This window comes from Eumetopias jubatus, unplaced genomic scaffold, assembly GCF_037043125.1.
Source record: "Eumetopias jubatus isolate StellerSeaLion01/CBP00866 unplaced genomic scaffold, mEumJub1_p1.0 scaffold_1, whole genome shotgun sequence".
NCBI classification, from domain to species: domain Eukaryota; kingdom Metazoa; phylum Chordata; class Mammalia; order Carnivora; family Otariidae; genus Eumetopias; species Eumetopias jubatus.
In genome coordinates this window covers 55,203,300-55,275,388 of record NW_028274807.1, presented here as the reverse complement: position 1 = coordinate 55,275,388, position 72,089 = coordinate 55,203,300, and the positions used below count along the sequence as shown (strand labels likewise).

Below are 72,089 nucleotides of genomic sequence, written 5' to 3'. Positions count from 1 at the left end.
ATCTAGTGCTCTAAGTGCTTCTGAGTGGTCAAGTAAGATGATGTCAGAGAAGTGGATGTTATTGGTGACCTTAGCATGAAGGCATCTCGGGTTATTGTTGAGAATAAAGTAGATTGAGAAGGTAATGAAAGGTGAAGTAGTAGAAATGATGTATGTAGAAAATGTCTGTAATCTGTTTTACTGTGAACGAGGAGAGAGAGTTGGTGTAGTAATTGGAGAGGATCATTGGATCAGGCAATGTTTTATTTGGTTTAGCTTTTAAGGATGAATGAGAGTAACACATCTTTGCATGAGAGGAATGACCCAGCAGGAGGAAGGGTTAGTTGATGTAGAAGAGAGAAGGGATAACTGAAGGACCAAAGTTCTTGAGAGGATGAGAAAGGCTGGGATTCAGAGCAGGAAAGTTAAAGAATATGGGGGGCTTCCTGTTTAAGAATAGGCAGAAAGTATCTTAAAATATTCATCTTTTTGCTTCCTTAGCCACCATCCTTGTCTGAAATCTTTCCCTTGATCAGATCAAACATGAGAAATAAGAATTTTATAGCGTGACTAAAATACTGACAAATTGTAAAGAGTCAGAAGGGAAGACCTGAAGAAGAAAGGTCCAGAATTTACATCAGAAAGATGCACCTGGAGAGTAATAATGAGCCTGAGCTGCTCCTCCTTCCTGAGACTGAAGGCTGAGAGGAGGTCCATGGGGAAGAGACTGGATGGGAGACCTCGGAGAATCATGTGGAAGAGGAACAGGTTAGAATTAGGAGACCGCTGAACATTCTCTGATAGCCAGCATCCAAGAGTTTTATGGAAGCCTAGAAGACACCTAGTAATAGCGGTGACTCACATTTATTAAGTACTTGCTATGTGGCAGGCATTGTTATAAGCGATTTTTACAATAACCAATCTCATCATGTTGTTTAATCCCAATAACGTATGAGGTAAGAAGAATTATTTCTCCATTTTATAAACGAAGAAACTGAGGTTTGGCACTTAGATAACTCTCCCAAAGCCACACAGCTTTAAGTGGGGGTCAGAGATTCAAAGCTGGGCAGTCTGGTTTCAGAACCTCATTAATCACTATTAATCATTATTGCAAATGTCTATAGACCATTTATTAACAGCAGAGGAAATCTCTACATGATGGCTAAGGGTTGACCACATTAGCCATTCCTCTTTTTACTGTAGGGCGAGGACTTTCCACCAAAAGTCACATATATATCTGGTTCCTGAGGGACAGAAGGCACTAGGCAGGTGATGTTCAGATTCTGGAAACATAGGTTGATATTGCTTGGACCACTGGTAGGCTGAGAATACTCTAAACAAAACCTCTGCTTTAAGGTTCACTATATAGGATCTGAGCAAGATCCTTTACTTCTCTAACTTTTTTTGGTTAATAATGCTGGCCCCAAAGGAGAAAGATAAGAAAGCTAAGGCTTTAGAGGAACCAGGCAAGGACATCTTGGAAGAGGGTATCAGCCAGCACTAGTCAAAGTCTAGATACTGAGGATGTGAGAGCAAAATGAACACAGTTCTTAATTGCAGCCTTGCAATTAAGGCTCGTTCCCATGAACTGCATCCCAAGGAGAAGCCGTTAGAGTAAGATTTGTTCCTGGCTGGGGGCCACTATGACCAAGAACCCATCGAGAGGTAGGGAGGGTAAAAATGGGTGGGGGTGGGGGCAGGACCAAAGGCTTGACTTCTGGTGGAGCCGGACCAGCGACTATGCAACAGCTGACAGTCTGAGGCCAGGTCATATGAGATCAAAAGGCTACAGTTACCCACGGGTAAGAAGCATCATCTGACAAACTGGATGAAGGTAGACATGAAGCATTAACTCGAACAAGTTGTAAAACTGAAAGAATACTTAAAAAAATTATAAAAAATAAAAACCAAATTTTTATCAGTCTTGTCATAGAAAGGTCTACATTGCTTTTTGTTCCTGCTATAGAAATTGATATTATAGTCTACGGCCATATCACCCTGAATGCGCCCGATCTTGTCTGATCTTGGAAGCTAAGCAGGGTTGGGCCTGGTTAGTACGTGGATGGGAGAAATTGATATTATAAAATTGCCATAGGAAGAGGTGATCAAATAGAATGAAGCCCAAAAAGGTAGAAAAAAATATAGGGGTGTGTTGGATAGTTAATGATAGTAGAGATACATTATGATTTTCTGGATTTTATGATACTGTCAGTGTTTTAGTTATCTGTTGCTATAAAACAGATCACCTCACAATGTGCTGACTTAAAACAACAAAAAAACCATAGACTTCTAATTTCCTCCTAAATCTTCCATTTGGGCAGGGCTTAGGAGAAAATAGCTTTTCTGTTTCAGGTAGGGTGGTTCAGATGGGCTAAGAGGGTCCATTTCTATGATGGTTCAGCTCAATAGCTTAACAAGTTGGTTCTCGCTGTTGGTTGACTGCTCAGCTGGAACTGTTCAACCAGCAGCCTCAGCTTCTGTCCTCATGGGCCTCTTGGGCATAGTCGTGAGATATCCCCTCTTGGGGATACAACATGGTGGGTGGGTAGGTTCTAAGAATAAGTGTTCTAAGAGGCCCGAGTGAAAGTGCAGGGCATCTGATGAGATCTAATTGTACAAGTCCTCAAATGTCACCTCCACTACAGTGAATTGGACATCAAGACATTAAAACCAGTGCACATTTAAGGGAATAGAACTAGATTTCACCTCTCAATGGGATGAGTAGCAAAGAAATTGGACCATCTTTGTTTTACCATAGTCAGCTTTTTGAACTTTTTAATTCACTGTGACTTTTTCTCATTCTAAATAAGTACTCCCTTTCATATTTGATTTTGCATATGAATTTTTAAATATTCCTCTTAGGGGCTCCTGGGTGGCTCAGTCTATTAAGCGTCTGCCTTCAGCTCAGGTCATGATCTCGGTCCTGGGATCAAGCCCCAAGTCAAGCTCCCTGCTCAGTGGGGAGCCTGTTTCTCCTTCTCTCTCTGCCCCCACCTACCTCCCCCCACCCCTGCTCATGTGCTTTCTCTCTCACTCTCTCTCTCAAATAAATAAAATCTTTAAAAAAATTCCTCTTAAAGAGAGCCACCAAATTGAATAAGGTTGAACCCCCTAAAAACCTGAATCCAAGCCTAAGGGGAATTACTGATGCCATCCCACAATGCAGAGGTAGATGATTTTGAGCCTGTGTGACTTAAGTTAGAGAATTATTATCTTGGTTTTTTGTCTGTTTTTAATTTAATTTTTTAAAGATTTATTTATTTACTTTAGAGAAAGAGAGAGAGCTTGAGCAGGGTTAAGGGCAGAGGGAGGGACAGAGAAAGAGGGAGACAAGCAGATCCCCCCACCACCACCAGTGAGCAGGGAGCCTGGAGCTCAATTCCATGACCCTGAGATCATGACCTGAGCCAAAATCAAGAGTCGGACACTTAACTAACTGAGCCACCAGGTGCCCCTTTGCTTTTAATTTTAGACTAGATTTTTTTTCTCAGTGGCCTGTGTTCATTTAGAAGGTAGATAATCTAGAATTATAGGCACCAATCTAGGAGGCCTGCTGCATGTGTCATTACTTATGAGAATGAATTCCAATTTTTTAAAAAGATTTTATGTATTTATTTGACAGAGAGAAACACAGCGAGAGAGGGAACACAAGCAGGGGGAGTGGGAGGGGGAGATGCAGGCTTCCCGCTGAGCAGGGAGCCAGATGCGGGACTCGATCCCAGGACCCTGGGATCATGACCCGAGCCAAAGGCAGACGCTTAACCAACTGAGCCAGCCAGGTGCCCCTGAATTCCTATTTTTTATGGAGGCAAGTCAGTAGAGTCAGCAGCAGACACACCTTGTATATTTAGATGTTCCTTTTTACTCATATTTATTTGCTGCTATTTAAAAAAAAAGAAGGTAGTGGACATGTTGGCCAAACAGAAATATATGCCATAACCCTTGCTCTTTAATTAGAGTTGCATCCATAGTATTTCCTAAACTAAAGCCCCAAATTTGGATTTTGCAAATTTCCTAGCACCTAATGAGGGGAAGGAGAAAATAGGAGCAATTTTTGTCCTTTGAGTAAGAAATATGTTGTGTTCAGAGTTACAATAAAGAGTAGAATAGAAATGACCCACACACTTTTCAGAAGCCTTCTAGATAGGTTGTAAGGTGTGAAATTAAGCACATATGTGAATGTATTAAAGTTCTTCACCAACAAAACTGAGTATGGGTCCTCCATGGGTTTGAAAGCAATCTGGCAGAGCATAATTGCATGGATTACAGCATTCCATGTAAGTGCATTAAAATAAACCAGTAACCTGCTCCTGAACTGTGTGTAGGAAGACATTGGAGGTCACACCTAGACTTGAGAAATAAGAATGATCAGAATCCATGGCTGAGGTGGGCCAAGAAAAAAATTGACTTTATCTGCCCTGTGTTTGAAAAGGGGGCAGACTATTAATTTGAAAATATGCCCAAAAGTGTTTCCAGGGCTTCTGCCAGTTTTCAGTGTTTAATGGAGAAGGTAATTGGGGAATATAAATTACCTAGAGGCGTTTATCTATTTAGGTGACATAATCAATTTTGGCAGGCTTCTGGAAAAGCCAGAGCAAAGACTTCTTAAAGTTAAGGAAGGGCAGGTTTGATGATGTTCCCTGATAAGTATTAGTGCTGACAAAACTTCATGAATTATGATAGGCAAGAAGTGACACAGCATGGCGTGCACTGTTCCTGAAAAAAATACCCGGATCACCCCAGTGACATCAAATTAGCATTGTTCTTCGACGTTAGCAATGACCACAAGACACTGTGAAGAGTATTCCCTAATTGCTAAGCCATTAACAACTGACAGTTTACCCCATCAAGAAAGGTTCAAGGCAGGGAAAGCCTTGGGTCACCCAGCATGTGGCCATGTGGCCTCTACAATTTTTCGGGGATTACCAGTTGAAAGCCTGTGACCAGGCAATCACAGAAACCTAACTTGGCTTTTGCTCCCCCTGCTATGCCTTTATTACCTATATAGATGTCAAGTCTAGGTTTAGGAGCTGTTCTGCCCAAAAAGAGGAAACAAGCCTGCAGTGTTCACCAGCCATTGTCTGTTGGGTTGCAACCGGATATACACTCACACATTACTATTTTTCTGGCCCTAAAATGGACCATTACTGACAGATTTCAGGGATATGTAAATGGGGTGGCTTTTAAAGTATGGACCATTAGCAAAATGCTCATTCAGGCCAAACTAGACTGCCTGGTGGGTGGTTGATCTAGCTGACATATTCTAATGTTTATTATAAATCAGGCCTCACCATCAAGATATGTGGATGCACATTTCCAAAGACACTTTATATAGGATGACAAAAGTATTGCTTAGAAAGAGCCAAAGCAATTTATGACTCAGAAGGGGCTGGAAGTCCTCTTAAAAGTGTTATGGCCAAAATTTGGGTGGCTCTTCCCTTTCTCCAATAATTCAATGTCTAAGGCAAAGCTTCATTACCTTGTTTAAGGCAGGCAGGGTGGAGAAAAGCACCAAGTGCTTCTACTTCATCTCTAAGGGTCTTAACGTTTTCTGTGAGCCTGGGGCAGAGAAGAACTGTATATGGGGAACTGTAGTGAGCACTGACAGCAGTGCTCTATCCAAGGGTAACCAAGACAAGTGGGGGTTTTGTCTGTTCTTTAAACAATGGTTCTTATTCCAGAGGTAGTATGTTTGTGTTGCAAAAAAGTAGTATAGGCAGGCAAAAATGAAAACTTCACATTCCGTCCTCCAGAGATCCCTTTGTAATACTGTAGTGCCTGTTTGTTTGGAACTTTCTCTGTGTATAAAATGTATATATAGGGCGCCTGGGTGGCTCAGATGGTTAAGCGTCTGCCTTCAGCTCAGGTCATGATCCCATTGTCCTGGGATTGAGCCCCACATCAGGCTCCTGGCTCAGCGGAGAGCCTGCTTCTCCCTTTCCCTCTGCCTCTCTCCCTGCTCATGCTCTCTCTCTCTCTCTCTCTCTCTGTATCTCTGTGTCTCAAATGAATAAATAAAGTCTTTTAAAAAAATAAATAAAATGTATATATAGGGGCACCTGGTTGGCTCCGTCGGTTAAGCGTCTGCCTTTGGCTCAGGTCATGATCCCAGGGCCCTGGGATCAAGTCCTGCATCGGAGTCCTCGCCCAGTGGGGACTTCTCCCTCTCCTGCCCCACCCCCTCCTTGTGCTCTCTCTCTCTCTGACAAATAAATAAATAAAATCTTTAAAAAAAATAAATATATATATATACACTCATATACATATACATAGAATATATACATATATAAAATATACTCATACTGTAAACCTGCTTTTTACAATATTTTGTTTAGAAATAATTTCAACCTTACAGGAAAGTTGCAAAAATAAAGATATTACAAATAACACTGATACGCCCTTTACCCAGATTCACTTACTGTTAATTTTTTGTCCCGTTTGCTTTATAATTTGTACTATCTAGAACCCCTTTCCCCATTCCCTGAACCACTTGAGGGTAAGCTTCGCACAGCATGGTCCTTTGTCTTTAAATACTTCCGAGTGTATTTTCTAAGATTGTCCCTTGGTTTGAAGAGGTCTAGATGATAGATGACTTGGATTATTGGGAAAGGAAAGTGCTTTAGAACTAATGTAGACTCGAGATAAAATGCCAGAAAATATTAAATCCAAAAGCAAGACTTGCACTCATTGTATCCAGCAAAGAGCCAGCCCATTCCGGCTGCTTAACTGGAGACAATTCAAAGCTGAAGCCACTGAAATCAGTGTGCATGGATTTTTCTGACCTTGGACCCTGGTACTTGTAATTTGATCTGGTTACCTTTCTTTTACAGGCTACCTTAAGTGGGAACAGATATATCATAAACATGAGTGTTTCAAGTCCAGGAAGTTTTAACTTCCTTCTAAAAACAAACCTGTTTGTTTTCCAGATTCTAGACAAGGTGAGATATCTAGAAAGCTTGTTTGGAAAGAAAGAGGAAGGGCAAATTTACTTTGAGTAGTGAAAGGAGGGAGGGAGGGATGGAGGGAGGGAGGGAGGAAAGGATGGGTGAGTGATGAGATAACAAAAGATATATATACAAATTTTCTAATTTTTCTTAAATCAGTTTTATTTTGTTCATTATTATTTTAAAAGATTTTATTTATTTACTTGACAGAGAGACACACAGCGAGAGAGGGGACACAAGCAGGGGGAGTGGGAGAGGGAGAAGCAGGCTTCCCGCCGAGCAGGGAGCCCGATGCGGGGCTCCATCCCAGGACCCTGGGATCCTGACCTGAGTCGAAGGCAGACGCCTAATGACTGAGCCACCCCAGCACCCCTAAATCAGTTTTTTTTAAAGATTTTTTTTGTTTATTTGAGAGAGAGAGTGAGAGAGAGAGCACAAGAGGGGGTAGGGTCAGAGGGAGAAGCAGACTTCCTACTGAGCAGGGAGCCCCATCCTGGGACTCTGGGATCATGACCTGAGCCGAAGGCAGTTGCTTAACCAACTGAGCCACCCAGGCGCCCATTAAATCAGTTTTTATAGTGTGGCTTTATTTTCTAATTTCAAACACTGTGACTTCCCAAAAAGTCAGTTTCACAAAAGTAAATTAATAATTCTTAAGCCGAATGGAAATGTCTTTTGATTATCTACACTCCTGTTCATCTCTGATAGCGCCAATAATCAGAAACTACAGAATGAAAGCAGGCTTAGATTCTCCAGCTACAGAAAATAAGACCAAGGAAAATGCAGCATATCAATTAAGGTCTCGTGCTAAATCAGTAATAAAGCTAGGAATAAAATGTTCATGTTCTAACTTCTGTCAGGGTCACTAATTTTCACTGTTTTTCCAACGAGGACTGATTATTCTAAAAATATAGAAGTTCCACTCTTTCCCAATGCTGAGCACGCTGCTGGCGACACTGTATTCGATGTATCACTGGTGCTAGAAAGGAAAAAGTCCCCTTAGGTCATTTTGTCCACTTCCTGGGGACATGGCTGTGTTATTCAACTGCAATGGCTCAGCTGATGAAAATTTCAGTGTGGGTTGAGAACTGATTGCAGTGGGGATTAGGCTGAATGAGAAGATGGAATGGGCTTATTGAAAAAAAGAAAAAAAAAAAAAGCAGAAGCAGATTGGGAAAACACCAGAGGAGAGCACTTGTTGGATCACAGCACTGTAAGTAACTGTCAGAGGTCGTAATTCATCCGTGGACAAGACTGTTGAGTTTATTCTAAATAAAAATGAAAAAGATTGCATATCTTCCTTAGGAAGACCCTTCAACAGAGCCAAGTTCCTGGCAGTCCCTGAAGTCAGTTCTCCTTGGTTTTATTTTCAGAGCTGAATTTCCAATCAGGAATGGAAAGAAAAAGGTCTAGTAGAAAATGGATTTTCCCCTAACACATAAGGGAATTTGGCTCCCTGATGTTTGTGCGGCTTTCCATGACCTCAGCCTGATACCTGTCTTCTGCATTTGTAACCCGCTGGACCATTAGAAAAGACACATTATGAGTGTCCCTAACAATCTGAGGGAAACCCCTCCGGCTTGACTTCTTAGCCTCACCTGGTCGCAGTCCCTGTTTTGCTACCTCATTGGCTTTAACTCCTATGCGCCCCACCCCAACTCTGCTCCAACTCCGTTGGCCTCCTTACTGTTTCTCAAGCATGACAGGGACTCTCCCACCCCTAGGACGTTGTCCCTGCCATTCCCTCTGCCTGAATTGCTTTTTCTCCAGTACAGGCATCACGTCCTTTGGGTCATCTTCTCAGTAAGGCCATTCTGGGAAATCCTAACAGTTTAGTTCCTCTGTAATACCTACACTCCCCTGCTTCATGTGTTATTTTTTTTCTCTTTCGTACTTATCTAACACGGAATATGTAACTTACGCATATTATTATCCACTATCCCCTTCCACACCAGAATATAAACCTCATGAAAATAGGAGTTTTTATCTTTTAATTTTGGTTCCATTTCCTAGAACCTGGAAGAGTGACTGACACATGGAAGGTATTCAATACATACTTTATTGGATGGATGGATGGTTGGAGTGGGTTTCTGAGGCAAGGACTTTATTGGGACTTCCATAGCTGAAAGGACTTTCTAACATTAACTCAGGGAATTTCCATATCTCACCTTCACCACTCACAGCCTAGATTTAACAAGATCAGAAAAACCTTTGCAGAAAAATTCAATTAGAAATCTCTAGGAAAACATGCACCTAAAGAAACAAGTACTGATTGAGAATGCTAGAGTTTAGGTTTAGGGGTCTGACAAGACAGAGAGACCTCAAGTCTCAAAATTCGGTCAAAAAAAAAAGTAATCTACAAAATCTGAGTTTTTGTAAGTAGAGACCCCATGTTAGATTTTTATTTCAAAGATTTACTTATTTATCTGAGAGAAAGAGAGAGAGAGAACATGAGCAGGGGGAGAGGGAGAGAATCTCAAGCAGATTCGCCACTGATCACAGAGACCATCATGGGGCTCCATCCCACAACCCTGAGATTATGATCTGAGCCGAAATCAAGAGTGGGCCCTTAACTGACTGAGCCACTCAGGCGCTCCTAGATTTTTATTTCAGATCCTTTCTAATATTGAGCAGAATGAGAAGTATGAGGACAATCTATTAATTTCCCTGACATTTATTTGTTTAATGTATTTTTACATCCAGCCATATTGAGTGAGCTAAGTCACGTTTTTTTCTTAGGAGTTTCAACCTCTAGAAAATGATCTTTTCATCTGTTTTCTTTATGACTTGTATGAATCCATTGATTATTAGCTAAAACAAAAGGGTAACTTGTGCAATTTTTAAAAACGATTTATTTATTTATTTATTTATTTATTTTTGAGAGAGAGTGAGAACGCAGTGTGAGGGGAAGGTAGAGGGGGAAGGAGAGGGGGGAGAATCCCAAGCAGGCTCCTTGCTGAGCACGGAGTCCAACTCAGCGCTTGAACCCATGACCCTGAGATCATGACCCGAGCCAAAACCAGGAGTCAGATGCTCAACCCACTGAGCCACCCAGGCACTCCTAACTTATGCAATTTTAGTAAAAGGAAAGGATCAACTAAGTTTGTTGGATAGTTCTTCAGATGTCTTCTGTGAGAACTTGTATCTTGGTACATTGAGATGAATCAATAGTTTCTGTCCCTTGAGATATTGCCTAACACAGCACCATGGGAATCTGACTATTTTGTGAAACAGTGAACTAATTTTTTTTTAGAGAGGATGGGGGAAGGGTAGAGGGAGAGGGAGAGACTCTCAAGCAGACTCCACACCAAGTGCAGAGCCCGACTTGGGGCTCAATCTCATGATTCTGAGATCATGACCTGAGCTGAAATCAAGAGTTGGACACTTAACTGACTGAGCCACCCAGGCGCCCCGGTGAACTAATTTTCTTATAGAGGTATGGACATCTGAAGTCACCAAGTCTAATCTACTCCTTTTACAGGTGAGACCCATGGAGGTTAAGTGATTTGTCTAACATCACAAGACAGATAGTTACTAGTGGAACTTAACTATAACCTGCCTCTGGATCCATTTCTCCTACTGCATCCCTCTTTTAGATAATGCCATGACCATCCACCAAGATGGAATCGTGAACTCCATCGTCCTTAGCCATTGGGAGGTCAAGTCTATTAATTCTACCTCAGAACTGTCTTCTGAACTGGTCACATCCTTTTCATCCTTATTGCTTCCACCCTGTCCTAACCCTTTGTCATTTCTCACCTGGATTCGAGCAACAGTTTTCTAAATGATTTCCTTGCCACATTCTCCTCTCTCTAATCCACCTTTCCATCATACAGCTTCCAAAGAAGCAATTATGATCATGTCCCTTTTATAAGTAAAGACATCCAAATCCCTTCATATAGCACCCCAAACCTAATCAATCTGCTTCCAGAATACCTATCTTTATTATTTATTTATTTATTTTTAAAGATTTTATTTATTTGTCAGAGAGAGAGAGAGAGAGAGAGCACAAGCAGGGGGAGTGGAGGCAGAGGGAGAAGCTCCCCGCTGAGCAAGGAACCGGATGTGGGACTCAATCCCAGGACCCTGGGGTCATGACCTGAGCCAAAGGCAGATGCTTAACCAACTGAGCCACCCAGGTGTCCCTCTATCTTTATTTTTACCATGTTCCTTATTCATCCCATTATAACATTTTAAAACATTTAAAAAATTATATCATTTAAAAAAATCTGTATGTCTTTAGGATTAAATTTGGATTTATGGGAAAGGAAAAATGTCACAAGTGACCCACACGAAATAGAAATTCAATGTCTTTCACCTAAAAGAAGTCAAGAGATGGGCAGTGCAAGGATGGTGTGGCAGCCCTGCAGTTACCCCAGCCCCACACTCCTCTATCTTCTGTTTTACTACCAATACATGGCCTCCATCCTTCTTAGGTACACCTCATGACCCAAGGTGGCTTCTAGAGCTTCTAGAGCTCTCACCATCACATTAGAGTTCCAGGCTGACATGGAGAGGAAGAAGAAAAATACTTATTGCTTTTCTCTTAAGGAAACTTTTTGGAAGTCTCACATCATCTACACACATCTCATTGTATAGAACTTGGTCCCATTGCCATGCAGAGCTGCTGGGGAAGCTGCAAAATGTAGATTTTGAGCTGGGTATATTGCCAATTCCCCATAAATACAAGGTTTCTGATAGAAAAGAAGAGTCCAACTCACAGCTTTAAAAGCCAGCTAAAATGCTTTTCTTTTTCCCTTAACTTTCCCACTCAGAGGAAGCTTTTCCTCCCATGCTTACCAAACATTTGGTATGTATCTCATACATGTGAGAAATATATGTATTTAAACTTCTCTTTCCCTTACCATAGGAAGCCTTTATAAGTAGTCTTATAAAAGTTGACATCTACTTTATAAGTAGTCTTTATAGAAGTTGGCACTTTTTATCTTGTCACCTAACACATAATAAACTTTTGATAAATGTTTGTTGAATAATTGCATGCTTGAGCACATAAATAAACCATGCTTCTGAGCTCCTGGAGTGAATGGCAGTTCAGGCCCATGATAAATCTAGGCCTTGTTTTTGGGTCGGTGCTGAAGACCTGAGGCTGGCGAAACCCCACAGTCAGGGTCTCTCTGTATGGTTGTGCTGGTTGTTCACTGCATTAACAACCAAAGGGATGACCAAGGTCTGAAATCCAGCCCTTGGTCTCTATCCCAGATTATGTACCCTGGAGAAGGGCTGCGTCCTCCTAGAGGGGACACTTTATTTGGACAGAGTTACCCTGTGGTCACGCACTGACTGCCCATGGTGGTATATCTAAGAGGCTTTGGAGGCCCTTCACTGGGGTGCGGTGCTCCACCTGGCCCTTCTGTGGGCTACAGAGCTGCAGGAAAGCACAGAGCAAAGGACAGCCTGCTGAGCTTCCGAAGCTGGAGACTGAGAACCTCATCTCATCTCCTCTTCTCTCACTCTTGCCCTCATTTAAGCACAACCTTATTTACATTTCAACGTCCAGAACACAGGTACTTACACCACTAAAGGACAGGACTATAACCGCTATTTGGGGAGGCAGAAATTTAATTCAAAAGGGAAAAAAGCATCTGAAGATACACGGAGTAATTGGACCAAGGCTGTACATGGTTCCATTCGGAACTCTTAACTCAGAGGCATGAAGGGCAGCCGGAGAACCTGGAGACTGAGAGGCAAATGTGGAGGGCCTCAGGATCCCACACGGCACGCACATTGACCAGCCTGTGGTCCGGGGAGAAGACAGGGCCTTCTGCATTTTCTGTGTCTGCTTCTCTGGTGTTCCCAACACCACTGAGTCACCGATTGTGCCAGTGGGGTGGTGGAGTTCTGTGGGCTCCTGGCCTCCAGAAAGCTGTCCCCTCCTATAAGGTTACCGCAGGTATCCTCTGAGTTGTGGTATTTGGGACTGTTTTTCCCATCAACATCTGAAGGAGATCTTCCTGGGTTCCTCTCTGGACACTGCACATTGTAAAATGTGATGAGAATCAGAGTTCTTTCTTCCCGGCACCTTCCTGTCTAGGCGGCGGACCAATTTCCTTTCCTCCAGATGGTTCTCACAAGCCAGCCAAAGGAGGCACTGCCGGCCATCTGCTTCCTGTTGCCTTTTCAAGCTGGCTGGCCAGGCAACACTAGCTGTGGGTCTAGGCTGCCCCCTCTGGCCTTGCAGCTTGCTGCGCGAGGCATGAGAGGGCAGGGGCCACGCTGAACTCTGCGTTTGACACTCATGAGGCAGGAAAGCTTGCTTCCAAACCAACGCCAGCCAGCTTCCCTGATGGCAGATGTAGAAGGATGCCTGCCCTGGGACTTCCTGTGACAGTGGTACCCCCACTGACTTAATGTGGGACTGAGGCAGGTGCCTTTGGGGACGGCAAAGGCAGCGTTTGTGGTCAACCAGATAGGGCAGCATGGAACCGAATTCTGAACCCCAGATAAGTAAAATAATTCAATCATAATTTCCAGTTTCCCCTCCCAGTTTTGTTTTGATTTCTGTTCTTTCTAATGAGATGTTTATTTATTTATAATGACAAAATCAATATCTACTCATTATAGAAAATCTGTGAAGTACAGCTGGAGATTTTAAAAATCGTCTATAATCCCATGAACCATAGTGATAACTACTATCTATTTTGTTGAATAGCTGTTGTTGTTTTTTCTTCTTAGCAAAGTTGAGTTCACATTGTATATATGATTTTCCTATTTTAGTTTTGTGGCTTAGTGTTTCAATGTAAAAATTTTAAAGTTTAACAAATAAAAACTAAAATATTTTTGTTGTCTAATATTACAGTGCATGGTAATAGCTTACATAACCATTCTCTAATTGCTGAACGGTAAGATTTCTCCAATGTTTGTTAGTTTAAATAATTCTATAATGAACATCTTTGTGCACAAAACTTATTTCTTATTTTTGTATCTTAGATTTTTGTCCTTAGGATCATTTCCTTGAGATAGAATGACTGTGCCAATTTTAAGGAAAATTTACTGTGTTGCCCAATTGCTTAAAAAAATATGAGCGCCAGTTTCAGAGTTTCTTCAACAATAGATATTTTCTTTCTTTTTGAAATTTCAGCTGATTTGGTGCATTTTCCCATCTCAAAACCGTAAGTAATAAAAGCTAGCAATGGGTAGAAGCACCCAACCTGCTTTGCTGCATCAGAACATCATTTTACCATGTTCCAAAGCAATGGATCTAGGAGTACCATCTAAGCGCTGACTCAGAAGTATGCGTTGTGAGTCATGGTACCTGAAGGGGTTCTGCTGTGCTCAAAGCCCCAGCGAGGTGCTCCTCATTGAACAATACTTTCTCATTGCCTCACCTCCATTAGCTGGCTCTGTGGTAGTCATTGATAGCCCTAGGTCTTTAATGGCTCCTTCCCGAGGCCAGGTGGCCCCACCTATAGGGAACAGCATGAGTGCTCTGCAGAGTGGTGAGCTGGCGCCAAGTTGGGCACAGTGGTTGGCTCTCTGAATAGAAGCTCAGCAGGAGAGCTAGAGCCCTGCTAGGAGGCCAGGCTGCTTCAGAGGCACGGGGGTGAGAGGCCAGTACACCTGGCTTCTCTGGACTTAAGTCGATTGGCTGAAGTGCTCAATGGGTGATGATGTATAATCGTGTTATCCTATTGTTATTCTATCCATTGATACTCTCAATTCCATTTCTTTAATTCTGTCTTTGCTGAGCCTCGAAAATCTCCCGCTAATTAGTACAGCTTTTCCGCCACTTCCCTTGTTCAAATTTGTGCTCCTTCTCCTCCTCTCTGACAAACCAAATCTTTATCTTCCCAGGGCAACTCCAATCCCATCTTAGGTAATGTAGCCCAGTAATCCAGGACTGCCTTTGTTGCTCCCTTTTCTATGTCTCCACAGCTTTACAAATTATTATTGAGGTCAAACGTTTTGGCATTTGATCACCTACCATCTTGTATTTTCTTCTGATTTGTCTATAGAGGCAAGTGTTATGGCCTCAAAAATATGGCAGTTTTTTAGAAGAGAAATCTGAATCATTGTTTTAAATTTCTAGTTTATCTTGGCATACTAAAGCTAGGATTTGTTGGACTGACATCCTTATTACCTCCCTACCTCTTACCCCAATTACCAAGTCAAAATTTACATACCTGAAATCTGTCCTGCTTTGTTGACCCCCACTGCAAATCTAAATGGTCTACTCATACATCCTGGACCTCATCCTATCTTCTTCTACAACCAAAGTGATCTTTGCAAACTCTCAATTTGATCATGTCATGCTCTACACTTCTATACAACCTATTTTAAACCTGTTAATAATGGCTCCTCTTCCTTTTTCTTTTGAAATTTATTATTATGGTAAATATATATATAACATAAAATTTGTCATTTTAACCATTTTTAAGTGTAAAATTCAGGGAAATTAAGTACATTCATGCCATATAGCCATTTTTTCCAATTCTTTTTCATCATCCCAAATAGAAATTCTATAACTATTAAGCAGTAAATTCTTCATTTTCCCTCTCCAGTATGTGGTAATGTCTAATCTATTTTCATTCTCTACGAATGTGCCTATTTTAGATGTTTGATATGGCTGGAATCATACAATATTTGTCCCTTTGTGTCTGGCTTTTTTTTTACTTAGTATAATGTTTCTGAGGTTCATCCATGTTGTAGTATGTATCAGAATTTCATTATTTTTAGGGCTGAATAATATGCCACTGTATGGATATACCACATATTGTTGATTCATTCACCTGTTGATGGACACTTGGTTTGTTTCCACCTTTGGACTATTGTGAATAATGCTGTCATGAAAATTGGCATACAACTATCTGTTGGAGTCCCCGTTTTTCAATTCTTTTCCTTCCTTTTAATTTACTTTTTAAAAACCAATGTTGTAACCTGGCCTGTAAGACTGGCCCCTCCTATGTCCCATGGCCAGCATCCTCTGCTCTCACTTTTATTTGGAGTCCTCATACCTGCACAGTTTCTTCTTGCATCAATGCCTTGGCACAGACCAGTCCATGTGCCTGCAACCCTCTCCCCTCCTGCATTTTACCAGTTATCTCATTCTTGCCCTTCAGAACTTCACTCACTTTTTTTTTTTTTTAAATCTCAAGGAAGCCTTTGCTAATTCACCTGAGTCCAATGCTCCTATAATAGGGTCTCAGAACACTCCTATTTTTCTTTAGTAGACCTTGTAACATTTCACATTTTTTTGTATTTGTCTTTTCCAGAAGTTTTAAAATTTTTCATGGATAGAGTTCATCAGGGTTTTAACTCATCCTTGAATTCCTACTGCCTACCACTAGTGAATGGTACTTGCCAGATACTAAGTAAATATTTATTAAAGGATGGAATAAATATGTATTTTTTTCTAAATCTCTCATAGATCTTATTATAGTCCTTGGCATGTATCATAGATTCAATAATATTTGCCTTTCTCAAAATTCAAATTAGCCAACATCTATTTTATTTTGAAAGAATAGGATGTTGACCATCAAAAGAAGAAAAATACAAAGTTTCTGGAATGCAAGAGGCAATAGTAACCCAAATATCTTTCTTCAGAGACAGTTTGACTTCATACCTGCTGTATGAGATACCCTAATCAGATACCACAAGGGTAGTGGCTAAGAAAGAGCACGGATTCCAAAAGGGGTTTAACACTGTGTTACCACATCAGCTAGCAGTTCCACTCCAACATATAGACTCAAAAGAAATGAAAATGCATGTCCCCACAAAAACTTCTACACAAATGTTTATAGCAGCATTATTCATAATAGCCCAAAAGTAGAAACAACCCAGTGTTCTTTAACTGTGAATAGATAAATAAAATGTGGTATATCTATACAATGAAATACCCAACAATAAAAAGAAATGGAGTACTGATACACGCTATAACATGGATGAACCTTGAAAACACCGTGTGTTATAAGTGAAAGAAGACAGCCACAAAAGACCACATATTCAATGATTTCAATTTATTTGAAAATCCACAGAGATAGAAAATGCATGAGTGCTTGCCTTGCTGGGGAGCTAGGGGGAAAAGGGGAGTGATCTCCAAGGAGTATGGCATTTCTTTTGGAGTGATGAGATGTTCTGCAGTTGACAGTGGTGATAGTTGTGCAACTCCGCCATATGAAAAATCACTGAATTGTATACTCGAAAAGGGTGAATTTTATGATACAAAATTATGTCTCTAAAAAGCTTAACATCTTTTTTAAAAGTTTAAAAAAGTTAAAATCTTAAAAAAACTAAGAACGTGGGCTCTGGAACCACACTGTCCGGGTTCAGCTCCTGGCCCCCTAACTTCCTAATTATGTGGCCTTGGTCAGATTATTTAATCTCTCTGCCTCTCAGAGATAGTGATATCTTCTTGATAAGGCTGTGGTGAGAATGAAATGAATTAACATCCATGAAAGGCTCAGGTAAGGACCTGGAACATAGCCAGGGTTCAGTAAAGGTAAATTTTAATAATATTGTTTTCTCATTGCTCTAGAAGGATTCCTCTGCAGGTGCCTAGATCTTCAAATGTCAGTTTTGACTTACTCTGGAAAAGGTTCACACACTAGTGATTACTTTTCTATAGTTTGTCTTATTGGCAGCCAGTTTCCCTTTCCCCGCCTCTCTTACCAGAAAATTCTCCTTTCTTCTGATTTTAATCTTGGAAATAGATTTTTGTTGTTGCTACAGCCCTCAAGTCTCTAGACCATCTTTAAATCAGGTCATTAATTTTTTTTTCTATTCAGTTATAGGCATATCTTATATATCTTGGCAATTAACCCCATATCCAACACATGGTTTGCAAATATTTTCTCCCATTCTTTAAGTTGTCTTTTCATTCTGTTGATTGTTTCCTTTGCTGTGCAGAAGCTTTGTAATTTGATGTAGCCCCATTTTTCTATTTTGGCTTTTGTTGCCTGTGCTTTTCATTATCATATCCATAAAATCATTGCCAAGACCAATGTCATGAAGTGTTTTCCCTGTTTTCTTCTGGGAGTTTTACAGTTTTGGGTCTTACATTTAAGTCTTTAATCCATTTTGAGTTGGATTTTTGTATGGTGTAAGATAAGGGCCTAATTTCCTTCTCTTGCCTGTGGATATCCAGTTTTTCCAACACCATTTGTTGAAGAGACCGTCTTTTCTCCACCATGTATTCTTGGTAAACTTCTTGACAATCAGTTGACCATTTATGCATGGGTTGATTTCTGGTCTCTCTATTCTATTGTATTGGTCTCTCTGTCTGTCTTTATGCCAGTACCATCCTGTTTTAATCACTGTAACTTTGTAGCATATTTTGAAATCAGGAAGTGTGATGCCTTCAATTTTGTTCTTTCTCAAGGTTGATTCTAGAAATTGATAAATTCCTAGAAATATACAACCTACCAAGATTGAATCATGAAGAAATGGAAAACTTGAATAGACCAATAATGATTAAGGTGATTGAGTCAGTAATAAAAAAATCTCACAAGGAAGAAAAGCCGGGGACCAAATGTCTTCACTAGTGAATTCTACCAAATATTTAAAGAAGAATTAATACCAAGCTTTAGCAAATTCTTCCAAAAAAATATGAAGAGCAGGGAACACCCAAATACATTTTATGAGTGTAGCATTACCTTGATATAAAACCCAGACAAATACAGCACAAGGAAAGAAAATGCATACCACATTTCTCAGCTTTCCTTGTGGTTGGTAGATATGGTTTTCTGCAAGCTTTGGTCAGTAAGACATAATTAGAAGTAAGACATAATTAGAGGTGTGCATGTCCTTAAAGGAAAGGGGAATGCTTTTCCCTTTCCTTTTCCTCTTCCTCTTCCTCTCACAATTTTATAACAATGTAGGTGTTGGTGAATATGGTGAACAAGCTACTGCTTGTTCATTAATAAATAAATTAAACGACAATAAGGTATTCCATGCACAGTATTTGTTCAATGAATTGAAGGAATGAACACATAAATGATGATTGGTCATCTTTCCAACATGACATTTGTATGTAACAAAATCTACCATTTCACCTGCCCCATGTGTGTTCAATTTCTTTTTGGGTTTTTTTTTTTTGGTCCAATTTCTGTTGGACGATGGTAGATTGGTTGGTCAGAATGAAAAGGCCTCTGGTTGTTCAGGCATCCCTATTCCCCATCCAGGCCAGGCTTGCAGCTCACTGGACTGATGATCTTCCACGCCCCATGCCTTTGCAAGTCCTATTCTCTTGGTCTGAAAATTGCTTGTTGTGAACCCCCACATTGTCATCCCCACCCCACCCCCCCACCTCCCTCCAGCTTGTCTACCTGGAAGCTGCTGTCTTTCTGGCAGCAATTCAAGCAACACCTCCTCTGGGAAAACCTTTTCAAATCTCCATATGTTGGTGAATAGGTGTTGGAGTTTAGATTCTGGATATATTTTGAGTGTAAATTTAACAGAATTTGCTGACAGATTGGATGTGTAGTGTGTGAGAAACAGGAGTCAAGAACAAAACCAAAAACTATCAAACCCTTTTCAAAAGTGGCTGTATCATTTTGCATGTGCACCAGTGGTTTATGAGTGATCCACCTTTTCTGCAGCCCCGCCAGCATTTGGTGTTATTACTGTTTTTTATTTTAGCCCTTCTGATAGGTGTGTAGTGATATTTCATTATGGTTTCAATTTGCACTTCCCTTTTAAAAAACCCTAAAAAACAGACAAACAACAACAAAAAAGAATGAATGAAATGGAATTAGACAGATGATGGCTTCACAGCCTTGTGAATATACTAATAACCACTGAATTATATACTTAATAGGAGTGATTTTTTTTAAAGATTTAATTTATTTATTTGACAGAGAGAGACACAGAGAAAGAGGGAACACAAGCAGAGGGAGTGAGAGAGGGAGAAGCAGGCTTTCCTGAGGAGCAGGGAGCCCGATGCGGGGCTTGATTCCAGGACCCTGGGATCATGACCTGAGCCGAAGGCAGAGGCTTAACAGCTGAGCCACTCAGATGCCCCAATAAGAGTGAATTTTATGGCACATGAATTATATCTCAACTGACAAGTAGTGATTACAAAACTCTTTTAGTCTTAAGCAGCTGGAGGAGTCTATTTGCAATCACCAAGACAGGAAAGAGGGCATGAGAGCAGATTTTTGTAGAGGTGAAGAAGGAAACAGGAGTTGTAGATATATAGTTTGAGATGCCTCTTAGACATCCACATTGAAATCTTTAGCATGTAGTTGGATATATGAATCTGAAATGCCAGGGAAAGTTTCGGTTTGGAGATAGGAACTGGACATTGTCAGAATGTGGAAAGTGTTTAAAGCCACAAGACAGGATGAAGTCGCCTAGGGAGAGAATGTAAATAGAGAAGAGAAGGACTTAGCCTAGGGGCACTCCAACATATAGAGGTCAGAAACATGTGAAAAATCAGCAAAAAGAGCCTGAAAAAGAGGAGTTTGTGATGTATGAAGAGAACCTGATGCCCCAAATACCATGTGAAGAACGTGCTTTATGAAGCAGAAGTGATCCATTCTGTCAAATGCTGCTGATGGGTCAAATAAAATAACCACTGAGAACTGACCATCAGATTTGCAAATTGGTGATCATGACAAGAACTATTTTGATGGTATTGGGAGGCAAAAGCCCACTGAGAGTTTCATGGGTGAATGAGAGGAAAGGAATGGGGATTGATGGGAACAGAGAAATGGAGAAAGGACAGGGAAGGAAATATGAGATCAAGAGAGGTTCCCCCCCTTTTCTTTTGAAATGGGAGAAATATAGCAGGTTTATAGGCTGATGGGAAGAACCACAGAGAGAGCGAAAATGGATGATGCAGGAGAGAGAAAAAAGAATGTCTGTAGTGATATCCTTGAATATAGATGAAGAGGATGGGGTCCAGTGGCAAATGAAGGGTTGTCCTTAGGTAGGAGCCCAGACAGTTTATACCTTGCATAACAGGAAGAATGAGAGTGTACAGGGGCATGAATATAAGTAGGCTGGTAGATGTGTTTAGGAGTGTGTAGTTTTCTTCATATTAATTCTATTTTCTTAGGGAAATAGATACCAAAACCACTGGCCAAGAGTAAGGATGGAGAAGGATATCCTGGAGGTTTGTCAAAGAGGAGGATATTAAAAGGCCTAACTAGAGAAGGAAGGGATAAGAAAATGTAGTTGACTTTTTAGGCACTGCCATGGGCCCATGTGAGAGATTACTCATCATGAATTTAAAGTGAGATCTATTAGCATAGTTGTGTGTGTGTGTGTTTCTTTTTCCTCAACCACAACACAGGTACAGGTGTGGAGTAAGCAGAGAGTTGGATTAATCATTGGGAGATATTTTTCAGATGAGTAGACTGGAAAAGCATGTGCGGAGTTGTGGGTATATATAAGAATATGTTACAATGAAGGACCATGACCTCTAAGCCCAGTAAAGAGGGAATCAAGGACCTGAGTGGAAGGAAGGACAGTGACTACAGCAGGCATACCAACTCTGCTTCATCCCTAGACATCTAAATCCAGTAGCACAAACCGCCTACTAAAAACTCAAGACTCACTGAAATATTTTTTACATGAACTCAAGTGATGATATTCAAAATTAGGAATTAAAATCCTCTTACACATTTTTTTCTTATAGGGAACAACAATTGAATGTGTGTTATCATTGCTCAAGGCAAGAAAACAGCAGTAGCTTGTTCATGACTAAACATGTCAGTGGGTAAAAATACTCCGAGTCAATATTTAATTAACAAATTGCCATGCTCATTTCACAGATGGCATGATAGGTGAAGGTGATCTACAGAATGAAGAACTAATGAATCCCTGTCAGGAAAACCTGGGAATATATATATATATATATATATACACCCTGATAAAACCATAAACAGAGGAAATTAAAAAGATTGAGCAGCAGTCACTGGAAACATCCTCGTGTCAGAATATCTAAAGAAAGCATCTTGTGTAGAAGGCAGGAGACTTCTCTTCTGTGGTCCAAAGCTGGATGACAATAAGGTATTCCATGCACAGTATTTGTTCAATGAATTGAAGGAATGAACACATAAATGATGATTGGTCATCTTTCCAACATGACATTTGTATGTAACAAAATCTACCATTTCACCTGCCCTATGTGTGTTCAATTTCTTTTTGGGTTTTTTTTTTTTTTGGTCCAATTTCTGTTGGACGATGGTAGATTGGTTGGTCAGAATGAAAAGGCCTCTGGTTGTTCAGGCATCCCTATTCCCCATCCAGGCCAGGCTTGCAGCTCACTGGACTGATGATCTTTCACGCCCCATGCCTTTGCAAGTCCTATTCTCTTGGTCTGAAAATTGCTTGTTGTGAACCCCCACATTGTCATCCCCAACCCCCCACCTCCCTCCAGCTTGTCTACCTGGAAGCTGCTGTCTTTCCGGCAGTAATTCAAGCAACACCTCCTCTGGGAAAACCTTTTCAAATCTCCAGTTTTGGCCCTAGTTCTTACACCTCTCCAGATTCGCTGGACTCCTCTACTTTGCAGGCCTCAGTCACTTGCCTAGTGGAGAGCCCTTCATCTACCATCCTCTGGACCTACTCTACACACAACCGCTGGGCCTGCCGTCTTTCTCAGCCTTGCCCAGGTGATGGCGGTACTCTGGCATGGCTCCATCACACCCCCATGATAGCCCCGCCGAGACCCTAGTGCTCGGGCCTGACCTGCTGTGCCCTCTCACTTCCAGCTGCGCCGGCTGCTCCCAGAGTCAGATGAAGCACCATGCAGTGGGGTCTGAGTTCTGACAACCCCAGTCCTGGGTCCACGTTATATCATTTAGAGATACAAAAGAGGAGAGTCCCTTTATTATATGAGCTTTAACCAGCGAGAGACAGGTAGACTCATGTCCCTGTGCATCAGCCCCATTCAGACATTCTAAAGCACGGAGGTTTTCATATAGCTGTCTGGAGATGTCTAGTGTGACCAAGATGTCAACTTCGTTTTATTATGAATGCATCACCTTTGTTTTCCCCTCTTCTTGCTGCTCAATAAAGTGTTACTATGGGAGCTTTGGCCTAAGTTCTGATTTCTACGAAGTGTCGGTCCTCCAAAATTCCATAGCAACCAAGGCATACCTCTAGCTTAACTTTTAATAACTTACATTGTAAGTGTTCATTTATTTTTAGAGAGATTCTTGAGGGCAGAGACTTTGGTTTCCCTCCATCTCATTACCTAGTACCATGTTTCAAACATAGTAGGTGACTGAAGGAACAACTGCTAGTTAATTAATGGCTATAATATCAAACTAATGTATAACACATTTAACACAAGAAGGTTCTTTAGGTATTTTTATTTTAGCCCCTTACTACATGGAGAACAAACCTGAGGCCCAGAGAAATTGAGGGACTTTTCCCAAGGTCATACAGCTACTGAGAACATGAGTAGAACTAGCCTATTCCCTTAGTCACACAGCACTATTCCCTTCATTGAAAGTGATCACTTCCATTTATATGCGAGGAAAACAATACCAGGACCAATCTGACAAACTGGTGCTTCTCCAAACCACTTTAAGCCTCTGGATTAAAACATAAAACTGGGGCACCTGGGTGGCTCAGTAGGTTAAGTGTCTGCCTTCAGCTCAGGTCATGATCCCAGCGTCCTGGGATGGAGCCCCGGTCAGGCTCCCTGCTCAGCGGGGAGTCTGCTTCTCCCTCTGACCCTCCCCATGCTTGTGCCCTTTCTCTCTCTCCATCAAATAAATAAACAAAATCTTAAGAAAATATATAAAACCAGTTAACACTAAAAATAGGGAACAGTGTTTCTTTGGCTCTGTCCCCACCATCCTACAAAGTTCTTGGTGCCTCTTTTTATTTTTTTATGTTATATTAATCACCATACATTACATCATTAGTTTTTTTTTAATTTTATTATGTTATGTTAGTCACCATACATTACATCATTAGTTTTTGATGTAGTGATCCATGATTCATTGTTTGTGTATAACACCCAGTGCCCCATGCAGTACGTGCCCTCTTTAATACCCATCACCAGGCTAACCCATCCCCCCATCCCCCTCCCCTCTAGAACCCTCAGTTTGTTTCTCAGAGTCCATAGTCTCTCATGGTCCATCTCCCCCTCCAATTTCTCCCCCTTCATTTTTCGCTTCCTGCTATCTCCTCCTCCTCCTCCTTCTTCTTCTTTTTTTTTTTTACATATAATGTATTATTTGTTTCAGAGGTACAGGTCTGTGATTCAACAGTCTTACACAATTCACAGCGCTCACCATAGCAATACCCTCCCCAATGTCTATCACGCAGCCACCCCATCCCTCCCACCCCCACCACTCCAGCACCCTCAGTTTGTTTCCTGAGATTAAGAATTCCTCATATCAGTGAGGTCATATGATACATGCCTTTCTCTGATTGACTTATTTCGCTCAGCATAATACCCTCCAGTTCCATCCACGTCGTTGCAAATGGCAAGATTTCATTCCTTTTGATGGCTGCATAATATTCCATTGTGTGTGTGTGTGTGTGTGTGTGTGTGTGTGTGTGTGTGTGTGTGTGTGTGTATATATATATATATGTATACTATATCTTCTTTATCCATTCATCTGTCGATGAACATCTTGGCTCTTTCCATAGTTTGGCCATTGTGGACATGGCTTCTATAAACATCGGAGTGCATGTACCCCTTTGGATCCCTACATTTGTATCTTTGGGGTAGATAACCAGTAGTGCAATTGCTGGGTCATAGGGTAGCTCTATTTTCAACTTTTTGAAGAACCTCCATACTGTTTTCCAGAGTGGCTGCACCAGCTTGCATTCCCACCAACAGTGTAGGAGGGTTCCCCTTCCCCTGCATCCTCACCAACATCTATTGTTTCCTGACCTGTTAATTTTGGCCATTCTGACTGGTGTGAGGTGGTATCTCATTAAGGTTTTGATTTGGATTTCCCTGATGCTGAGTGATGTTGAGCACTTTTTCATGTATCTGTTGGCGATTTGGATGTCTTCTTTGGAAAAATGTCTGTTCTTGTCTTCTGCCCATTTCTTAATTGGATCATTTGTTCTTTCAGTGTTGAGTTTAGTAAGTTCTTTATAGATTTTGGATACTAGCCCTTTATCTGATATGTCATTTGCAAATACCTTCTCCCATTCTGTTGGTTGTCTTTTGGTTTTGTGAACTGTTTCTTTTGCTGTGCAAAAGATTTTTATCTTGATGAAGTCCTAGTAGTTCATTTTTGCCCTTGCTTCCCTTCCCTTTGGCAATGTTTCTAGGAAGAAGTTGCTACCGCTGAGGTCGAAGAGGTGGCTGCCTGTGTTCTCCTTTAGGATTTTGATGGACTCCTGTCTCACATTTAGGTCTTTCAACCATTTTGAGTCTATTTTTGTGTGTGGTGTAAGGAAATGGTCCAGTTTCATTCTTCTGCATGTGGCTGTCCAATTTTCCCAACACCATTTGTTGAAGAGACTGTCTTTTTTCCATTGGACATTCTTTCCTGCTTTGTCGAAGATTAGTTGATCATAGAGCTGAGGGTCCATTTCTGGGCTCTCTATCCTGTTCCATTGGTCTATGTGTCTGTTTTTGTGCCAGTACCATACTACTTGATGATGACAGCTTTGTAATAGAGCTTAAGTCTGGAATTGTGATGCCACCAGCTTTGCTTTTCTCTTTCAACTTTCCTCTGGCTATTTGGGGTCTTTTCTGGTTCCATACAAATTTTAGGATTATTTGCTCCATTTCTTTGAAAAAAGTGGATGATATTTTGGTAGGGATTGCATTGAATGTGTAGATTGCTCTAGGTAGCATTGACATCTTCACAATATTTGTTCTTCCAATCCATGAGCATGGAACGTTTTTCCATTTCTTTGTGTCTTCCTCAACTTTTTTCATGAGTATTTTATAGTTTTCTGAGTACAGATTCTTTGCCTCTTTGGTTAGATTTATTCCTAGGTATCTTATGGTTTTGGGTGCAGCTGTAAATGGGATTGACTCCTTGATTTCTCTTTCTTCTGTCTTGTTGTTGGTGTATAGGAATGCCACTGATTTCTGTGTGTTGATTTTATATCCTGCCACTTGACTGAATTCCTGTATGAGTTCTAGCAGTTTGAGGTGGAGTCTTTTGGGTTTTCCACATAAAGTATCATATCATCTGCAAAGAATGAGAGTTTGACTTCTTCTTTGCCTATTCAGATGCCTTTGATTTCTTTTTGTTGTCTGATTGCTGTGGCTAGGACTTCTAATACTATGTTGAATAGCAGTGGTGAGAGTGGACATCCCTGCCATTTTCCTGACCTTAGGGGGAAAGCTCTCCATTTTCCCCCATTGAGAATGATATTCACTGTGGGTTTTTCATAGATGGCTTTTATGATATTGAGGTATATACCCTCTATCCCTATACTCTGAAGAGTTTTGATCAAGAAAGGATGCTGTACTTTGTCAAATGCTTTTTCTGCATCTATTGGGAGGATCATATGGTTCTTGTTCTTTCTTTTATTAATGTATTGTATCACATTGATTGATTTGCGGATGTTAAACCAAACTTGCAGCCGAGGGATAAATCCCACTTGGTCATGGTGAATAATCCTTTCAATGTACTGTTGGATCCTATTGGCTAGTATTTTGGTGAGAATTTTTGCATCCATGTTCATCAAGGATATTGGTCTATAACTCTCCTTTTTGATGGCATCTTTGTCTGGTTTTGTGATCAAGGTAATGGTGGCCTCATAAAACGAGTTTGGAAGTTTTCCTTCCATTTTTATTTTTTGGAACAGTTTCAGAAGAATAGGTATTAATTCTTCTTGAAATGTTTGGTAGAATTCCCCTGGGAAGCCAGCTGGTCCCGGGCTTTTGTTTTTTGGGAGGTTTTTGATGACTGCTTCAATTTCCTTAGTGGTTATAGGTCTGTTCAGGTTTTCTATTTCTTCCTGGTTCAGTTTTGGTAGTTGATATATCTCTAGGAATGCATCCATTTCTTCCAGATTGTCTAATTTGCTGGCATAGAGTTGCTCATAATATGTTCTTATAATTGTTTCTATTTCTTTGGTGTTGGTTGTAATCTCTCCTCTTTCATTCATGTTTTTATTTATTTGGGTCATTTCTCTTTTCTTTTTGATAAGTCTGGCCAGGGGTTTATCAGTCTTGTTAATTCTTTCAAAGAACCAGCTCCTAGTTTCGTTGATCTGTTCTACTGTTCTTTTGGTTTCTATTTCATTGATTTCTGCTCTGATCTTTATTATTTCTCTTCTCCTGCTGGGTTTAGGCCTTATTTGCTGTTCCCTCTCCAGCTCCTTTAGGTGTAGACCCTTTCAATATTTCTTGTAGGGCTGGTTTGGTGTTTACAAATTCTTTTAGTTTTTGCTTGTCCTGAAAGTTTTTATCTCTCCTTCTATTTTCAATGACAGCTTAGCTGGATATAGGATTCTTGGTTGCATATTTTTCTCATTTAGTGTTCTGAATATATCATGCCAGTCCTTTCTGGCCTGCCAGGTCTCTGTTGTGTATTTGAGACCTTTCTTGTTTTTTGAGAAAGGCTTGTATTGCTATATACTTTCCTCTTAGGACTGCCTTTGCTGCATCCCAAAGATTTTGAACAGTTGTGTTTTCATTTTCATTTGTTTCCATGAATTTTTTTAATTCTTCTTTAATAACCTGGTTGACCTATTCATTCTTTAGTAGGATACTCTTTAGCCTCCATGTATTTGAGTTCTTTCTGACTTTCCTCTTATGATTGAGTTCTAGTTTCAAAGCTTGTGGTCTGAAAATATTCAGGGAATGATCCCAATCTTTTTGTACCAGTTGAGACCTGATTTGTGACCTAGGATGTGATCAATTCTGGAGAATGTTACATGGGCACTAGAGAAGAATGTGTATTCCGTTGCTTTGGGATGGAATGTTCTGAATATGTCTGTAAAGTCCATTTGGTCTATTGTTTCATTTAAAGTCTTTATTTCCTTGTTGATCTTTTGCTTAGATGATCTGTCCATTTCAGTGAGGGGGGTGTTAAAGTCCCCCACTATTATTGTATTGTTGTCGATGTGTTTCTTTGCTTTTGTTATTAATTGCCTTATATAATTGGCTGCTCCCATGTTAGGGGCATAGATATTTACAATTGTTAGATCTTCCTGTTGGAGACACCCTTTAAGTATGATATAGTGTCCTTCCTCATCTCTTATTATAGTCTTTGGTTTAAAATCTAATTTGTCTGATATAAAGATTGTCACTCCAGCTTTCTTTTGGTGTCCATTAGCATGGTAAATCGTTTTCCACCCCCTCACTTTCAATCTGGGAGTGTCTTTGGGTCTAAAATGAGTCTCTTGCAGACAGCATATCGATGGGTCTTGTTTTTTTTTTTATCCAATCTGATAGCCTGTGTCTTGTGATTGGGGCATTTAGCCCATTTACATTCAGGGTAACTATTGAAAGATATGAATTTAGTGCCATTGTATTGCCTGTAAGGTGACTGTGACTGTATATTGTCTGTGTCCCTTTCTGGTCTATGTTACTTTTAGGCCCTCTCTTTGCTAAGAGGACCCTTTCAATATTTATTGTAGGGCTGGTTTGGTGTTTGCAAATTCTTTTAGTTTTTGCTTGTCCTGGAAACTTTTTATCTCTCCTATTTTCAATGACAGCCTAGCTGGATATAGGATTCTTGGCTGCATATTTTTCTTATTTAGTGTTCTGAATAAATCATGCCAGTCCTTTCTGGCCTGCCAGGTCTCTGTGGATAGGTCTGTTGCCAATCTAATGTTTCTACCATTGTAGGTGACAGATCTCTTGTCCTGAGCTGCTTTCAGGATTTTCTCTTTGTCTCTGAGACTTTTAAGTTTTACTATTAGATGTCGGGGTGTTGACCTATTTTTATTGATTTTGGGGGGGTTCTCTGTGCCTCCTGGACTTTGATGCCTGTTTCCTTCCCCAAATTAGGGAAGTTCTCTGCTATAATTTGCTCCAATATACCTTCTGCCCCTCTCTCTCTTTCTTCTTCTTCTGGGATCCCAATTATTCTAATACTGTTTCGTCTTATGGTATCAGTTATCTTTCAAATTCTGCCCTCATGATCCAGTATTTGTTTCTCTCTCTTTTTCTCAGCTTCTTTATTTTCCATCCTTTGGTCTTCTATATCACTAATTCTCTCTTCTGCCTCATTTATCCTAGCAGTTAGAGCCTCCCTTTTTTATTGCACCTCATTAATAGCCTTTTTGATTTCGACTTGGTTAGATTTTAATTCTTTTATTTCTCCAGAAAGGGTTTCTCTAGTATCTTCCATGCTTTTTTCAAGCCCAGCTACTATCTTTAAAATCGTCATTCTGAACTCTAGTTCCAACATCTTACTAATGTCTGTATTGATTAGGTCCCTGGCAGTTAGTACTGCCTCTTGTTTTTTTTTTTTTTTTTTTTTTTTTGAGGTGATTTTGTCATTTTGTCCAGAGGAGAATAGATGAATGAGAGAACTAAATGCTAACAGGGTAATAATGACCCCAGAAAAATATACACTAAACAAATTAGAAGAGACCTGAAACTGGGGGGAAAGAAAGGGAAAGAAAGAGAAAAGAAAAGAAAAGAAAAAGATAAAGATAAAAACAAACAAACAAACCAAAGAACAGAATATGATCAAATATGATCAGGCTGGTGCATAGATCAGTGCCACACACTAGATTTTGGGTGTATTTTGGTCTGTTAGAAGAAAGTCCCTCCCAAAATTTTAAAGAAAGAAAAACTTATATATGTACAAAAATAAGGGTGAATATGATGAAGGGATGGAATATGACTGTGAAGATGAAAATTAATAAAGATTTTATAAAAGGAATTGATAAGGGCGCCTGGGTGGCTCAGTTGACTGCCTTTGGCTTGGGTCATGATCCTGGAGTCCCAGGATCGAGTCCTGCATTGGGCCCCCTGCTCAGCAGGGAGTCTGATTCTCCCTCTGACCCTCCCCCATCTCATGTGCTCTCTCTCTCTCTCTAATAAATAAAATCTTTAAAAAAATAAAAGGAATTGATAAGATAAGAAGTTGGTTGAAAAGAGAAAGAAGAGGATTTAAAAAAAAAAGGGAGAATGTGATCAGTCAGGAGACTAGAACAAAGCCATACACTAGAGATTTAGGGTATATTTTGTTCTGTTAGAAGAAACTGTATCCCAAAATTTTAAAGAGAGAACAACCTATATGTAAATACCAAAAATAAGGTTAACTACTATGAAGGAATAGAATATGACTCTAAAAGTGAGAAATAAAAAAGATTTTTTAAAAAAGAGACTGATAAGATGTTGGCTGAAAAAAGGGAAAGGAAAAATTCAAAAAGAAAGAAAAGAAAAAGAAAGTTAAAAATATATATATATATTACCTTTGAAAGACTAAAGAATCATGTGAAAGAAGCAATGAATTCTATGTGCAGTATTCCCCTAGGGCTGGAGTTCTGCCATTCTCATTGATCGGTAAACTTGGCCTTGGCTGGTGGTTCTTGCTGATCTTCTGGGGGAGGGGCCTGTTGCCATGGTTCCCAAATGTCTTTGCCAGAGGTGGAATTGCCCCGCCCTTGTCAGTCCGGGCTAAGTAATCTGCTCGGGTTTGCTCTCAGGAGCTTTTGTTCCCTGCAAGCTTTCCGTACAATTTTGGAGGATGACAGTGAAAATGGCAGCCTCCCAATCTTCGCCCCGGAGGAGCTGAGGACTCGGGGCCCCACTCCTCAGTGTGCCCCCAGGGAAAATCAGTCAATCACTCCTATCTCCCCCGTCTCCGATGCACTCGGTGCTCACCTGGCCTGTGACCCAGCGTTTCTATCTCTGGCACACGGCCCCGTGTGGAGTCTCAAAACCCAGCAGATCCCTGCGGTGCACTCCTGCGCTGCTCCTCCCGGGGGAGGAAGGAGAGTCTCCCTGGATCTGCCGCTTGTTGGGTCCCTGCTGGAGGAGCAGTGGTCCGGCTGTGCCACAGATCACGGTTTACGGCAACCCCGAGCTGAGAGCCCACTCCTCGGCTCCGTCTCTGCAGCCGGATTCCCCACTCTGATACCTGGGAGCTCTGCCGCACTCAGGCACCCCCAGGTCTTTCTGTGACCACACTGTCCCAGTGAGAGTTCCACCCCCCGCTTAGCCACTGGAGCGACGTCCCTCAGTGGAGCCAACTTCTAAAAGTTCCCATTCTGTGCTCTGCTGCTCTATCACTTGCTAGTGGTGGCTGATGGAGGCCCCCTCTCCCGCCGTCTATCTTCCTGTATATCTTGGTGCCTCTTTTTACTGGGTGTCTTCAGGTGGCATCTTACATGTGATTACACACACAGTTCTGCCAGTTCCCACATGGCTCCTGCCATTGCACTCCTTTTCTACTTCAATTTCTAGCATGATGTCTACAGCCAGGGCTTCCGAAGTGCACGTCTACAGGCTTGGCACACCTGCAGAGCCTCAAGGGCTCTTTCTGCTGCTGCACATCCCACCAGCACTGACCACTAAGGCCTGTTGTATTCCTCAGGACACCTATATACTGACTGGCTCCTTGCCCAAGAGCCAGTGTGTGGAGGCCATGCTCACATAGCAACCTGAAAGGGGGAAAGTCTCCTGCACCTCTTCAACTCTAGCAGCACGTTCTGGACCTCAGGGGACAGAGTACTGCTGCCCAGGCTCCTGGAGTACAGTAGAATTATCTGTCTGTCCATTCTTTTTTTTTTTTTAGATTTTATTTATTTATTTGAGAGAGACAGAGATAGCAACAGAGATAGCGAGAGACATAGTGAGAGAGAGCACAAGCAGGGTGGAAGGGAGAAGCGGGCTCCACGCTGAGCAGGGATCCTGATGCAGGAGCCTGATGAAGGGCTTGTTCCCTGGACACTTGGATCATGACCTGAGCTGAAAGCAGGCACTTAACTGACTGAGCCACCCAGGCACCCCTCTGTTTATCCATTCTTAATCACATCTTGAGGTCTCAGATATGAATCTCTAGGATTGAGTCAAGGCAACTGGACAATCTGAGCAGAGTCATAATTGTGGAATATGGAGGAGGTCCAGTGGAGGGAACAAGCCCCTGGCCCCATCACAACATGCTCCCCTATGTCCTGGAGGAGGGGTCAGCCCATGGCCTATCTTTGTCTGATCAGTGAGCTAAGAATGATCTTTATACTTTCAAAAGGTGGTAAACACAAAGAACAAAGAAGAATATGCTATAGAGACCCATGTGACACACAAGCTTAAATATTTACTATCTGTCCTTTTACGGAAAGAGTTTGAGTACTCCCGTCCTAGAGGGAAAACAAAATGCAACAATTAGAGACGGGAGCTAAAGCAATGCACAGTATCAACTATGTAATTGTAAACTATAAATTAGTTTCATATTTTCTGCAACTATATTAAAATCTTGCATTTTTCAGCATGGCGGGAACCAAAAGCATCGAGAAGTAACTTTCACTTGATGATGACTTGTGCCAGCCACAGCAGATGATGGCTTTGCCTCCAGCCATTCTGACCTTGCACTGCCTCCAATCTTAGTGCCTGACCTGGCCCTGGAGGGAGACTCCATTCTCTCATGACCAGTCCTATTCTTCTTCTTCCTCTTCTCTTTCTCCTTCTTCTTTTTTTACACATTTATTTTCTGTCATTTTTCAAGGAGTATATTGCTTTCCTATTTTTTAACTGAATATAGTTGAAGATCATAATGGAGAAAATAAGTATCATCACTACTCCCATAGTCCGGAGAAGACCACTGGTAACACATGGCTATATATTACATTCAAGGCATTTTTCTATCCACATCAGCTGTGTTCACATATATATATTTTAAATCCTACAGGTAATTTAATAAGGGGAGCTCTAGGACCCCAAGCAGGAGAAAAGCACAGGTGGCACACAGGTGGTGACATGCTCTTGGGGAGAACCAGGATGGGCTTAGCATGGAAATGGGGAAAGGGGCATCCGGGAAATGTGGATGTCCCAGTATTCTGGAACCAAAATGGAGTGCTTTCCATAGATCTTCCCTTAGGATGAGGAACCCCGTCCTCCCAGAGTTGAGATCCTCAGGCTTGTCTGTAGATAGACCACTTAGACCACAGGTTCTTCAGTTCTATTAGAGCTCTAAAACACAGTGTAGAGTGGAACTGGGACCCCTGCTACATATGAAAATAGATTTGATTTCTGTTTCACTTCATCTCAATTTAGTTTAAAATAGACTAAAATTATAAATATTTGTTTCCTCTTTGCCGCAAACTTCCTTCCAGACCTGACCTAAATGAAAAATGGAATATTTTTTGCAAATGTTAGGATGATTATTTTTCATTTATATTTTCTTTGCCTTTGAAATTTAAATTCCTGTGCCCTTTTTGGCTGGTTGGTTGCTAGTTCAACATTGGTAGATAAAGTTTCCATATGCCAAGAAATATTCTAGGTGCCAGGAACACAAGAAAAATAAAATCTCGCCGTGCGCTACTGGTTTATTTATTCATTTGAGCTTATCATTCCATTTCTGTTTTTTTAGTGTCAATTAAAAATAGGAACAAAGTAATGTCTTCTTTTGGCTTAGGAGAACAAGAGGCTTCAACATTAATTCGGTAACCACCTCTTAGCTTGGGGCACCTGGGTGGCTCAGTAGTTAAGCATCTGCCTTCAGCTCAGGTCATGATCCCAGGGTCCTGGGATCGAGCCCCGCATCGGGCTCCCTGCTCAGCGGGAAGCCTGCTTCTCCCTCTCCCACTCCCCCCGCTTGTGTCCCCTCTCTTGCTCTCTCTTTCTCTGTCAAATAAATAAATAAAATATTTTTTAAAAAAACCAACCAAACAAAAAAAAACACCTCTTAGCTTATTGATGTTAGATTAAAACAAAGATTGTGACACTGCTGTCACAAATGTGCTTAACTTTATCCTGTATTTATTTTTTCTTTGCTTTTTTAAACTGGAATGAGGAGAGGAGTTTCCATAAAAGTGGCACCAGGTTATTGTCAGTCAACTCCTGCTGTCTCTGTGGTATTGTCTCAAATTAGCCAACTTCCTCTGTGAGCCTCAGTGTCTTTTTTTTTGTAAAACACAGCCTCAATTTGTTATTTATCAATCCCTTTTGGAAGACACTTGAAGAGAGAATGAAATAATGTCCACAGAATTTTATGTTTTATGTTTCTTGGAAGAGAGCTTCTTTGTAGCATTTTAAGGACAAGTTCTCTGGAAAAACATGAAGATTCACCCAAGATGGGACTGGAATTCCCACTGAGAACACAGACTGGGAAAATGAACCTGCCTAGCTGGTTGATGATGGTAAGCAACCGAAAGCCTTGTGTTACTAGCTTTTTGGCTCAAACATCTCTTTGGTTATTCTTTATCCATGATCCTATTTTAAATCCTAGGTAAAAGAAGAGATTTGGTTTGATAGAACTTGGATACCATGTATTTGGAATAAATACATCTCACAACACTACCAGTATCTTCCTTTCAGCTTTCTGGAGATCCACTTTTTAATCTCTTCTCCATCCTGGCTTGTTGTAGAGCTCCTCTTACTGAAACACAATAGAACCTAAGTAAATCAAACAAAAAAAGAATCAGATTGATTGTTTTAAAAACAAGCAGTCAAAAAAAATCTGCTGGAGAAGTTTTCTTAGATGATTCTCTGGATTAACCAATGTTCACGTTCACTTGTAAAAGATCCCAACTGATGTCCATAGCCTGCTGAACCCTTGCTGTTCTTTATTAAATTTATGTACTTCTCCCTCCAACTGAGTTGTATGTTTACCAAGATTCTGTTGTGTTTACCCTCAAACTGGATTAGGCTACTTTTTTTAAGATTTTATTTATTTATTTGACAGAGAGAGAGACAGTGAGAGAGGGAACACAAGTGAGAGAGGGAGTGGGAAAGGGAGAAGCAGGCTTCTGAGCAGGTAGCCTGATGCGGGGCTCGATCCAGGACCCTGGGATTGTGACCTGAGCCAAAGGCAGACACTTAACAACTGATCTACCCAAGCGCCCCTGGATTAGGCTACTTGTATTTGTTATTACAATGATCTAATTTGATCAAGTTTTGCCAAAAACTTGTTAAAATATGAGTTTAAAATTATTTTTTCCAATAAAGGTATAAATAGGAAAGGAATATAAAAATGAATCTCAAAATGAATCTCAAAAATAATTACTATTGGATTGGATTTAGATAAGTAGCTATAAAAGATTGGGGAGAAGTAACAAAAATCTGGGATAGCAGTCAAATTGTTTGAAAGATATCTGCAAGTTCTTGTTCTGTTTAAAAAAAAGCAAAAAACTAAATCTGGAAATTGTAGAGGTGAATAACAGATATGCTTTAAGAAAGAAAAATAATATGGAACTCCAAGCAATAGAACCATAATTTAAAAAATACCAGTAAAGGAATAACAAAAGATATAAATCATTAGATATGCATACAATGATGTAGCTGGATCTTAAAAATATGATGCTGAATGAAAAAAAGTAAGAAACTGAGTAAGAACAATAAAACAATACCATATGTATAAATTTACATTCATACATGTGAAACAAAAATGCACATTTCTTAAGAACTCAAATAAACAAAAACATATGCATTAAACATACAAGGTATCACTGCCTTTGGAGAAGGAAAGAGATGGGAATGAGGAAAGGATAGAAAAGAATATATATATATATATATATGCAAGAAGGCCTTTGTATTGGAAAATAATGTTAATGTGTCATGGACTGAGGAATATGATAAATTTATCCCTCTAACAGTTGTTCCCCTCCTCTCCTCCCAAATACTGTAAGAACTAGAGGACAAGAGAGGTAATGACAGCATTCAAGGCAGGTGGACAGAAATTACAGTTGGGGAAGCAAATGGATCAGGGCAGTAATTAGCTTAGCCGACCAGAGAAATCTGAAACACCAGTACTTGCAATAGTGGAAACTAGCAAGAAGCAAGCTGATTCTAATTATAGAAGGTCAACAGACTGAGCAACCAAAGGCGCCAGGTGTGTCCGGAGGCAGCAGTGCAGGTACAATTGGAAATGGGATTGATTGAAATTTAGCTCAAAAAACAGATAAAACCTGGGGTCCCTTCCTGCAACCTATGCAGTCAGGCAGCTTCCCTTCTTTCAGTGTCACGGAAGCTGAGAAATTTACTTTCTAGAGTGGAGGATCACAGTTGGATGAAGTGGGAATAAGGCCATCTGAAAACTGGCGAATAGAGAAAAACTGGTCTAATTGAACGGTGCATCTCTTCTGCTTCTCTTTCTCTCTTGTGTCCCAGAACCCTATCAACTAGGTGTATACCTATACCTGCATCCCTAATTAAGACATTGGAGAATCTGACTCAGCAAGAGAAAAGACCTCTGGATAGTGACCACTGGGGATCTGTCAATGAAATGGTCAGGTCCTGCCCTACCACCTACAGTGAGCAAGACAACTTATTCCAGAAACACAGAGCTTTCAGTCAGCTTCTTGGCAACTCACTCTTGCATGTGCATGGGCAGTCAAGGCTCATCAGAAATCTGTTTTGAATAGTAATTTTACATTATAAAAATGGATTCTCGATCATTTGCTGTTTTGAATTATCCATGCCTTCGTCCTCTTTCCCTTGTCTAAGATTTTGCCTACGATCCTTACATGAATAAGGATCCATGTAAATCTTCAGCACATTGCCTAATATTAAAGTGTCCTACATCTAGTTGGCTAAAATGATCTCACAAGTGTTCCCTCCAGAAGAGCAAATGGAACTTAAATAAGGAGGAAAAATGTACTGTATTCCTTTGACTTCAATTCTGTAGCAGGTGGCCTGCCCTCATCACATTTCCACCAACTGGGAATCTCCTGTAATGACGTGGGGCTTCTAGTTGGACTAAAACAGAAGGTAAGCGCATTTGGTTCAGATACATTTTGACTGTTGAGATCAGAATATTCTGTCATCTCCTGTTTTGCGTACACATACATGTGTATCTGTGTGCTTGTGAGAGTGTGTGTGTATATACCTATGTACCCAAGTATCCACACATAACTGTGCACTGCTGCAGACCAGTGAGTGCTTGTCAAGCTTTTTGAGAGGAAATACACCAGGCTGCTGGTGCACCTTGGCTTTTCTCCCTAAAAAATCAGGAATTTGGCAAAGCAGTCAGAACCCCGGAGGAGATGCCCTGTTTGCTGTACTCAGAGCCATCCATGTGGCCATTCAGGAGGACCCTGCCAGTTTTGTCACCAGTGAACATCGTGGCTGATGAATTAAGGCCTGGCTACAGTCTCTAAAGAGTATCTGTAGCTTTGCTATAGGAAAAAAGAGAGAGAGAGAGAAATGCTTGGAGAAGAACTTCCTTATCATAGCTTTGGCTTTCCCGTTAATCTTGCGTCCTGCCCATGATGCCCTTGTGCACTGTTATCTTTAAGAGTGTAAGCTGGAAGTCCTCCTGCAGGATGATCAAATTGTTCAAATTTCCCTCTTACCTTCCTATGGAAAGTACCAAGACAAATGTTTTTGCTGCAGACTAAGACAAAAACACTACTGAGTTTCTTAGGAAGTACATTAACCGTGCTTTTTATATTCTGTATTCTGATGCTTTGACATTTGAGGTCTTGCTGACCCTGGAGGACTGCCCCTTCTGGGACTAGCCAATTTAGGCATAGTAAGCAATTTGCCTGTGAGGATACCTTTCAAATGCAAACCAACCAATTCAGAGCCCAAAGTCCCAATCACTTGCTTTATCAAGTTCTCAAACTGTAGGCCATCATCTATCTACTAATCACCTCAGGTCCAGATACCAGACAACTGGTGAAAGCTTCAATGTCCCAGAGCCCATTGAAATTATTCAACCTAGTCAATTCTAACCCTGTTTACTCTGCCTCTCTAGTTCCTTCCCATGGAAACCAGAATAAAGACTGTACCCATGTTTTCCTCCACTCCCTCTGCCTCCTAACTGACTCTGTTGCTTCTCTGTGTGGCTCTCCATGATGTGGCATGTCCCTCCTCTTGGAAACTATGAGTAACTATCATTTCAATGGCAATGGTCTCCTGATCATTGGCCAAACCACCCCTAAGTAATAATGAGACCAATTAAAACAGGGAACACATGCTATACTGAGTGGCAAATCACAAGAAACTCTACCTTGAGGTATGGTTCTTTCATGAGACTTTCCCTGATCTCATCAACTTACAGTGAACTTCCTTTCTTATGAACATCTAGTATCACTGCCTATGACTCTGATTTAGAGACATATAGACATTTAGATATATGCTGCTTCACAGTAACATATACCTGTTGTTTAAATTTCTTGTGTATGATCTTGTTCTTCCAACTGAAATATAAATTTCCTTAGGACATAATTTCTCAGGTGTACAATTCTCACCATCTTCCAATAATAACTAACGAACTCATGAATGAATGAACAAATGTAACTTACTAAATTTGACCCAAAGCTCACAAAGATCTTACTTTTTCTTTTCTTTATGAACTTTCTCTTTTAAAAAATTTTTTTTCAAAAGATTTTATTTATTTATTTGAGAGTGAGTGAGAGAGAGAGAGAGAGAGAGAGAGAGCAGGAGCCAGCGGGAGGGGCAGAGAGAGAGGGAGAAGCGGGCTCCCCACTGAGCAGGGAGCCCAATGCTGGGCTTGATCCCAGGACCCTGGGATCATGACCTGAGCCAAAGGCCAATGCTTAACCAACTGACTGAGCCACCCAGGTGCCCCAATTTTTTTTTTTTTTAAGTAGACTCCATGCCCAGTGAGGAGCCCAACTTGGGGCTTGAACTCAAGCCCCATGCGGTTTGAACTAATGACCCTGAGATCAAGACCTGAGCTGCGATCAGACTTGGACACTTAACTGACTGAGCCATCCATGCACCCTGGAACTTTCTTTGCAGATCACTTTGTATGAACGGGATAAGCCCAAAACTGCAAATCTGGCTAAGTGTTTTCTTCAAGTAAATAAATGTATAAACCCGATAAATACTGAATTATTTCCCTGTACTTATAATCAAATATGATCATCTTGAGCATCCATAGCTTGTTTGCTATCTGTAGAAATAGGATAGCAATATTGGGTGCTGGTTAAGAGTGCTGTTTTGGATTCAGACAGACCTAGTTAAATACTAGCTCTATTACTTATTAGTTATGTCTTTGCCCTATTACTTATTAGTTATGACTTGACCTTTTAGATATTCTGTATCTTTACCTATAAAATGGGGATAATAATACCTATCCTAGTGGGATTTGATAGGGCTTACATATGTAAAGTTATTAGCATAGTACTAGTATATGGTGGATGCTCAGTAAATAGTATGATTGTACATCTTGCCTTGCTTGGGACACTGTTCATTACTGTTGTTCTACCATTAACAGCACATCTATTTTTCCCCTAAAGTTTGAAGTTTAGACAGTAAAATTGTCCTATTAATAAATATACCTTTAAACTTTTTATGCTGATTGCTTCTTAAATATATGTGAAAGTAATATATATCTATGAATGAATACACGATTCTGTTGGGGCTGTGTTGTAATCCTTTGCAATAGAGTCCATCCCATCCATTTGTCTCCATTGTTGAGAAGCAGAATATGGTATAGTGACTAAGAGCACAGACTTAGGAGCCACACAGCCTGGGCTTAAATCCCAGCCATGCCACGTCTTACCTGTGTAAATTTATTATTTTCTAAAAGATTTTATTTATTTATTTATTTATTTATTTATTTATTTATTTATTTATGTATGTATGTATGTATGTATCTATTTTAGTGGAAGAGAGAGAGAGAGCAAGCACAAGCAGGGGGAGTGACAGAAGGAGAGGGAGAAGCAGGCTCCCCACCGAACAGGGAGCCCAATGTGGGGCTTGAGCCCAGGACCCCGAGATCACGACCTGAGCTGAAGGCAGATGCTTAACCGACTGAGCCACCCAGGCGCCCCTCTACCTGTGTAAATTTAGATAATCCATTTGCCTAGTATGTCTCAGTTTCCTCACCAGTAAAATTGGGAAAATAAAAACAATACTTTTATCGTAGGGTGTCATGAGGCTGAAAATCAGGACATGCATTTTATTTTTTTTATTTTTTTAAAGAATTTTTTATTTATTCATTTGAGACAGAGAGATACAGAGAGAGAGAGAGCAGAAGCAGTGGGGAGAGGCAGAGGAAGAGGGAGAAGCAGACTCCCCGCTGAGCAGGGAGCCCGATATGGGGCTCAATCCCAGGACCTGGAGATCATGATCCCAGCTGAAGGCAGGCACTTAACCATCTGAGCCACCCAGGCGCCCCAGGACATGCATTTTAAAAAGCTTATAATCGTGTCTAGGACATAGCAAGCCCTCTGTAAATCTGAGTGTATATTGTTATTGCCTCCATGTCAGTGGCACCCAAATTGAAGTCAGCTTGATTCTGTTTCCTGTGAATTGCCACTGGCATAGAAAGCAACACTAATACTGCCTTCAGTTCAGGCTACAAGTGCATAAATGTCTTAGATGATAAAGTCTTAGATGAGTTTTGTACAATAGCATATGTGATTCTTCAAGATATAAATATGTTTTAACAATGTCGTAGACTGAATTATACCACCCCCCCATTCATATGTTGAAACCCTAACCCCTAGTGTGACTGTATTTGCAGGTAGGGCCTTGAAGGAGGCAACTAAGATTAAATGAGATCATAAGGTTGGGACCCAAATATGATAGAACTGGGGTCCTTATAAGAAGAGAAAGAGACACCAGAGATCTCTCTCTCTCTCTGTGCTCACACGTAGAAGAGGCCATACGAGGCCAAAGCAAGAAGGTGGCTGTCTACAAGTCAGGCAGAGAGTCCTTTTCAGAAACTAACCCTGACAGCACTGCAGTCTTGGAGTTCTAGCCTCCAAAACTGAAAAAATAAAATTTTTGTTATTTAGGCCACTTAGTTTGTGATATTTTGCTATGGCAGTCTGGGAAGATGAATACAGATAATAAAGGTTGTGGTCCAAAGATTAAGTGTAGAAAGAAAAATCCGTGTATATTTTGGGAATTGGACTAAGAACAATAGAGGAACCCTGTGTTTATGGGAGAATTAGTGTTCTCCCACATAGTATTAGTATTAGTATAATCAAGGGATGCCAAATAAAAAGTTAACATTGTACATATGCGATTCTGCTCAAGGATGACACAGAAGAAATAGTGAGGACTATGGTCAACCAGACAGTACACATCCTGTTTCAAGACACTGAAATCTAATCTTCTAAAGCTCCCACACAGGATAAACAGAACACATCAACAGGATACTGGTCCTCTGGCCCTGCTCTAGTGGTTGTCCTTGGAAGTACTGGTGAGCGGGATTGTCCTCTGGAGAGCACAGATGTGGGGTTTCATGAGTGAATAGAATCTACACAGTAGAGAGATGGGAGGAAACAGGGTACGAGAGAGGAAGCCTGGTAGGGAGCAGGCTGCCAACAAAATTGACCACTAGGGCTAGTAATATGACACAGATCCCATTTTGTCGGAGAAGAGGCACCATATAAAGAAGACTGGAAAATGGAGATGGAAGGGTTCAGTTTGCATTTGGCTATAAATTCTGGACTAATAAATTTGGACATCAAGTGGTTCATTTGAGCAATGGGAAGTTATCATTAAAGCATTGTTTTCAAGTAAATTGTAAATACTTGTTAGGATTTTTGGGAGAAAGAAGGAATTGGAATGAGTTCCTGTGACTCGCACACACAGGTAGAGGCTGGTTTGCCACTTAGTGGGAAGTGGTAGATTGCAGGAAAACAAATCGCCTGGGGCTCTTGTTAAAACGTAGAGTATCATTCAGCAAGTATGAGACGAGGTCTGAGGTTCTGCATTTTGAATAAACTGATGCTGATGATCCTGCTGGTCCCTAACTGCACAGTAAGTTGCAAGGAAATGGATGACCTCTAAATTGACTTGTAGTTCCTTGATTTTGCTGCCTACCATGCGGAGAAAACTGGCTGAAAATTTACATTCAGTATCAGCTTGAGTCATTCTGCTCGCCCCTAGTGATGAAATTGTGCATTCCAGAATAGCAATTCACACCTTGCCAAAAAGTGATTGTACACACATCTTTGCCTCTCAAAGATCGCACCACACACTGAGTTAACAGGAGCAAAGGGAAAATAGGCACAAGATTTCGAAAAGAGTGGGGCTAGATTTGGACTTAATGATAAAAGAAACTTTGGAATCTCCAGAAAGAAAGGTATAAAGGGAAGAATTATGGTATTTAATGATGAATTAGTTTTGTTTTGTTTAAGAATATAGTTTGTGTGGAACCTAAAAGAAAAAGTCAAAATCATAGAAACGGAGTGGAAAGTGGTTCCCAGGGTGGGGGAAATAGGGAGATGTTGGTAAGAGGTACAAACTTTCAGCTATAAGATGAAGAAAGTCTGAGGATCTAATGATAATGTGTTAACTATAGTTGATAATGCTGTATGTACAATTGAAATTTGCTTAGAGAATAGAACTTAAGTGTTCTCACCAAAGGGGGGGGGAAGATACATATGTGAAGTGATAAATGTGTTAATTAACTTAATAAGGAGACTCCTTCCACAATGTACATGTATATCCAATCATCATGATGTACACCTTATTTTTTTAAAAATATTTATTTATTTATTTGAGAGAGAGGGAGAGGCAGAGGCAGAAGCAGACTCCCCACTGAGCAGGGAGCCCGACGCGGGGACTGATCCTAGGACCCATGAGAACATGACCTGAGCTGAAGGCAGCTGCTTAACCAACTGAGCCACTTCGGGTGCCCCCGATGTACGCTTTAAATATCTTACAATTCTATTTGTCAGTTATACCTCAATGAAGTGGAAATAAAAAAAAAAAAGAAGATGGTTTGGCTTTCTCACTGAATATAAAACTTAATCTCACTATATCATCATATAATTTCCATAAAGCTGGATGTGAACAAAATATTCTCTCAAATCATTTTTCCTAATAGCTCCTTTTAGACCTTGAAGGTGTAGTTATACAGAAAACACTTCATCAGCGGCATGGTAAAATATTTAAGAATCACAAACTTTCATTTTTAAGGAGTTTTCTACCTAGGTACTTTTTCATTTTTAACTCTTTGACACAATCACCTTTATAAAGTTAGTTAAAAATTATTACTTTAATATTTGCTTAATCCACTCTTCAAAAGTACCTGTCCATTGTTTTATCTGTTGGAAAGGTATGAAGTAGATCTTACAGAGGAATTGAGATGAAGGCTAATGATGAACAGAATTATTTTTAACATGAAATATTATGAAAAGGTAATTATAAAATAGAACATGGAGAATTTGACTTGTTTCAAAATCAAAAGGACCTTGAATTTTAACAATAGGAGTAGTTCCTCTGATTTTTGTTTATATAAAGTACCTTAACTATAGAATAGTGGAAGTTAAGGAATGGAAAATATTCTTTGAAATCCTGTGTTTCATGACCTTCATTTTACAAGTGAGAAAGCCAAGGCTCAGAGCATCCCAGTGACTTGCCCATGACCACTCAGTATATGAACAGCAGGATTTAGGAGTGCGGTTCTCTCTTTGCAGCAAAAAGAGCTGTTTCCTTGATATCATACTGCTATCTTTTGGATAACCAGTAACATCACCATTACTAAGATTAAATATTGTCCCTCCATATGCCCTGTCATTTTGGGAGAGACATGAATGATACCTGTGTGTATTCTGAGAAGATTTTATGGAGGAAGAAAGCCTCTAGTTTGTCCATGAAAAATTGGGAAGCACATGAATAAGCAGAAGGATGAAGTAGGGGTCTCAGGACCCAGAGATGGCAATGTTAGCTAAAGCATGAAGAACAGAAGTAGCAGGAGATAATCGTGGGACCTGAGGACAGAGAACACCTGGAAGGATTGGGCAGCAAAATTGGCTGAGAAGGTGGGGCCAGCAATAAAAAATCTAGGAAAGCCAGGAAAGTAGTTGAACTCAATGTCATAGTGCAGAGCCAGAACCAGCAGGTGTACTGGGAACCAGCTGAAACCAGCTGTTAGAGCTTCTATCCCAACTTGGAGTTGAGTAACATCACATCAGCACTTGAAACTGGCCTGGCGGGAATATTTACACCATGGAAATCAGCAAACCCTGCTAACCAGGAATTTTTGTTGTTGTTGTTGTTCCTGGAGAGCCAGTGCACCACCATATGTACACAACACAAAAATCTACACTCCAGTAGCTGGACTAGAACGTGCAGGAGGAAGGAGAAATTGAGAGGAGGCCTGGGAGAGATGGGAGCCTCCACCATGCAGTCTGTTGAGAAGTTTCCAAGGCATGTTCTCCCATCCAGTTTTCACAAGAAATATTAAGTATATGTGCATGGCCCTTTAATTTGTAGAACCCAGAGATCCTAACTTCCAGATCATTCAGTCTGGTGCTACACATAGCATTCTGAATTTTGACTCAATTCCAAAGTGCTTCAGGTAGGAAGAGAATGAGGATCTCCATCAGGAAAAGAATAAGTTAAGAGAGTCTAAACACTGAAAATAATTTTGTATCACATTAAACTCTAACTCACATCTGCCATGCCTAAGGCAAGGTAAGATTTCCATCAAAAATTACTGTTATATTGACTGCAATCCAGGTGGAAGTCTTCCAGCAGAGTTCACATCATGGTTTTCATTATTACCATCAACACATCACCACCACCAGAAGCAACAGCACTATCATTTATTGAACAGTTACCCTAAGCCAAGCCCTATGCGAGTCATTCAATAATTATTTATTAAGTGGTTACTATGTGCCCGGCTTGTGCTAGATTAGTGGTTCTCAGTTTTCTTGGTCCCAGGACCCCTTTACACTCTTAAAAATTGTGTAAGGCCTCAAAGGGCCTTGATTGTGCGAGTTATAGCCATTGATATTTACTGTATTCAAAATTAAAACTGGAATATTTAAAACATGAATTAATTCATTTAGTTATAATAATATAAGCATTTAGTTATAATAATATAAGTAACATGTTACATGTTAACATAAATAACATATTTTATATGTAAAAGAACTCATATTTTCCAAAAGAAAAAAAATTCTGAGAAGAGTGGCATTTGCTTTATAATTTTATAAATCTCTTTAATGTCTGGTTTAACAGAATGCAGCTAGATTTTCTCATATCTGTGTCTGAATTCTATTGGTTGCACTATCTCTCACATGCAGTTTCTGGGAAACTTCATTTTACAGTCATGAGAATGGGAGTGGGAAAGGCAAATAATGCCCTAAGGTACAGTTTTGACTCCATGGTTCCCCTTTCAGAGTTTAGGGACCCCCAAAAGTCCCCAGACCACACTTTATTTATTTATTTATTTTTAAAGATTTTATTTATTTGACAGAGAGAGACAGTGAGAGAGGGAACACGGGCAGGGGGAGCTGGAGAAGGAGAAGCAGGCTTCCCACAGAGTAGGGAGCCCAACGCAGGGCTTGATCCCAGGACCCCGGGATCACGACCTGAGCCGAAGGCAGATGCTTAACAACTGAGCCACCCAGGCGCCCCTCCAGACCACACTTTAAAAACTACCATACTAAATTGGGAATTTAACCTTTGGACCTCACATCATAAGGTTAAGTCTCTGGCATGCCGTATTTAAGCCCACAACCCTATAAGATAGCTACTTCTATTGCCACCATTTCCAACATGGGGAAACTGAGGAGCAGAGAAATATATGATATGAAGGTATATTAGTAGAATTAAAAGTGGCAGAGCTGGTACTCAAACTGGGTATGTCTGATTCCTGAGCTGATGCTTGCATCCACTCTACCACTTGTTTCCTAATGCACCACACAGAGAGTAAAATTCATTACCTACTTTTCAAAAGTTCCATCAAGGGCACCTGGGTGGCCCAGTTGGTTAAGCATCTGCCTTCCACTCAGGTCATGATCTCAGGGTCCTGCGATCCAGTCCCACAATAGGCACCCTGCTCAGTGGGGAGTCTGCTTCTCCCTCTCCCACTACCTTCCCCCCTGCTCATGCTCTCTCCCTCAAATAAATAAATAAATAAATAAATAAATAAATAAATAAATAAAACCTTAAAAAAAAAGTTCCACCAAGATAGGAAAGTTTGAACATCTTCTGAAGAGATCCTTTACAAAAGAACTAATCCAGTAGCTGCTACTATTATTTTGTCATAACTGAAAATAGTATCCCTAGGCAGGCCTTTTGTTTGTTTGTTTTGAAGGATGGCAAATGGCTGGGATGGCTGATGTCCTCTAAGAATTTGGAAGTGAAGGAGAAGAACGTGTAGGGAGACCTGACCAGGAAACTACTGTCTTTGAAACAAGCCCAGCTGTATTGAGGTTAAACGAAGAAACGGTTGGTTTGGTGTTTCCAGTCAGTCAGAATAGTGAGTTGCCGTGGCCCACAAGGTTCTCTGTTTCCCCAAAGATTCCTTCCTGGCTGCAGAGGTGTGGTGGCACAAAGTATTATCTTGTCTTTACTGAGCCCTGACAATAGACCTGGGTGCTTTCTGTGGCCATACTTACGGGAAAAATGGGTTCCAGATGTCATTATTGTCAGATGACCCAGGGAGGGAACAGACAATAACTATGACATCATCATAATCCATTGACAAAATTTCTCAGGAGTTTTATAAATAAAGTTTTATAAATAAAGTTCTCTTTACCTATAATCTCTACTTTCTACTACCTCAGTACCATGAAGAAGCTATACCTTCTTAGGTATAGCTACCTCAGAGTTCCTTTAAGAATTGCAACATCTAGAATGTTCGAAGATCACCTGGCTTTTCTCTAGCATTCTAATACTACAGTAGAAAGAGCATGAGCTCTGGAGGCATAGAGGTGAAGGTGTAATTGCAGGATCTGCCAGGGATGAATTGTGTGGTCTTGGGTAAATGAGCTCCTGAGCTCTAGCTTTTCATCTGCAAATTGGGGAAGACAAAATCATCCTCACGGGAACATTGTGAGGCTTAAATGAGACACTAAGGAAAGGGCTTAGTCCAGTTCCTCGCATTCAAAGACAGATGTTAAAAAGGTATTACTTCCCTTTTTCCTTCTAAGTACAGTGACCATGTAATTTATCATCCCAAATGAAACATTTTTGAGAAGAAGGGGGAGGCTTGGTTAATAATTATACCTGAACAACTGATGTAAACTGGAAACATCTTGGGCAATCCAGGTGCTTGATCACCCTTTCTTCATGTAAACCATTCTGGAAGGCAGGTGGACATTGGCACTGACATAATTTTGTAATGTCAGAGGAGTGCTTTTTTTCTCTTTCATTAAAAAAAAATTAATAGACCATTTTTTAGAACAGTTGTAGATTTACAGAAAATCGAGAAGATAGTACATAGAGTTAGTTCCCATATACCACCACCTCTATACACAATTTCCCCTATTCACATTTTGCCTCCATGTGGTACATTTGTTACAAGTACTGAACCCGTGGTGATACATTATTGTTCACTAAAGTACATGGTTTACACTAAAGTTCACTCTGTGTTGAATAGTTCTATGGGTTTTGACAAATGCCTAGTGTCACGTGTCTATCTACTATTTCAATATCAGACAGAATGGTTTTGACATCTAAATATCCCCTGTGCTTTACCAATTTATCCCACTCTGCCCCCAAACCTCTGGCAACCCTGGATCTTTCTGTCATATAGTTGGAATCATGCAACATGTAGTCTTTTCACACTGGCTTTTTTAGCTTAACTATATGCATTTAAAATTTGTCCATGGCTTTTCATGGCTTGATAGGTCATATCTTCCTATTGCTGAATAATAATCTACTTCCTATATGTACCACAGTTTGTTTAACCATTCACCCATTAAAGACATCTTGGTTGCTTCCAGTTTGGGGATATTATGAATAATGCTGCTTTAAACATTCATATGTAGGTTTTCATGTGGATATAAGTTTTTAACTTGGGGAAATACCTACAAGTGTGATTGCTGGATCATGTAATAAGACCATGTGTAAGCTTTATAAGAAACTGTCAAGGGGCACCTGAGTGGCTCAGTTAGTTGAGCATCTGACTCTTGGTTTTGGCTCAGGTCATGATCTCATGGGTCATGAGATCGAGTCTCACACCAGGCTCCGCATTCAGTGGAGAGTCTGCTTGAAGATTCTCTCCTTCTGCTCCTCTTCCTCCTCATGCTCACCACACACACACTCTGTCTCTCTGGAATAAAAAAATAAATCTTAAAAAAAAAAAAGAAACTGTCAAACTGTCTTCCAGTGTGGTTGTACCCTTTGGGCTTCCCATCAGCAATGAATGAGTCTCTGTTGCTTGTCATCCTCATGCCAGTATTCAATATGGGCAGTTCTCTCATTCTTTTTGTTTCTCTCAGATCATCACTAATTCATGTAGTTCTTAATATACAACTAGCAATGCTTTAATTTTATTTTATTATTTATTTATTTATTTTTTAAAATTTAATTTAATTTTATTATGTTAGGTTAGTCACCATATAATACATCATTAGTTTTAGATGTAGTGATCCATGATTCATTGTTTTCTTCTATATCACCCAGTGCTCCATGCAGCATATGCCCTCCTTAATACCCATCACTGGGCTAACCCATCCCCCCAGCCCTGTCCCCTCTAAAACCCTCAGTTTGTTTCTCAGATTCCATAGTCTTTCATGGTTCATCTCCCCCTCCGATTTCCCTGCTTTCGTTTTTCCCTTCCTTCTCCTAATGTTCTCTGTGCTATATACCTTATGTTTCACAAATAAGGGAAACCATATGATAATTGACTTTCTCTGCTTGACTTATTTCACTTAGCATAATCTCCTCCAGTCCCATCCATGTTGATATAAAAGTTGGGTATTCATCCTTTCTGATGAATGCCTTAATTTTATAAATCATTTTGTGTTTAAGTTAAAGTAGTTAAATCCTCTTCTCTAACTTTGGTCCCCTAAAATGTATCAATCATGATTAATCTAAAGAACCAGTTTTAAACATCAACAATGAGGAAGGTCGTGATTATTTTTGCTCAGATAAAGAACTGCATAAAAATTTAGTGTTTTCTATGAAACTATTATTTTAAAACAACTTATTTCTTTTAAACTCGAGAGGAATAGAATCCAAAACTATTAATATTTGAATTTTCATGTATTTTGTTAAATTTTCAAAATTAATCACTTGGGAAATGAGAGACAAGAGGAAAAAGGTGAGGGAAAGGTTTTGCTACTTATCAAATACCTTGGGTTTTTTATTTACTTGTTTGGTGTCTTGCTTGTTTTGCTTTTGCCAGAGTAGCACTGGTCGATTGTTTTTCATATGAAAATCTTTGATTAGGAAGTGAGTCTATAACTCCCCAAATCTAACACCCGTGTTTGTGCTTAATATGATCTGAGTAGATAGTAGAATGAAATGAGAATGGAGCATGAAACCGAATGTTTAAAACCGAACACATCATCTCCTGACCTCATGAACCTATCAGAGTTTCCTGCTGTCATCTCTCAGTTCTGTTTCTGAAACCTCATTACCCATGTCACCCGCATTTGAAACTGTGCTGTCATCTTTGACTCTCGTCTCTCTCTCCTTTACCACTTGTTATAAGCTGTCTTTATGCAGCAGTGTTGTTTTGTTTTGATTAGACCATTGTATTGTTGAAGCAAGCGAGAAAAAGACAACTAGAATGTCTTGCCAAATGTAACTTTGGATGACATTGCTAGACTGGAACATATAAAACTGAATCTTTTTTTTTTTTTTTAATAGTAGTGGGCTCTTATATAACTTGTCCTCTTAACGATTTCAAGAAAATCTTAAGAAGGCAACCTAATGGGTGCCTGGGTGGCTCAGCTGGTTAAGCGACTGCCTTTGGCTCAGGTCATGATCCTGGAGTCCCAGAATCGGGTCCCGCATCGGGCTCCCTGCTTAGCGGGGAGTCTGCTTCTCCCTCTGACCCTCCCCCCTCTCATGTGCTCTCTCTCTCTCATTCTTGCTCTTTCAAGTAAGTAAGTAAATAAAATCTTAAAAAAAAAAGAAGAAGAAGAAGGCAACCTAATATGCTTCCCCAAATCTTACCCAGTTGGAGGGGAAAGAAAAAAATGGTCTCCAATGGTCAACTATTATAATACACATTACCTAGAAGAAGAGATGGATTTTCTACTAACAATTTTCTATTAACATTTCAGCATTCACTCATTTATCAGATTCATCAGTGAAAACCTTGGAAGATAGGACAAAACTCACTTCCCAGCCTCCCACTTGGCCTTCCCCCAAATAATCTTCTTTGACAATGACACCGATGGCATAGTATCTTTCTAACTGCAGAGCCAATCAAATTACTCCTCCATGTAAAATCCTTCAATGGCTCTCAGTACATGCAAGATGAAGTCTGAAGAGATTTTGATGATTTGCCTCTGACTCATTTTTTTCAGCCTCTCATCCTTGGCTACACCTTCAAGCGCAGTGTTGTCATTCTCTGGTAATTCTGCTCTCTCCTACACAGGCTGTAAAATTCACTCAATAATCTCCTTACTTATCTTCAGGACTTAAATTAGGCAGCCTGTCCTTTCTAAAGCTTATGTCAATCACCACGGTGGAGTTTACTTATTCACTCAACAAGAATTCACTTAGTGCCTACACTGTGCCCATTGCCACTCCAGGGGCTGGGGATGCCGCTGTGATCAAGGTAGATCAAATTCATATTCCCCAGAATATAGAATAATGTAGAGGAAATGGGGGGGAGGGGGACTTTCACCTAATAAAGAAATACATAATAATAAATAAATTATAGGTAAATAAACGAACAAGAGAATTTCATGTAGTGCTATAAAAAACAGCAAGAAAGGAAAAAGCCACATAGCAGACAGGGACTGCTGGAAGCTGAAGTGTGAGAGGCAGAATAACAAGCCCCTAAAGATGTCCACCTCCTAATCCTGGGCTATGAATGTGTGGTCTTACATGGCAAAAAGGATTTTGTAGATGTGATTAAGGTGAAGGACCTTGGGGAGAACATGGTACGTTATTCAGGTGGTTCCAATCAAAGCCCAAGTTCTTTTTTTTTTTTTTTAAGATTTTAGCCATTTATTTGAGAGGGAGAGAGAGAGAAAGATTGAGAGCTCAAGAGCAGGGGGAGGGAGAAGCAGACTCCCCACTGAGCAGGGAGCCTGACGCGGGACTCAATCCCAGGACCCTAGGATCATGGCCCCAGCCAAATGCAACCGCCCAACCGACCGAGCCACCCAGGGGCCCCCAAAGCCCAAGTTCTTAAACGAGGAGATGTTTTCCCAGCTTTGGTCAGAGAGAGAGAATGATGGAAGAAGGGGCAGAAGATTCAGCATTGCTAGTTTTGAAGATGAAGGAAAGGGACCATGAGCCACAGGATGAAGTGTCCCACACGCTGGAAAAGGCAAGGAAGCAGATCCTCCCCGGGATGGTCCTGAAAGAAATGCAGCCCTGCTGACAGACCTGTGGTACTGATGTTGGACTTCCGGCCTACAGGAATGTGAGATGATAAATTCACATGGCTGAAGCCACTAAATTCAGCTACTTATGACCACTTAGGCAGGGATGCATTCTCTGAGGAGGAACCCTTGAGCTGAGATCTAAATGATCACAAGAAGCCAACTCATGAACTTCCTAGGAAGTGTAGTCCAGGCAGAGGGAAGCATAGATGTCTGAGGTTGGAGCAAACTTGGCATGCTTTACCGTAACATGAAGGCCACGACGACTGGCACTTGTTAGTGAGAGGGTGAGCAGTCCAGGAGGAGATCAGAGCTCCAGGCAGGTACCAGGCAGGTACCAGGCAGGTACCATACAGGCATCAAGAGCCTTCTGCTGCTTTAACTTGTGTTGTGGCCCTGCCGTCATTAGAGTGTGAGCATATGGAGACTCCTCAGTTCCCTGTGAGGCCCTGGAGAGCCTGAGGAGCAGGGAGTGACCCCACTCCTCTTTGGCCCCCTAGCACAAGGTAGTCGTAGTGCCTCAAACATACAGGCTCACAAACGTAGAGCTGTGGGATAGCTGTTTGAGATTCTTTAGAAAAGCAGAACAATAGTAAGATTAATCTGCTTGGAAATACCAACTACTGAGAGCTCCCTGAATTTTAATTTCTTGCTTGTCATCATTTGGGTAACCATTTTATGGCGTATTAAGGGAAAGTGATTTGTGGTAGTATGTGAATCAAAAAGCTCCTGCAATTCAGATGGTAAAACAAAATTGTCTGAGGTCCCTGGTGGGATTTTCTTTAACACTGCTATCATAATCAGGTTTGTTTCTAGCTTAAAAAAAAAAAAAAAAAAAAGAGCAATAGCCGTTTGGGTGTTTATTAGATGAAAACTTTTCCTAACAGTTAACACTATTTTGAAAAACAAAATGGAAATAATGTACATTCTATTATTGCAAGCAAGTATTTGTAGAGGGCTTATTATGTGCCAGAAGCTTAGCTCCTGCAAGCCCCACTCCACTTGACTGAAGCTGAGGCTGGTGCTTTTATCATTTCTATTTCAGAGATAGGAAACTCAGCCACCGGAGGGGGCTATGACCCCAGGCCAGAGGCTCCATTCTTACATCCCTCACTTCCCCCAAGGAAGGGGTAGAACCAGGAATTAAACAGAAGTGTCTCAGAAAAATATTGGAGAGTCTATGTATGGTATTTAAAGGTATTTAAAATTTCAACTCTACAAGTCCTGGTAATTTTTTTCTCTCTGTAGTTACTGCCTGATTCAAGATCATCAAAGAATCCCTTGTAAAATATACTTTTGATGGAGCAAAAGGGGGTAGGGCTATGAAGGCATACCTTTCCTGAAATTGTCTGTTAAAAAATAATTAGCTTGCTTTCTCACATTATGATCAGCGGAAGAAAATGCTGCAACTTTTGTCACTGATGGATGGGATAAAATATTTTGGATTTAGATAATTTATTTCTTTTTTACATTTGAACGGCCTTCTAAGACAGTTCCAATTTGTGTTGTAATCTCCACAAACATTTATTTATTTTTTTGTCTCTAATTTGAAGGAGTCTGGCAATATCTCTGCTTCAGACTGGTGGTTTGTATATTTAACCAGTCAATGCTAAATTACTTTCAATAAAATTAATTCCAGCTGTCACTATCATTGAAGATAACAGTGTGAGATATATATATTCTTTGCCTCATTCAGTTGCCTGAGATGTTTTAGATCAATTCGAGGAAAATAAATGGAATAAGTAAAATCAACACATGAAAATAAATACCTTCATTTTTAATTTGTTCTATATGTACAGTACTCCCATCCATTAGTTATTCTATTTAAATTACAATGAATTGGCACAGGAGGATGGATATCTTTTGGGATTGACTCTGATGTGTTGGTGAAACTCAAGTCCAGAAATGAAAAATATCATTGAGTTCTTATTCAGTTCTCTTATTGATTCACTGGACAGCATGTAGATAAATTATATCACATCTTATTTTTTTTTAAGATTTTATTTATTTTTTGACAGAGAGAGACACAGCGAGAGCGGGAACACAAGCAGGGGGAGTGGGAGAGGGAGAAGCAGGCTTCCTGAGGAGCAGGGAGCCCGATGCGGGGCTCGATCCCAGGACCCTGGGACCATGACCTGAGATGAAGGCAGACGCTTAACGACTGAGCCACCCAGGCGCCCCAATTGCATCTTATTTGTTTGTCCTGCTACTGATATAAGAAAGTGTCTTAGTCTGATCAGGCTGCTATAACAGAACGCCATAGACTGGGTGACTTATAAACAACAGAAATTTATTTCTCATAGTCCTGGAGTCTGGGAAGTCCAAAATCAAGGTGCCAAGAGAGTTGGTGTCTGGTGAGGGCCAACTTTCTGGTTCATAGAAAGATGTCTTTTTGCTAAATCCTCACGTAGTGGAAGGGGAAAAGGAAGACTCTGGGTTTTTAGTTTTTATCTGTAAAATGGGATCTGTAGGACTGGCCTTAGCTTGCTTCCCTTTAGACCTCAGCATGGAAACTTACTTCAGAAGAATTCAGTCACCAGAGCATTTATGGTTTTTGGTTTTGTTTTGTTTTTTGTTTTTTTGGTTTTTTTGGGGGGGAGAGAGAGCATGCATGCATGCAAGCAAGCATGGGCAAGAGGAATCGGGACTCGATCCCAGGACCCTGACATCATGACCTGAGCTGAAGGTAGACGCTTAACTGACTGAGCCACCCAGACGCCCCAGAGCATTTATGTTTTTTTTTTTTAAGATTTTATTTATTCATTTATTTGACAGAGAAAGAGAGGGAACAAGCAGAGGGAGCAGGAGAGACAGAGGGAGAAGCAGGCTCCCCACTGAGCAGGAAGCCCAATGTGGGACTCGATCCCAGGACCCTGGGATTGTGACCTGAGCCAAAGGCAGACGCTTAATGACTGAGCCACCCAGGCATCCCAAGAGCATTTATGTTCTTAATGCTGCAGTAGAACCTGAGAACATCCAGTTGCAGAGGCTATATAGAGTCTCAGGAAGTGAGGAAAGGGGTAGTTTCTGATCCTCTCTATTTTCCCTAATATTGTGCAATTACTGTAGTTTGTTCTGGGCTCTTAAAAATGTTAAATGGGTCTTTAGCCTTGAAATAAGCAGACTTTTACATAGAGTTTATAAAATAGATACAGACTTAAAGCAAATCAGAGGACACCCTCCCCCCCCCCACACACACAAATCACTTACCATTTTGAAAAAAAATCAGTTAAATTGAGTCAGCCAGATAATTGGTCCTTCAATACAATCAATTTCTTTAAACACTGAATTAAGAGTTGTTCTGGTCGAAACTAATTTTGCATGTAGACACTAAATATGTGGTACTTAGGTTTTCTTAAATCCTAAAAAACCTACTCTAAAAAAATGGAACACTCACCACTTCTTGCTCAGCTGTGTGGAAGTTAACTGTTGCCTTTCTAGATAAATTATTTTACGTAGACCTAGAATGCTTTCATTTGTTTGTTTTCTGGTATCATATAAATTTCCAGTAATTTCTCATGAAATTATGTTTGAATAAGAAACCCTATTTCCAAGTTTGTTTAATCTGATGACAACCTCTTGGTAAAACTGCTTTCTAGTGCTCCCTAAATCAAAATTACCTTGGCAGCTAACATAATTTCACAGTATTGGTAGCTCACAACTCCCCCAGCTTCTTTGTTGTATTATACTGAACAAAATGAATGAATTAAAGTCCTTTTCTTTTTCTCCTCCACATGTTGCTTCCATCACAGCTTTGAGTGTGTGCGCACACGCACACACACGTATGTACAATCTAAATAACATAATACGGGTTGTAATAATTAACGTATGTGTCAATGTGGCTGAGCCACTGTACCTAGTATGAGGTCAAACATTATTCCGGATGTCTCTGTGATGGTGTTTTTGGATGAACTTAGCATTTAAATTGGTGGACTTTGAGCAAAGCATATGGCCCTCCATAATGTGAATGGGACCCGTCCAATAAAATGAAGACCTAAATAGAACAAAAAACTGACCTTCCATGAGCAAGAGGGAATTCTGCCAACAGATGGCCTTAGGATTCAAACCACACAATCAGCTCTTTGCTAGAGCTCTGGCCTGATGACCTTCAGACTTGCACTCCAACATTGGTTCTTCCCTGGTCTCCAGCCTGCTGGCCTACCCTGCAGCTTTTGGACTCGCCAGACTCCATAATCACAGGAGCCAATTCCTTACAATAAATCTTTTTCTCGGCCTATACACATTCTATTGATTCTGATTCTCTGGAGAATGCTGATCAATACTTGGGCATTCTCTAATTTTTTAATTAAATGATCAAAGAATGGAACTTTGTGGTAGCAAATGCATACTATTGTTGAAACCCTGAGATGGATTCATGCACAATCTTAACTTTCTTACTGCAAACCCAAATGATTTATCTTCTTTCTTTTGCCCATTCAGTTGTGTTTTGATTTAAAAATTTCTGTGTATGTATTGGAAATGGATAATAGTTAAGTGCATAAATTATGCATCAGCCTCAAATTTCTCACTGCAAAGGCCTCTAGGGCAGGGGATAGGAAATGGGGAATACTGAGTAGCTGCCAGTGTCCTCTTGAAAAGGGAAGTGCTGGGCTGAAGTCTTCACATTGCAGCTTCTTCATGTTTGATTTTTCTGACATACCTGCTGTTGAAAATGTGATTAGGACAATTGTAAAACCAAATGTAGTCCACTTTTCTTTAGAGTCAATTTTTCCGTTTTATTGGAAAACAGTAATCAATGTCCCCGGCCAGAAAGTTAAAAATGTTGTTTCAAATTGAAATAAATATCAATATATTATGGACTAGAATGCAAAACTTGCACAAATTTGACAAAACTCCTAAGGAGTTCTCCACTTACAGATGAATGTTTCCAGTGGGTTCCTGGTCATCATCTACCCCCAAATAGGAGTTAAGATGGTATTCTCTACTGCACTTAGCAATACACCTTTGATAGAAAAGTTTCAAAAGCACGATCTTAAAATAGGCTGGCTTTAAAAAGTGAAAAGTATTGAAGAAAAAAGGGGGGACCAACTCCATTTGAGAGCTCCCTCTTCCTTTAATTAAAAAGAGAACGCTTTCAAAAAGCAGACAGTAGAAAATGAGCTATCAACAGTGAGTTTTAATGACACTACTTTTTTGTTTTTTATTTCCTTGTCCATAAAAGCCCCTTTTTGATAAATGTTATTACTATAGTCATTATTTTAGTTCTCATTTTAAGAGCTACAATTTATTGAGAACTTCTAATTCTAGGTCTTTACTTGGGTTTTCATATTTACTCCTTTCCACAGCTGCATGAGATGGACATGTTAAATAATCTTGTAAGTGGCACGGATTTGCCTCCAGGTCTCCAAAGCCCATGGTTTGGGTCCATTGCCATGTTGACTCCCGCTGGTTTTGCTCTCCTGGTTTAACCATCAAAGCACATTTACTGGGCAGTGGATATGTCAGAAGTGAAGGCATTCACATTCAGATAATACTGTGCTGTTGTTTTCAAAGCAGTCCATGTTTCATGAACCTGCAACAAAAGAAGCTTTAAGTCATGATCTCTGAGTATGGAAAGCACGTGCTATATCAGTTATTCAGGTTATTGTAGAGATAATCCTAAAAGACTGAGAGAAGTAGAGTGGAAGAATAATACCCAATAAGGTTTGGTTAACATACTTTTAGTGACCTGTATACTTCAATGCTTAACTGTTTTATGGTATTTTGGGGCCACTGTGTGAACCAATGTGGTAGTGTCCTGTTACATTATAGTATCTGTCACGTGATCATAGCACTGGTCTACAATTAGAGGCAGCATTGTACTTGAAAATTTCAGTATTCCCTAAAGAAGACACTTACGTAAAATTTAATTTGCCAAATAAACAAATGTCTGGTTTTAATACCTCTAAATGATGCCTGTTGGAGAAAAGCATGCATAAAACTCGATGCATTATTCAAGCCAGTGGATTTCATCAGCAAATGCTAACCAGAAACGAGCCAATCCTGGTAGACCAGTTAAAACTCAGCCACGCAAAGTAAGGATAGGACCTATGCCTCAGAAAAACAAGGGCATTCCATTTTTTTTAGTGACTTTATACAACGCTCTAGCCTGGTGATAGAACGTGATACGCATGTAAAGAGAAAAAGGACAAACAAGTGAAGGGATTAATTTGTTATACATTTTTGTTTTCTAAATTGCTAAATTTTAAGAGGGAAATCATGAAAAATTGAAATCCTCAGACAATTCAGCAATTTTATTTGGCCTGGAGTTCCTTCCATCAAAAAAGTAAACATGGAATAAAACTGGCTAAGGCACATTTCTTCTTTATTTCTCTTGGAGTGAGACTTCCAAATGAATAGAAAAAGTGTACAAAAGGCAAGCAAATGAAGGAATGACATTAAAGGTTTGCCTAATTATCCCAGAGGAAAATAAGTTGTTGAATAACTGAAAGGGAACTAAAATGTGACCGTGATCCATTCATCCACCCACCCAAACATGCAATAATCTACTGAGATTTGACTGAGTAACAGTCATTTTGAAAGTTTCTGAGAATAATGACCTTGATGGATAAGATGTGCACCTTACATCTGCAGCCTAGGTAAGGGAGGTTGGGTGTACAAGGCAACTAATTCCAGGGTGACATTTATAGAGCTATTCACATGTTAATGGCATGCAAAGGGGAGAAAAGAAAGAAGGACAAATGTCATCCAGGAAAGAAGGGAAAAGTTTCAAAAAGGAGGGAACATTTGACTTTAGTCTTGAAGGAAAAGGTGGAGTTTACCAGACAAAAGGCACTTGATGGGGAGGAAATGGCAGCTATAGCTCAGGGTGGCTAGAGAGAAAAAACTCGTGGGTTGGGCTGGTACTGTGTTGATGCCTGCTGATGCAGTGCCTACTCAGCAAAATAGATGGTGCATTTTTTCTAATGCAAATACCTGATCAGCCAGCGAGTTGCCCCACATATTTGGATTCTGATCTGGGTCCCAGTAATCCTGCAAATATATATGTCTTTTGAGATGTAGGAACTGGTTTGCTGGGTCCTCCAACAAAAATGGCGCTCCCAATGCTCCTGTAATTCAGAGTCCAAGAGGACAGCATCTTTTAAGGCAATAGTTTACATCTCAATGTTTATCTTCTTAAAGAGACACAGCTGTGGTGTTTGGGAGGTTGGGGGCCTGAGAAGGGAGCCCTGAGAAAGCTATGTGCAGAGGGAGATGACCGCTCCTCAGCCTTCCTCCATCACTGAGCTATCACCACTCTATGTGTCCCGCATATAGTGCAGCATGAAAGCCATGTGCTGGATGGAAAAGATTTTTAGAGCCTTCTGTACCTGCATGGGAGCCCACAGACTGGGATTCAAATTGCAGCTCTATCATTTTTCTGGACAAGTTGCTTAATTTCTCCAAGCTGCAGTTTTCTTATATGTAAAAAGTTATAATAATAACGCAGTAACACAATAACATAGGATTACCGTAAGGGTTGGGCCTATTAATGGCTATAAACCAGCTGGCTCAAACCAGGCAGTCAACAATCTTAATCTTCCTTTCCTAGCCTTCCAAAAGAGAACATATCTTTCAGTTTGAAGTAGACTGCTTCCAAATCTGGCACTGTGGTTTAAATTGTTAGTATTGATAGATCTGTCACTGAATTTGAAGAAGTTTGCATTTTGTACTCCTTCCCAGTCCAGGATTAAGGGGAAAAAAAAGATGATTGTTTTTAAAATCCAGAATTTTTTAGTATCTTGAAATTTTAACAGTCTATATTATATTTCATTTCCAAATAAAACACAATCACATTCAGAGTTGTAATTTGAATCAATATCAGGGAGGAACACACTCCTGATCTATTTGTGGTAACAATACAATCTGTTCATTGCTTGTGATAAAGAAGCATTTATTACAAATGTTATGTTAAGTACTCTATAGCTTCATCATTAACAAGACTCTATTGACCAGAGTTACAGTGAACTATAAGATATGAAACCTCTCCTCTGTGGGGAGGAGGGAGAGGGGTACAAGATTCAAAATAAAACAAGGCAACATAGGATTTGATTGTGCTAAGGGAGTTTAAGAGAGGGTGTCCTTATTGAACTTTGGGGCTCTGGGGCACAAACAGACATTTTCATGGTCAGGAAAATTGCTGAATCTATTCCTTAAAGAAAAGATTAAATTTAGCAGGATAGGAGAAGGAACAAGACTTTACATGTTAAGCTGGAGGAATGATGTGGCACTGGGAATCTTTAAAATGGATGTAAAAAGACAATGGTTAGAGGTAGCTAGATTATTTGTGCATGTGTGTGTGTATTGATGTCACACACAAATAATAATGATAGTTAACATTTATTGAGCATTGCACTAAAAAATACTTTACCTGAATTACCTTATATAATACAACAAACCTAGGAAGTAGCACTGTCAAGAACCTTATTTTGCAGACAAGGTAACTACATCACAGAAAAGTTAGATAACATGTTCAAGACCACATAGCTAGTAGGAAAGGGAGATGGAATTCTCCCCTTAAAGCCACTGTGCAATATTATGACTAAGAGACAGGAATGCTTGGGGCCAAAGAAAAGTAATAATATTAAAAAAAGCCTTATGCATTTATAAAAAAGAGACAATCATTACTTACACATGCCTTATGATCTCATGCTTTTCCAAGCTTGACCTTGAGCACTAAGCAGGGTTCTAGTTATTAGCTCTATTACTTCTAGTTTAATTTGTTACCCCACTAAGTTCTGGTTCTAACTGCCTACCTATTGAAAATGACAACCTCTGTGGATATTGTACATCAATCAGCTGTCTCTAGGTGCAAAATATTACTAGTGATGAAGATAAAAAAATGGCTCAGACACATTATCTATTAATAGGATGTTAGCAATTTTAGTTATTCGTGATTTAAAAGTAAAAGATAGAAGTCAACTTTTCAGTAGATATTAGTAACAGATGATAGAAGTAATATTGGCCTGTTTCTGGTCATCTAATTCAATACAATCAAACCAGCATGCCTGTGGAAGCCCCCCAAAGACCACTGCCTTCTTGGTATTCAGATCCCCTGTGGTCTTCTTTCATTTAGGAGGGTGGACCTGTGTAGCCACAGGATACTGTGGAAATGACAGTGTGTGTTTTCTGTGGCAAGCACATAAAAGGCATTATAGCTTCTGTCTCTCACGTCTCTTGGATCACTTGCTCTAATGGAAACAGCTGCCATGTTGTGAGGACCCTCAAGCAGCCCTGAAGAGAGTCCCATCTGTCAAGGAACTGAAGCCTCCCACCAACAGCCACATAAACAAACCACCTGGGAACCAATGCTTTCATTCTTGTCAAGCCTTCCATCACAACAGCCCTCACTGACATCTTTACTGTAATCTCATGAGAGTTCCTGAGTCAGAGTCACTGACCTAAGCCACTCCCAAATTCCTCAGAAACTGTAAGATGATAAATGTTTCTTGTTTTAAATTGCTCGGTTTGGGGAAATTGTTAGGTCATAGTAGATAACTAATATGATGCATTATGAGTGCCTACTGATGTCAGGATAAACTGCTAATCACCAGAGGGGAGACCCAGGTGAAGCCAAGTGAGTCCGCAAATAGAAGAAGAAACTTGCTCTCAAGCTTACACAAATTTTGTGCCGTAAGATCTCCACTTGCCTCACCCTCATCCCTGCTTGGATAATCATCGTTGTGTAGAAAGATAAACAAAAAACAACCCTTGCTGCTAAGGAACTCATATTGTATTCAGAGTTCATAAATAATGATAAGGAAACATACTGTGACCAGACCGTTTGAGGGGGAAGTGATTAATTCTGATATTGGCTTGGAGGGGTCACAGAGAAATTGCTGATCCTATTGGAGCTGCAAGAGATCTCAGTTGGCTTCATATGACTCAGAACAGGAAATGGAGGGAGAGGAGTAACCAACTAATAACCCAGGCACCCCTCTAATAAATGTTTCTACATAAATTATGCTTAAGATATAATTTACAACTAAATAAAGAAAGTACATTAACCACTTAAGATAGTGTTACTTGGAATCATCCAAAAGTAAAACCAATATTCTGCACCATGATTGTCTGGTGCATTGTACAATCGCTAAGGAAAAAAAAATGCTATTACATAAATCTTGGTAGAGAAGCATGCCTTAAAATATAAACCATAGCTACTTTAAGCTCTAATAATTCTGTCTTTTGTAAATCTTCTCTCTTTTTGCTCATGGAAAATGTTTCACTGATACGATGTCCCCCCCCCACCCTTGCCCCTGAACAAAGCACCTACCTCAGCATTATGCGCCCAACAGGCATCCAATAAATATTAATTGATGGTGATAATAGCATCACCCACGAGAGAGACAGAAAGTAGTATTTATTATCCTACTTTACAAATGAGAAAATTGACACACAGAGATGAAATGACTCATTCAAGGTCACATAGTAAGTCACTGGCAGAGCTGGAAATAAATGCAAGTAATACAGAAGGGCATGCTATTATCCTCTCTGCTTGAGAAATTCCTCCTCCCTTTTTCATTCCGCCTGATCAACCTTGAAAGTTAGTGAGAGCAAGATCACAGTTTGTGTTTGTAAGCCTCTATAATACTGCTGGGGTTTGAAAACCGAACCTTGAGTTTTATTACTTTGTTGGTTTTTAATTTTTTTTTTAAGGTAGGCAGTATCAGCCAGGTTAATGCCTTTTTTAAACTTTAAAATCATAAGCTATAAAAAAAACCTTCTTCTTTTTCTTTCCAACTCCCTACATACCCTCCTTCCTTTCATCCTGTATCATAATAGTTTTAATAGGATCTGTCAAGCTTAGTTCTGCTAGCTAAACATGTCTCGAATATTCTCGGCAGAAAATTCGGTACAGTTGAAATAAGGCAGACACTTCAGAGTATAGAGACATTGGAGATCACAGCTCTTGCCACACAAGCCAAGAAGGATCCGAGATGGGGGCGTCTTATCCCAGCCCTGCCCGTGATTAGTTGGGTTATTAGTTGGTTACCCCTGTCCCTCCATTTCCTGTTCTGAGTCATAGGAAGCCAACCGAGATCTCTCGCAGCTCTAATATTTTTAACTGGAATATACTCATAACCAATAGGTCATTAACTGAAACTTACTTTCTCTGCATGGTATTAGGGCATCAGAAGCATATAGAATATGCTAAATGGGTATAGCTCCTAGTCCTGCCAAGCAGCTTACATGCTGAGAAACTCAGCACTGAGATAGACAGAAATAAGTGAAAGAGAAGTCAAAGTAGACCTAGTCAATAATGAAAGCAATACAAATAAAAATGTATTCACCTTATGCACAGAGATGAGTGCCCACCATGGGCCGAGGAGCAGTAACGCTGGTACAGAAGCTATACAGTTAGAAATGGAAGGCTTCCCTATTTTGCCATCACCCAGAGAAGGCTGAAAAAGAGTCTTTAAATTTGATAGTGGAGAAATAACTGAATAGTCTTCATACTGTGCACGTGACCATGAAGATTATCCTTGTGGTAGGAACCTATATGCTAAAAAGATCAGAAAGCCTGATATGAAATGTACAATACAGAATGGAAGGACAGAGTCTGATAGCAGAGTCCTGTCTATTGCCTGTAGAGTGAGCTCATGTAGAGTAACCTCAGGCCACCCTTCTCCCCTTTGTAGACTCTGCCTCTCAGAAGGGGCCGTGCCCGCCCGTAACTGGTAAGTCCAAGAGGCATAACTTGGCACGTCCAGCTAGCTCTTCCTTCTTCCTCTTGAGAGCTAGCTGCCCTCCGAGATCACCCTTTCTCTTCTGGTTCTGCAACCTGCAACTGGATATGAAATTTGCCAAATTCTGGGGTCCAGTCACCAGGCCCTTTATATCTTATACTATGTTATATTTTCCAAATTAGCCTTTCTCAGTAATAAAGGGAACTGATTGCCTTCCATGTTCACCTTTGGTTTATTTTTCAACTTGATCAAAAGCAGGCCAAGAAGAGGGGTGAGAGTTCTATGTGTCAGAAGGTGGTGCAGAGAATCCAACCGGTCTGTTGTCTCAGAGCCTCCCTAAGAAACCGGGGGGAATAAATACAGCACAGACAGGGCGCCCCAACCAGCAGGAGCTTGTCACCCCTGGAAAGCCACGACTGTGACTTCTGTGGATATTCATAGACGGTTACATGAGGGAAGGAATTCTACGTCTGTGAATAAACGTGGTGGGATTTAGCAGGGGCAGAAGACACAGAAATGCCTGACAAATCCACAGGATGGGCCACAGCTCCTACTTCCCTTAGAGGCTGGGTGATACTGCTTTCTGCAGTGCTACCCGATGCCTGGGGCCAGAGATGGAGAATAAGCATGACAGTCCTGCCACAAGTTCTCCAAAATGCTCAGGGACGGGATGCTGAAAGCAAAGCACTCAGTGTTCAGCATAACCAATGAAAGAATAACATTTATTATTCACTATTTTTATTGGACTGAGTCTTAATCCCTTCCCTTAAAATGTTTATGTCTTTAGAAAAAAGATGAAATAACTGCCCAGGCACATAAATTAAGTATTAAACTGGAGTATAAATGGTCAGGAGGAATTAAGGACAAAAGAGGATCAGGAGAACAGTCTCTACAGACATCTTGGCAGTACAGTAAAATTTCCTAGGATCTCGCTAACTGTAGGAGAAATGTTATAATTTTGTGAGTAATTAAAATACTCATGTTTAGGTTCATATTCTTAAAGTTGAATATTTTAGGGCACCTGGGTGGCTCAGTTGGTTAAGTGTCTGTCTCTGGCTCAGGTCATGATCTTGGGGTCCTGGGATTGAGCCCCGTGTTGGGCTCAGCGAGGAGTCTGCTTCTCCCTTTGCCCCTCACCCTGCTCGTGCTTGCTCTCTCTCGCTCTCTCTCAAATAAATAAAATCTTTAAAGTTGAATATTTTATTTTCTGTGTTAAATAAATAATTTTTGTTATAAAATATGAAATAGTTACTTTTTTCTTCCCACTCTAAATTTTGGTCACTGACCCAAAAATTTATGGCGAAAGATAGAAAAGTTATATTTACTAGAATAGATTCTCTCACTTTGCTGCAATTCAGATAAAAATTAATGAGAGAGAATGAGAGAAGAAATTTGGGGTTTGAAGAAAAAAGAGAAGGGGAATTCAAGAAAAGAAATTAGAGGAAGCAGAGACAAAATAAGGGAAGTTACAAAAACAAAAGTTTAAAAAGGTGAAAAGCCATGGAAAAAGGGAGCAGGGAAGCAAAAAGACAGAGGGCAGAGAGTTGATGGAAGTCAACTGGAAAAAAGAAATGCACTGAACTTTGGGACCAGCTCTCAAACTCGGTCATCTTACTAAACTGTTAATGAAATGCTTTCATAAATGAACTTTTAACTCACGGAACTTTGGCTTTATTGATGTTACAGTTGCTGGCGTGTTGAGTACTTTGCAAAGTAAACAGGGACTAGTATTACTCGAATTTAAGTTCAGTCTTTTTTAACCTGTTCGCAACATGCTAACATACACCCACATACATGCTCGCATGCACCACCGTGTAATTTCCTGGGGCATATTTTGGAGCTGGCATATCTTTTATTAGCTTTTGATTTTGTGGACAGAGAAATTTGTAACTCATGAAAGGCAGTGTTTTATATGATTCAATAGTAACCCCTTCAGGGTCATTGCTTGCGTGTGTTGATGGGTTTTCCAACTCCAGCGTCATGACAAATGATGCCATGTGGACAGGAAAATAAATGTTTTTTCTGCAACACCCAGAGTGCTCAACGAATCTGGTCATAGGCCCTGATATTTTTCTCTAACTTAGATATTTCCCAGTTTATTCTCACTACTTACTTTCTTGAGAGCATCGATCAATCTTAAGCCCGAGTGAGTTGAAAAAATTAAGAACAAGTTTTTACAAAATAAACTAAAACTATATCCAGAAATACAGACTCTCCAAGGAACAGGATGGTGGGGGAAGGCTAGATGACTGAGAAGGGCCGTTCCTTCTGTGAATGGAGCAGAAGGCAAACATGGAGGGACTGGAGGGGCTGACTGGGTCCAGGGGAAGAAAATGTGGGCTTAAAAGCTCTCATCTAAAAAACCCAACCCAAACCAACCAACCAAACAAACAGAAACCTTCAAGACAAATTGCTCTTGGTTACTAGGCATGGAGTCAAAAGTATGAGCTAGAACAATGCTAGAGAAACGGGCTAAAGGCAGTTCTCTTCCCCTGTCTAAAACCAGAAGACATACTTGGACTTCATGTGATCTGATCAGAGGTTAACAATATGGGCGTGAACCTCCAAATTGTCCCATATACGGGTCAACTTCAAGGACTGGTTTTTCTACTTTGCAAAATACGTCCCAAATGCGTGTATTTTCCATATTTCTTCTTTGTGTGAAATGGGGCTGTTTGATTTTGACGAGTGCCCTTTGGAGGTGGAATAGATGAGTTTAGAACTTCGCTCTACCCTCACCACAACTAGAAACTGTCATAGAAAGCCCCTGGTTATTTCTTAGTTTGGCTCTGTTTACTCACATAAAATCATCCAGCTCCCTAACTCCTGGCCTGTTCTTGTGGAACCAAGGGCTGTGATATTGGCCTTATTCCTTCCTCAGGAGGAGGCCTTGCTTTGTGCTCCTTTGCCCATTCCATAGCTACATGTCCCATATCCAGCATGGCAGTGCCAGAGGGGACAGTTTGCATAGCAGAAAGAAGGGTTTCGTTCTTAGAAGAGCTGGATGTAGAATTTGCATGTGAATCTGGCATCCACCATGGATTAACTGTGTGGTTTCATCACTTAGTTTCTCTAAGCCTAAATTCCCCTGTAAAATAAAAATCATGACACTTATTTGCACAGTGATTAGAGAGTTGACTTAAGGTAACATATGGAAAGCCCCTGCCCACAGAATAAAGACTTAAAGGATTAGTATGCGTATTTGCTGGCTTTATTGTAGGAGAAGGCAGTTCTTGACCTAAATGCTGAAGAGAGGGGTTTTGTTTTGTTTTTTAATCAAATCATGACACTTGGACTTCTAATTCTCTGACCAGGGAACCGGTTCCAATGTGTATAAATTACTATTTTAAGAAAATCAATAAAATGATTTGAGGACTGTGCTCATAAATGTAATCACTTGGGGAAGGTTCTTCATCATTTTTGGCTTCAGCATTCCCATTAGGAAAATGGATAATGAGATCTTTTCTCTATTTACTTCAAATTAAGTTCTGGACAAAAAGGTAATTTGTTAGACAACTAATCTGTAACAGAGGAAACTTTTTTTAAATATAAAAACAAACTTTTTAAGACGGCTCTTTTCTTAGGATACGTAGAGAGCTCCAGGGGAGGGCAGATGAATAGGCTATATTCTTAAATGAAAAATGGGAGGAGGAAGAGAAGAAGGGAAGAAAGTTGATTCAAGCTATGATTTCCTACTTGAGAGCTGTATGATTTAGAAAATGTCAGTTAAATAAATTATTCATGTAACAAATGAATCTGATTCTAAAGACTTAAGTGTACTCAGCCTATATGCAGTTAAGGCTTCTTTCCTGAGATCTGAAGGGCTAACCCCACCGTGTCAGTGTTCCTCTGTCCTTAGTTTCTAATTCTCAACTTGTTATTTCATGAACTTTAACCACATAATCTTATTTCTTTATTTTTTAAGTGAAATCAGTCAAACCAGTTGTCTTTCTAGGTAGACATATTTGTATCTCAGCCGGAGTTAAAATTAATTCCAACTTGTTTCTTAAGAAAATCTCTAAAAGGCATTTTGCAGGACTGTTTTCCTTTTGCCAGATATTTTTGACCCTGCATGTTCACAGGTGAAGGCAGACTAGCACTAGTGCTTTTCGCCTTGTGCTAATCTACCATCACCCACTGTAAAGCCAATTGCATGGATCGGCAGGCAAAGCAAAGCAATGACTGATGGATTATAACTAGCCCATGACTTCAATTTACAGTGTGCTCCTGAGACACACACTTAAACTGAGCCAGCCTCACTTTCTTCATCTGGAGATGTGGGCTGTAACCAGGTGTGATTACACACGCATTGATGATAATTGCCTAATAATAACTTGGCTAAAAATTTCTAAATCATTTATTTAAACATGTCCCAAATGCAAAGTATAACAGTGATGATTAAAACTCTTTATTAAAATTATTTATATGCTTAAGAATAAAAGGCTAATTATATACACATACATATATGTACACACTTATCTAGATTCATATTTTAGGTATATGCCTATATCCTTTTATTGATTTGTGTGTGTGTATGTGTGTGTGTGCGCGCCTCAAGAAAAATATGTAGATTTTTTTGCATGGGTTTCAAGTTGATCATAAAAGTAGAAATTTATTCTTATGCAAGCATTTCATCAGAAGTATTTATAAATTGTAGAGATTTAACTGTGAATATAATTTACACCTTTGTAAGTATTTTCAGTTTTGGTTACAGAAAAACAAACTACCTCTCAGTTCCATTCAGATAGAAGTCACCGAATTATTGGGTCAATTTGGCAGCAAATCATCTGACCTTCAGTACCTTCCTTGATTTGTCTTTAAAACACCACTTCTCTGGGCTACAGCTTGCTCTAAAGGTTAATGAATTCACACTCTCAAAGTACCTTGAGGTCTCCACATAATGGTACTATGTAAGTATTACAGTTTCTAAAAGGCATTTGAAATTTTTCTTTGTTCAAGGACACAAGAGCACTTCTTTGGAGGCAGCCCTTAACTAGATTTCCTAGCAAGAGAGACATGTTAATACGTTAATACATAATTAGGAATAAAATGATCACACGCAATTAACACTAACATGCTCAAAACCACCACATGACATGATAGTTGGGTTTTCTCAATGCTCTAGAATTGATCTGTGAATAAAACATATTTGTTCATTTCTTTGAAAAAGTCAAAAGGGGCTATCTATCAACCTAATCATTGTAAAAGACATGATAAATAAACAAGAAATGGATTCTTACCTATAAGCAATGTTGAACACAGGGCTACTTGAAGCATTTTATAGGCCATAATCCTGTTTTGGAAAGAAAAGATTATTTATTGTAATTTACACCAAGCAAAGCTTTAGGTCACCGCGGCTGCTTTCTAGGAGCATGAAGCCTTTGTTGTGTTACCTGGCCACCCTGCGAGCTGAGACGAGTCAGAGAGGCCGTTGCATAAGATGGCTTTTTTTTTTATATGACCCCTGCCTTTTTACCCTTTGGACTTTTTGGGCTGGCTTTTTACAAGCTGTTCTTATATGGGCCATGTATTTATTTACTAATTTTATCATCCATACAGACTAAGGTCATATAATGTTAAAGAAAAAAAAAGGTGGAAAAACTGAATCACTCATACATGGCTGGTGGGAATATAAAATGGTAGAGTCACTTTGGAAAACAGTTTGGCAGTTTCTTATAAATCTGGGCGTGCAATTACCATCCAACCCGGCAATTGCACTCCTAGGCATTTGTCACAGAGAAATGAATACTAAGGCTCATACAAAAACTTGTACAAGAATGTTCCACAGCAGCTTTACTAGCCATAGGCAAGAACTGGAAACAACCCAACTGTCCTTCAACAGCCGAAAGTTTAGCATATTGAAATACTTCTATACCATGAATTACAATAGCAATACAGTAAAAATTGATAGGCATAACAACTCAGAGGGATCTCAAGGGAATTATGATGGGTGACCCGTCCCAAATGGTCAAATGTGGCACGACTCCATTTACGTAACCTTCTTGAAATGACAAAATTATAGAACTGAGGAACAGATTAGTAGTTGCTAAGGATTAGACATGGAAGGGGGAGGAAGATGTGGTTATAAGGGGCAATATGAGGGACCCTTATAGTGATAGAACCGTTTTGTATCTTGGCTGCAGTCGTGGTAGACAGGAACATAAATGTGATACAATTGCACAGAACCAAATACCGATATCTCAGACACATATACATGAACGAATGAGTACACTTAAAACTGCGGAAATCTGATTAGGATCAGTAGATCACATCAATGTCGATATCTTGGTTGTGATATTGCATTATAGTTTTGCAAGATGTTACCATTGGGGGCAACTGAGTGAAGGGCACATGGGGTATCTCTATATTATTTCTTACAAGTGCGTGTGGTTCTACATATCTCAAAACAAAATGTTTAAAGACAAAGGAATGTTTGGGGCTCCTGGGTGGCTCAGTTGGTGAAGTACCTGCCTCAGGCTCAGGTCATGATCTCAGGGTCCGGGGATGGAGCCCTGTGTTGAGCTCCCTGCTCAGCAGAGTCTGCTTCTCCCTCTGCCTCTGCCTTTCTCCCCTCCCCCCTGCTCCTGCTCTCTCGCTCTGTCTCGCTCTCTCTCTCAAATTAAAAAAAAAAATCTTAAAAAAAAGGCAAAGGAATGTTTAACTGCATTACAAAGTGTGTTTGTTTCCAACAGAAGTACACAATGAATAAAATCACGACACTTTTTTAGTTTGATTTTTTAAACCATGACCCTTTTCTGTGGTATGATTAACAGTTCACTAAATAAACTCATCGTTATACAATTTATTCTTAACAGCAAATAATGCATCTGTTAGTCTCATCAAAATTAGACAATCTGAAACAAGCAGGTATAGAGATATAAAAGTGGTAGAAAATAACTTCCTTGTCTATCTTTGAATTGTAGAGAGTTTTTAGAAACCTGAATCTACCTTGCTGAGAGTTATGCCTCTAATTACTGATAGAAGGCTTGTGAAGACAGATATTTGGAAATAGGCATGGCAAAATCTTGGCAGCCTATCCCATGTGTCCATCTATGTGTCCAGCTGTTGCCACATTTCTGTGGTTCTTCCTTGTTTTTTATTTGGTGGAGAGGTATAAATATGTAATTGTGTGATAGACTAGAAAAATCTCAAGGAAATCAAAAGAAAAATACTTTTTGTTACATGAAGTACACCCAAACAAAGGAGAAATTCGTCTTCGTCTCTTCTCTTCCCTCCGTCATTCTTCAACTTCTGGACCTAAAGTGACGCCTGCTTGGAGTGGGGGTGGGAGCGGGGTTGCCTCCCATCTCTTTCACTCTACTCTTCTCAAAAATGGGTTATTAGTCTGTTATGTTGGTTGGGATATAGAATACAAGTATAAAATAATGATGGTTTTTCTGTGAATTTTATGTATATTGTCTCATTTAATACTCATGACCGTTCAAAGATGAAGGCATTTTTTAATCATTTTACAGATGAGTAAACTGAGGCTTGGAGAGATTTCATAATTTGTCCAAGGAGTGTTCAGAAATGATAGGGTGCAACTTTGCAGGGGAAGTGAAGTGACTGCTGGGCTGAGAGGCACAAGCCACTGAAATGAAACAAATTAGGTAAATGTGACCCCAATTTGGTCCACAGGTGAAGGTGGCTTGGGCAACTCAATTTTGCACGGGTGGTATGTGTGTAAGACAAGATCCTGCATGGGCCAGAAAATGTCTTTCCTGGTGAACGAATCCTTTTCTGATCCCCCAAATAAAATCTGGCGCTCTTTCTCACACGTGCATGCCTTTGGTCCTGAGGCCATGTCTCCCTGTATTATGCATCGTTTCATATGCACATTTCACTGTTCCCGAGTGGATTCTTTCTGAAGGCTGGCTCTGCATCTTACTCCTATTTGTATGCCCTCAATGCCTAGCAGAGTGCTTATCATATAATAGCCCTCAATAAACATGATTGAACTCAATTGAATCAACTGATTCAAATTAAACAACTACATTAAATTGAATCAGTATTTTCCTGCACTGGTCTATCAGTATTACAATCTTATCCTACTGGCTGCAAAACGCAAGTATAATGTAGTAGTTTTGTTTTTATGTTGAGGCTTGGGTTTTAAATAGTGTTTCCCAGAGCTTGTCTCTTCTTATGATCTATAAGAAAAAAGCTGGATGCATGAAAATTGGCAATCTTTAATTATAAAGACATAGAAATGCTCTTTGAAATGAAATTGGAATATATATCTTTGAAAAATACAAAGATCAAGTGGCATGAATTAATGAAGCTCATCAATGGAGTCTGTTTACAACTTTGATGATTTATACCTAGAAATTATTATTTTACTATGATATGATGGACCTTGGTAAGCTCCCATGGTCTCTTTCACATCAATGAAATATAAATGTTAAAAAAATTGTGAGATCAGATCCAATATTATAAAAAAAATTTTAAAGAAGAAAAAAGAAAAGAAAGAAAACTTTATTTTACCAAGGAGTAAGCTGAACTTAGATTCTGTTTTGTCATGCCAACAATGCAATCAGACCCAATAAACTGCAAAGCTCTGGCGAATGCAATGTTCATTTATAAAATTCTGATAAGAATTGATGAAGGGCATGGTGGAGCCTGGCGTCATTTAATGACATCATCAGCATCAATAAATGTTGAAGTGTCAGCCAACATGTTGGAGGAGAGGATACTAACCCTTATAAACATCGCACTAAACTTTCAACTGCATTCAACCTATTGAAAATAAACTAGTTGGGGGCACCTGGGTGGCTCCGTTGGTTAAGCGTCTGCCTTCGGCTCAGGTCATGATCCCAAGGTCCTGGGATTGAGTTCCGCATTGGGCTCCCTGCTCAGTGGGGAGCCTGCTTCTCCCTCTGCGCCCCCTCCCCCCGGCTTGTGCACCCTCCCTCTCTTTCTCTCTGATGGATAAATAAATGAAAAATCTAAAAAAAAAAAAAAAAGGAAAATACGCTGGTGATAGCACTTATTTTTATGAAGTTACTTGACGTTTTTGAAGAATTTCTATGTGGGAACAAAATTTGATGTTTGAGCACACGGTAAAGGAGTCAGTTTTAAACTGATTTGACAGCAAATGGGTTTGTTGTCACTGATACTCTAAAGAGTATAACATGCCATCATTATCAGGTCAAACCTCAACTTAGGGGTACACTTTCCCTCTAGGACTGATGGAATATCTGATCACAGCCGGGGTGAGTGGCTACTTAGGCAGAGAATGGTATAGCAATTACATTCCACAGGGAGTAAGGGTTTCCATGAGGTC

At 40.1% G+C, this 72,089-nt stretch overlaps 1 protein-coding gene across 1 annotated transcript; it reads right to left on the bottom strand.

Moving 5' to 3' along the window:
- Positions 1–56,565: 56,565 nt before the first annotated feature.
- Positions 56,566–68,098, bottom strand: CUNH3orf85 (chromosome unknown C3orf85 homolog). The gene is made up of 3 exons (XM_028110505.2): positions 68,050–68,098; positions 58,059–58,192; positions 56,566–56,655 (listed from the first exon to the last, which is right to left on the bottom strand). The coding sequence occupies exons 1-3, from the start codon at positions 68,096–68,098 to the stop codon at positions 56,566–56,568; spliced, it is 273 nt and encodes a 90-aa protein (XP_027966306.1).
- Positions 68,099–72,089: the final 3,991 nt, after the last annotated feature.

Coding starts and splice junctions, on each gene's coding strand:
- CUNH3orf85 (XM_028110505.2), bottom strand. CDS start 68,098: ATGGCCTATAAAATGCTTCAAGTAGCCCTGTGTTCAACATTGCTTATA. Junction 58,193..68,049: donor GTGTTCAACATTGCTTATAG/GTAAGAATCCAT, acceptor TCTGAATTACAG/GAGCATTGGGAGCGCCATTT. Junction 56,656..58,058: donor GCAACTCGCTGGCTGATCAG/GTATTTGCATTA, acceptor CTTTTGTTGCAG/GTTCATGAAACATGGACTGC.